This window comes from Bombus vancouverensis, unplaced genomic scaffold, assembly GCF_051014615.1.
Source record: "Bombus vancouverensis nearcticus unplaced genomic scaffold, iyBomVanc1_principal scaffold0024, whole genome shotgun sequence".
In the NCBI taxonomy this organism is placed as follows: domain Eukaryota; kingdom Metazoa; phylum Arthropoda; class Insecta; order Hymenoptera; family Apidae; genus Bombus; species Bombus vancouverensis.
In genome coordinates this window covers 647,643-719,731 of record NW_027468915.1, presented here as the reverse complement: position 1 = coordinate 719,731, position 72,089 = coordinate 647,643, and the positions used below count along the sequence as shown (strand labels likewise).

General features: G+C 36.1%; 2 protein-coding genes and 3 long non-coding RNA genes across 11 annotated transcripts; all 5 read right to left on the bottom strand.

Moving 5' to 3' along the window:
- Window positions 1–49,379: 49,379 nt before the first annotated feature.
- LOC143304158 (uncharacterized) lies at window positions 49,380–50,262 on the bottom strand. The gene is made up of 2 exons (XR_013060864.1): window positions 50,206–50,262; window positions 49,380–50,010 (listed from the first exon to the last, which is right to left on the bottom strand). It is a non-coding gene; the product is annotated as an uncharacterized LOC143304158 (long non-coding RNA).
- Window positions 50,263–50,408: 146 nt separating this feature from the next.
- On the bottom strand, window positions 50,409–52,755 carry LOC143304155 (uncharacterized). Of its 5 annotated transcripts, none has more exons than XR_013060854.1 (7): window positions 52,420–52,616; window positions 52,061–52,156; window positions 51,706–51,984; window positions 51,362–51,630; window positions 51,182–51,278; window positions 50,668–51,019; window positions 50,409–50,482 (listed from the first exon to the last, which is right to left on the bottom strand). It is a non-coding gene; the product is annotated as an uncharacterized LOC143304155 (long non-coding RNA). The 5 variants fall into 5 exon arrangements; XR_013060855.1 differs by having other exon boundaries at window positions 50,915–51,019; XR_013060852.1 differs by lacking the exon at window positions 50,409–50,482 and adding an exon at window positions 52,629–52,755 and having other exon boundaries at window positions 50,543–51,019; window positions 52,420–52,552.
- Window positions 52,756–53,656: 901 nt separating this feature from the next.
- Window positions 53,657–56,286, bottom strand: LOC143304154 (venom serine protease Bi-VSP-like). The gene is made up of 5 exons (XM_076626525.1): window positions 55,696–56,286; window positions 54,613–54,664; window positions 54,344–54,541; window positions 54,060–54,183; window positions 53,657–53,988 (listed from the first exon to the last, which is right to left on the bottom strand). The coding sequence occupies exons 1-4, from the start codon at window positions 55,795–55,797 to the stop codon at window positions 54,095–54,097; spliced, it is 441 nt and encodes a 146-aa protein (XP_076482640.1). The 5' UTR covers window positions 55,798–56,286; the 3' UTR covers window positions 53,657–53,988; window positions 54,060–54,094.
- A 1,695-nt stretch (window positions 56,287–57,981) lies between these two features.
- Window positions 57,982–70,727, bottom strand: LOC143304152 (omega-amidase NIT2-like). 2 transcript variants are annotated; one of them, XM_076626518.1, is made up of 5 exons: window positions 70,617–70,727; window positions 70,383–70,529; window positions 69,637–69,821; window positions 69,074–69,242; window positions 57,982–58,230 (listed from the first exon to the last, which is right to left on the bottom strand). In XM_076626518.1, exons 1-5 carry the CDS (start codon window positions 70,699–70,701, stop codon window positions 58,040–58,042), a joined length of 777 nt encoding a protein of 258 aa, XP_076482633.1. In that variant the 5' UTR covers window positions 70,702–70,727; the 3' UTR covers window positions 57,982–58,039. The 2 variants fall into 2 exon arrangements, with proteins under 2 accessions (XP_076482633.1, XP_076482634.1); XM_076626519.1 differs by lacking the exon at window positions 57,982–58,230 and adding an exon at window positions 68,643–68,878 and having other exon boundaries at window positions 70,617–70,726.
- On the bottom strand, window positions 64,450–67,608 carry LOC143304157 (uncharacterized). 2 transcript variants are annotated; one of them, XR_013060863.1, is made up of 3 exons: window positions 65,315–67,577; window positions 65,032–65,160; window positions 64,450–64,783 (listed from the first exon to the last, which is right to left on the bottom strand). It is a non-coding gene; the product is annotated as an uncharacterized LOC143304157 (long non-coding RNA). The 2 variants fall into 2 exon arrangements; XR_013060862.1 differs by having other exon boundaries at window positions 65,032–67,608.
- Window positions 70,728–72,089: the final 1,362 nt, after the last annotated feature.

The window sequence follows — 72,089 nt, the reverse complement described above, 5'->3', positions numbered from 1 at the left end:
AACATGAATAGCAATCCACACAGTGGAACTGTAAAGTATTTGTACGCCACTCACGAAACCAAACACTGATGCTATCCACCTGTAAACAAACAACGTTTATAACTATGCATATAATTTTCACTTATGTTCACCACTATATATATATACACGCATGTTGTAAAGTAGGCGATATTTATAACATTCACTTCCATTGATAATGCAAGTGACTCATAAAAATAAGCCGTCATATTTACCATTGCACGCACATATATATATATATATATATATATATATATATATATATATATATATATATACTCGAAAACAAGGTACATTTGTGATATTTATTCCTATTGATGATATATACTTATATATTTATAACAATAAAACAAATCTCATTTATACTACTTACCAATACGTACGCATATATGTATATAATTACAATCCAAGTAGTATTCATAATATTTATTTTCACTGATAACAAGTACGTAAAACCTAAAATAAAACAAAGGTTTTAACAATAAAAAAAACAAAAAAAGAAAAAGGGGAAGAAGAAAAAAAGGAAAGAAAAAAAATATAACATTGTTAGGGAAGTGATACATTTACACTGTACATGAGAGTGTGTGTGTAAGGGCCAGAGGGCGTCAAGATCTTAGTGGAGACAAAAGACTGTTGCCAGATGTTAGAAGAATCTAGGATAGTCGGTTGGCGACCAGCGTGCGTGCAAGACGTTCTTCAGAGAGTAATATAGATGTATAACTGTTGTGTGGGAAATGTAGGCAATAATTTGTATTCCCATATCCTCGAATTTCCTTAACAAATATATATAAATATAAAATTTTCTTTTTCTATAAAAGGTTATTCCTATTTCTGATAAACTCGAGAAATGAAAACATTATACCATGATACACTGACACAAAGATACACCACACAGAAGAGACTAATAGAGAACGCTTTAAGCTTGGCAAACTTACCACCCGACGGATTTGCATACACCATAACCAAAACTCAGGACAGATGGCTTTGATCGCAGGAGAAGCGGTCCATATAGTCAAATGCATTCCGGTACAAGTAAAGGTACGACATACAACAAAATGCTACTCGGAACTACCCGTTTGGCAAAGGAATCGCACCACAGGAACTCCGCCCGGACGTGCGCCAAACGTGGCGATATTCAGCACCATCGTCGTTGGCCACGAGCGGAATATATACCCAAAAGACCTCGATGCACTACGGGACCACGTCATGTTCCCGGCAGAAAATCTGCAGTCTTGAACGCATTGGCCAGAGGAGCAACAGGAAAAACAATCGTCCCTGGAACAGTAAACATCCTGGGAATGATGGACAAAACACATTAACGACAATAGCGAAAAATACCGTATCAAGCTTGTTTTATGGAATCTGGAACTGTCAGTGCAGCAATATTTGGAATACTCGCAATATTTAAACTAATCAAGACAATAATATATATAGCCGCACACGGATACCAGTTACGTGAAACTTACGAATGCGGAATCGCCCTATTAGGAGCAATATGCGGCTCAGTCACCCACCCGCTACTATACCTCAAAAGAAGACGAAATATCGATGATCAAACAGCACAACCTCAAGGGATATCGATAACACCGGTAGTCACTCAACTACCAACGACATCTACGTCCGCCTTGAGCGAACTCAGAGATACCATCAGTCAAATTTCCTTTGGAAATTTGAACTCCAAGGGCGGGGATGTCACGTCCCGCGCTCCGCACGCGCCGTAACAAGAACAAGAAAACCATTCTATACAAAACACGCGAATAAGGATTTGAATGCACAAACGAACACACCGCACTCCGAAACGAAAGGAAGGATTAACAAAACGAGGGCGATTAACGGATCCAACCAATAAACAAAATACATATACACACAATTCTAAATAAACCAGGAAATAAGAATAACTACAAAAGGGGAAAATAATTGAAACGCCAGGAATATATATATATATATATATATATATATATATATATATATAAATATATTTCAATCAATCAATTTGGAGAGTTACATATAAGTATATACATATATGCCGAACATGTAATAACCTAGTAAATATTAGAGACAGTGCTTCCAATACTATGCAATAAATACAATATTATCAATTTATGAAATATAAGTATACATGAAGTCAAAAACTAATAGTTTAACGAATACATAAAACATACAATATTGTATTATTAAAGAAATGAAGGTTACATTGTCAGAAATATATATATGTGTGCGAATTCTATCAAACCGATAATCTAAGATACATACTTAAAACTAGCCTACATTCCGGTAAAGGATAAATAAATAATTGACATTTCATTTCGTATGAATACTACACTGCCAGGAGAAATATGCATATGAATACGTATATATATATATATATATATATATATATATATATATATATGTATGTGTGCGCGTATGTTTTATATTATCGAATACTCTATAAAATAAACTACTCAAAACAATAAATAACGCAATCGAAGAATTACAAAACATTAGCCATATTAAAATGACACACAACATAAATATATATATACGTATATTCACACGAACAATACTTTTGTCACTTTAAAACAATATTAATAAATAAATGTTCTAATTGCGGTAGAATAAGGAAAAACGAGCCTCAGACGGAAAATTACTTCGATATCAAGCAAAACTAAAGACCCGTCACTATAACTTTACTGATGACATTTATGAGCAGCCATGTTAGATTTACACGCGTATGGCGACAGGAATATTAGGGATTAATGGAAGTCAGTCGCGAGAAATAAATCATGAAAACACATTGTTAACACTTTTCTTTAATAAAATCTGTGCGCAACTACAAATGTAAAAAATATATATATGTCGGAGATGAAAGAACACCGGAGTCTGTAATTGAACAATTGTAGTTATTCAATCCGATTGTAATTGTTCGAGAGTTGTGATAATGAGCTTGGGCTCGAGGCGACAGTCAGTCGCCGAACGTAGCCGCGGTTACGGGATGAACGCTTTGTTTAACAAAGGTATGGAGTAATTCTATAGCTCTCCTTAAAAGAAATATTCGTGGCGACACGCGACAGTAAACATTCCAACGGTTTCTGTCCCGTGGCTCGCCACACGCACACCCTATTCTTCGAATAAGATGATTCACGCCCCTAACCCTATTTTTAATGTAAACCCGACATATATATATATATATAATTAATTAAAAAGGGGGAAATATAAAATTAAAAATACATATATTTAACAAACATAAAATAGATATCACATTTAAAAAAAAATATATATATATATCATACATAAAAACAAAAGACATTTAAAAGGAAAAAAAAAATAATAATAAGGAACCTCTGATGGAAATGCCTCCGCAAACATTGTTCGAACGTCGATCACCGAAACCTAGGGAAACAACAAGAAAGGGAAAAACATCAAAATCGCAAAAACAATCATAAGCGTACCCCCAGCGGACCACCACCCCGTGGGGGATGGCATAAATAAGCAAAGCAACGTAGAGCAGGGCTCATTATTATTCCGGTGAACATTCTTATTACGTCCATTGCTCATTATTATTCTGGTGAACATTCTTATTACGTTCATTGCTCATTATTATTCCGGTGAACATTCTTATTACGTTCATTATTCTTCGTTCATTATTCTTTGCTCATTATTATTCTGGTGAACATTCTTATTACATTATTCTTCGTTCATTATTCTTTGCTCATTATTATTCTGGTAAACATTCTTATTACGCTCATTATTCTTCGCTCATTATTATAGTGATCATTGTTATTACCGTTCATTATTCTTTGTTCATTATTATTGCGATCTTCGTTATTACGGTTCATAATTATTTTGTTCACTCTTTGTGTTCATTGTTACTACGTTCGTTATTGCGCTCATCTTTGGAAATTTCGTATAGTATTTTGCGCTTCGGTGTCTTTAGTTTTTCGGTCAAGAAAAGAGAGCCGCGACTAAGTAAAAAGAAAATTTTATCTTTGAACGCGCATTGTAATTGCGGTATTAATCCAGTTAGGATTAAACGCAGGTTTAAGAATCGAAGACCACATGATGGCGTGTTTCATCTTAGCCGGCTTCGTGGCGGACCCAAACTACACGACATATCTTAGGACGGTAAGACTCGTTAAGAATCTAACCTCGAGGGTCGTGAAATCCGATCTCCTACTTGAGGAAAGGAGAATGGAAGCGGCCATGGGTCCCTCCGAGAAGAACAGTGCAATGGCGGCTTGCAAACAATCGAAGACCAAGCCCCAACAAAATCAAGATGGCGCTAAGAAAAAGCACAAAAACCCAAAGGATAAAAAATGCTATAAATGTGGAAAACGAGGCCACATATCGTACAACTGCCATGAGGGAAAAGAAGACAAGGAAGAGAAAGACCCAGAAAACAAAGTGGAGAAAGGATCGGAAGATAAACCGAGATCCAAGGGACTTATCTCCACACTGGCTTTATCATCTATCAACCACGTGGAAAGGGACAGGATCAGCTATGTTGACTGGGGAGCCTCAAACCATATGACCCCGGATAGGTATCGGTTCGTGGACTTCGTGCCTGCGACTGGACAGATCCGGATTGGTAAGGGGTACCTGGAAGTCAAGGGAAAAGGCACGATCGTCGTGAAGATGACCAAAGCCTGTGGCGGGTGGAGTCTATCCTTGTCGAACGCCCTGTGGGTGCCTGAATTAGATGTAAATCTAATCTCGATCAGGCAATTGGCAGTGAAAGGCGTCACCACAGTGTGTACGAAGGATGAGGCCGTCGGCACACATGATGATGGGGATGTGGTATTTAACTCAAAGGTAGGAGACAACGTGTACTATCTAGAGACAATACCACCTGAGAGGCATGTAGCAAACGTTTCCATGGAGAACGATCATGAAGAACCTGGAAATGATGACGACCACGCCGAGGTTATTGAAGCTAAGGCGTACAAAGGTATCGTGTCATGGCATGAGAGGTTAGGTCATCTACATGGGGACGCGATGAGAAAGATCCCTGTGAAGAACGTGAAGGAGGGCTCTAGGATACATGAGGAACCATGCGGGGTCTGCGTGAAAGGGAAAATGACAAAAGTACCATTTCCGAAGACAGCCCACCACATGTGTCAACGTCCTTTAGAAATAGTTCACAGCGATATTAGTGGCAGAACGCAATGCAAGTCGCTGGGCGGAGGTAATTATTTCGTAACGTTCATAGATGATTTTTCTCGTTTCATGCACGTCAGAATCATCAGTAGGAAGAATGAAGTACTCAAGTGCTTCAAGGAGTACCGGGCGGAGGTGGAGGCTTTACACCAATCCAAGATAAGTGCCCTTCAAACAGATAACGGGGGTGAGTACACAGGAGAAAACTTCGAGAACTACCTGAAGGAGAAAGGCATCTTACACAGGAAAACTGTTCCTAGAAACCCTGAACAAAATGGGGTCTCCGAACGAGCGAACAGAACCCTGGTCGAGATGTCCAGATGTTTACTCATCCAATCTGGACTCCCTGACTATCTGTGGGGGGAGGCTGTGAACGCGGCATGCCACATAAGAAACCTATGCCCATCCGCTGCCATCGGAGACAAGATCCCACTGGAATTATGGAAGGGTAAGGGATGTGACCTCCAAGGGGAGATAAACAGACTGAGAGTGTTTGGATGCAGAGTCTGGTATCTAAAGAGTCCAAGCGGAGGAAAATTCGAGAGCAGAGCGGATGAGGGGATATTTGTGGGATATGACAGACAGGTCAAAGGTTATAGAATTTACCTACCGAAGATCCAAAAGGTGATAATATCCTGTCATGTCAGGTTCGAGGAGAACACGTTTCCCTACAAGAGCGCTAAGGCGGAAACGAACCATATAAAGGATAAGTCCTCGGAATGGATATGGGATGTAGAAACCTTTGAACATAGGGGAGAAGCCGGTCAAACTGACGTCGAGACACAGAGTGACGGAGAAAACGACGAAGGGGAAACCGACTACTTTATGGACAGTTTAACGTGTGAGGACAATCCAGTGAATACTGTGAGTGTACCGTTTGTGCCGAGGAGGTCGGCAAGACTACACAAACCAAGAATATGTGATTGTTGTGCTCACACTGCGACTGTTTGTAAAGCTCAAAACGTGTGTGTACCTGTGAATATGTATGAAGCCCTGAGGGGGCCAGACGCTCAAAAATGGACTGATGCAATAAGGAAGGAACTAGACAATCTAAAAAGTAAAGATGTGTGGGACATTGTGCAAAGACCCTTAAATAAAAACGTTATAGACTGTAAGTGGGTGCTTGTGATAAAGAGAGACCCTGATAGGTATAAGGCTAGGCTAGTAGCTCGGGGATTCTGGCAGAGGCCTGGAGTAGATTATTCAGAAACCTTTAGTCCAATAGTGAAACGCAGAACTCTAAGAATTCTGCTTACTCTATGTGCGGAAAATGAGTGGGTTTACGAGCACATCGATGTGGAATGTGCGTATCTCAACAGCCCTCTGGATGAGGATATATACATGGAGCAACCAGAACTCTTTAGAGTTCCAGGTAAAGACAGAACTAAATTTGTGTGTAAGCTCAAAAAGAGCCTGTATGGACTGAAGCAAGCTGGAAGAATGTGGTTCAGACACACCAATAGCATTTTAAGAGGTATGAGTCTGAACCCATGCGTGAGTGGTCCATGTGTGTATGTGGATGCGTCTAAAAAATTTATTGTAGCTGTGTATGTGGACGACATCCTTGTGTTTGGGACGAATGAGTGGATTGAGATATTCAAAACTAGGATTAAGGACAAATTAGATGTTAGAATGCTAGGTGTAGACACTCAATTTCTGTCCATCCACCTGAGTAAGCCAAACAGCACCACTGTAGTATTCGATCAATCTGTACAGATAGGTCAAATGCTGGATCTGTTTGACATTACTCGTGAGGTTGGGGTGGTGGGAGTGTCGACACCGCTAGCTAGAGAGTGTGAGGCTGGTTTTGATATTGAACGTGATGAGCCTTTCGACAGTAAATTATATGAACAAGCTGTGGGGCACATAATGTATGTAGCTACTGTAAGTCGTCCTGATGTTGCGTGTGCAATAGGGAAACTAAGCCAAAGATGCGCGAATCCGACTGTATCCGATTGGAAAGCAGTGAAGCGGGTATTCAGATATTTACTAAAGACCAAAGACTTGAAGTTAGTATACCAAAGGACCGGGCAACCTCTCAAGGTGTTTTGCGACTCGGATTTTGCGGATTGTACGGTAGACAGGAAATCCAGGAGCGGGTATGTGTTCATACTCGCTGGTGGTGCGATATCCTGGCTATCCAAAAAACAACCGATTATAGCTCAATCGACGTGCGAAGCGGAATTTGTGGCAATGCAGGAAGCAGCAAGGGAAACAGTGTGGATTTCTTTACTGTTAAAGCACGTCCAAGTGCGTTACTTTTACGTTAAGAACTGCGTACCGAGGGGGATACTAGATTATACTTATGTACCTAGTCCTGAGAATGTGGCTGACATTCTCACCAAAGGCCTAAATAGGATTAAGACTCAGCAATTTACCAAAGCTATGGGGCTTGTAGAAACTAGCGATCAAAGGGGAGTGTTGAGAAATGTTAAGTTGGTATGATCGCTGCTTACTACAAGCTAAGTTGGTACGACTTCTAACGACGCTCTTTTGTCTTAGAAGTCGACCACGTTGTTCTATTGACTTGGAGATTCCTGTGTGGTAAGACGTGTTATAAGACTGAAATATATTGGAGAAAACGAATCTAAGTGAATCGTTATTTTATAAACCCAAAACCTTATTAAATAACAATCAAAGCCATGTGCCCTGGGTTTTGGTTATCGTGTATGCAAATTCGTCGGGCGGTAAGTTTGCCAAGCTTAAAGCGTTCTCTATTAGTTTCTTCTGTGTGGTGTATCTTTGCGTCAGTGTATCATGGTATAATGTTTTCATTTCTCGAGTTTATCAGAAATAGGAATAACCTTTTATAGAAAAAGAAAATTTTATATTTATATATATTATATTTTTTTTCTTTCCTTCTTTTTCTTCTTTTTTTTCTTCTTCCCCTTTTTCTTTTTTTTTTGTTTTTTTTTTATTGTTAAAACCTTTGTTTTATTTTAGGTTTTACGTACTTGTTATCAGTGAAAATAAATATTATGAATACTACTTGGATTGGAATTATATACATATATGCGTACAAAATCCATTTCTACATGTTAGATATAATAATATAACAATACTACGTAGATTAATACATAATAAAATATCCTTTTACTCCGGTTATATTTATTACTAACTCTCAATTAATCTATCTTAATTATTTTCTAACCACTTTCTATATTTATCAGCTATTTTATTTCTTCTTGTTAATCTGCGAAATCCATGCATGTACACTTCCTTGTATGGTGATTGATTGTTCACGAGGTAAGTTGCACTTTCACTGTTTTCGTTATTCGTTGAACTAACACGTTTTACATTCAAACAGTAATTGGAACACTCGTAATAAACTTCTTTTCTTTTTCCAAGTTTCCGCTATCTGTGTCGTTCGACGAACAGTGCCACGCCTCCACAGCACCGTTATAACATTTAGCGATGCTGCTCTTTGCATTAAGGCAATTGAAGTTAATTCGTTCGTTTATTTTCAGCTGGTACATGGTGTTCCGCAAGCAGGGAGCCATAACCTATTTTGCATGTAGACCTTCTTGTATGATGATTACTTGTTTACAAGGTAACTTTCACTTCCCCTCTTTTAATTATTTATTGAATCGACATGTTGTATATTCAAACAATAATTGGAGTACACATAATAATTTTCCCTTTTCCTTTTTAGGTTTTCGCTATCTGTATTATTCGACGAACAGTGTTACACCTCCTTTTGATTTATCCATAATATAGTTATAACATTTAGTAACCTTGTATTTTGCACCGAGACAATTGAAACTAATTTATTCACTTATTTTAGGTAGCTGTCATACATTGTGTTCCACGAACAATGATCCATAACCTATACTTGCACGTACACTTTCTTGTATGTTGATCACTTGTTCACAAGGTAACTTTCACTTTCACTAGTTAATTGTTCATTGAGTTAACACGTTTTATATTTAAGCAATAATTGAAACACGTATAATAATTTTCCTTTTTCCTTTTAGGTGTTCGATATCTGTATTATTCGACGAACAGCACTATAACATATACTACCGCACTACGTTGCCCACTGAAATCGCTTTATTCATTGCTTATTTCGATTATACGCTAGTTTTAACTTGTTTAAATGCACCGTTCGCGGAATCCCTTTTACTTCGATCTTGACGTTTTGGTTCTGCAAGATTTCTAGCACTTTGTATGGTCCAGTATATTGATCGGAGAATTTTCCTTTACTGGGTTCTTTTAGTAAATATATCGAATCTCCTATTTTAAGATCTTGGGGGTTGATTCGTCGGTCGTAATATTCTTTTGATCTTAGTTTGGATTTTATCAAATTTTCTCTTGCCATTCGTTGTACGGTGTTAATTTTATCGAACAGATCTTCGAGATATTCTGCGTAAGTTGGTTCCATGTTCTCTTCGATTATTACTTCACCAGTAGGTTCTCTGGCTAGATGTCCAAAAACTAATTCGTGCGGGGAGAATTTCGTTCCTTCGTGTACAGAGGTATTATAGGAAAACATAGCTAATTCTACCCATTCGTCCCAATTTTTGGAATTTTCAATGTATAATTTGAGATATTCTATCAGCACGTGGTGAGATCTTTCGATTGAACCGTTACTTTGTGGATGATATGCCGTCGTGGTATATTGTTTGATGCGGAATCTCTTTGCTACTTTCTTCATTAGTGAGGATGTAAAGTTCGTTCCTTGATCAGTGAGAATAGCTCTCGGTGACCCGAAACGACAAATAAATCGCTTTACAAAAACGTCCGCTATCTCGGCTGAAGAGATTCCTCCTAGTGGAATCCTAATTGAGTATTTTGTTAATAAGTCTTGGATAGTTAATATATATTCGTTTCCCTTTTGGGTTTTTGGTAATGGACCTATAATATCCATACTAACCTTATCGAACGCTTTACCTGGTGTGTCTGTAAGTACCATTGGTTGCTTTGCTTTTATTCTTGTGAGTTTCTTCAATTGACATTCCTTACATGTTCTTACGTAATTTTGAATTTCCTTTTTCATATTTTCCCAATAGTAATGTTGTCGTATTCTTTGATAAGTTTTTGTTATTCCTTTGTGTCCTGCTACGCTTGATTCATGTTTTTCTCGTATTATGTTGTTCCGCGCTTCCACAGATGGGGTAATTACTTCCCCAGTGCAAATGGTGATGGTTAAGGTTTTTTCCATAAATATTTCCTTTAATTTTCTGATTGTATATCGCCAGGGTATTTCCTCCAAGTTTCCTTTGCTAATGCTGAACGAAGTTAACTGTTTTTCATTTACTGCGTCTAATAGAGATCTTAGCGAGTTTAATAAATTTTCTGGTGTTATTGGAATATTTCTATTTTCCTTTATCGGTAGGAATACAATGTATTTTCCAGAATCGTAATTCAATCTTGCTTTTTCTAACATTAAATCTTCATAACGAGGTAATTTTCCCGTTTCCTTCATTTCTAAGGCTCCTTTATCTATCGGATTGCCATGTATATCTATAAATACTACTTTATGGTCATTTACTCTCGCAATTGAGTCTCGGGTTTCTGAAATTCTTAGTTCCGCAATTATCGTAGGTCTCGTGTCCTTTTCTCGTTGTTGAATTAGTTCTGGAATTACAGTGGAGGTCTCTTTTTCGCTTGTTGTATCCGTGCCTTCTTTTTCTCGATCGGTTATTTCTCTATCTGTACTTACATCGATTTCTGCTAATGCTTGGTCTAAATATTTTATGGGGGTTTCTTCTGTTGTAAAATGTTTTCGGGTAAAACCCTTTCCTTGATTTTTAGAATCACTGGATTGAGGCAAGACGTGTGGTTTAGCTTCGAATATGGGAGAGTCTTCGGTTGACGTATCTATTTCGAATCTTTTTGAGACAGGATAGCGAATCGGTGAGACTTCCTCTCTCTTTCTGATTGGTAAACAAACTTCCGGAGGGTTCCTAGATAATGCGTCTGCGTTTGCGTTCGCCCTGCCTTCTTTGTATACAATATCAAATTCGAAGTCCGATAACTTTAATTTCCATTTCCAAATTCTTGAAGTAGGATCTTTGATAGAATGCATCCACACTAAAGGTTTGTGATCGGTTACGATGGTAAACTTTCTTCCGTAAAGATACGGTCGGAAGTGCATTGCGCTGTAAACAATTGCCAGACACTCCTTTTCTATGGTAGAGTAGTTTTGTTCGGCGGGATTTAATAGCCTTGAGGCATACGCAATCGGCAAATCCTTTCCGATTGGCCCTTGACTCAGTACACCGCTTATTGCATATCCTGATGCGTCTGTAGTAAGGTTAAAGGGTTTAGAAAAGTCTGGATATTGCAGGATGGGTTTCGTCACTGACGCTGTCTTTAAATTATTGAATGCGTTTTCTTGATTTTCTGTCCATTTAAAGGGAGTGTCTTTCTTTAATAGTTGTGTCAATGGTTTCGCGACCTTGGGGAAATCGGGGTATAAATCTTCTGTAATATCCTGCTAGTCCCAGAAATTGTTTGACATTTTTCGCCCTCTTTGGTCGTGGAAATTTTGATACGGCTTCGACTTTCTTTGGGTCGTGTTTCACGCCATCCTCACTAATTATATGTCCTAAATAATTCACCTCGTGTCGTAAAAATTCGCACTTATCAGGTTGTAATCGTAATTTAGCTTTCCTCAGTCTTTCCATTAATTTATTAAATTTAATTTCGTGTTCTTGGAGAGACGTGGAATAAATCACTATGTCATCCAGATAGACGAATAGTTCTATTCCTTGCAGACCAGATAATATTGAATTCATCAAACGTTGAAATGTTGCCGGGGCATCTTTTAATCCAAAGAGCATTCTTTTGAATTGAAAATGCCCGTATGGTGTCGAAAATGCAGTTTTGTGGGCATCTTCCTGTGACATACGGATCTGGTGAAAGCCCGATGCCAAGTCAAACGTGGAAAAATATTTTGCACTTCCTAATTGATCCAATATTTCTGTAATGTTGGGTAGTGGGAAGGCATCGCCAATCGTTTTATCGTTCAATTTTCTATAATCGATGACTAATCTCCAGCGCTTATTTCCTTGCGAATCGGGTTTTTGGGCACAATCCATAACGGGGAGTTATATGGAGATATTGATGGTTCCACTACGTCCGTATCTAGTAGTTCTTGGACCTGTCGATTTATTTCTTCTCGATGTATTGGTGGATATCGATACTGTTTAGTATTGATGGGTATATTATCCGTTGTAATTATCCTATGTTCCAGAACTTCGGTTGCTTCCAATGTATCTCCTGGAATATGAAACCTATCTTGATTATTACGAATCAATTTTTTAGCATTTTCCTTTTCTTCTTCGTTCAAATGTTCGAGTCGTAGTAACTCATTTATTTTATCGTACCTACTTTCCTCCGATCTTAGAACTGTATTGCACGCTGTCCTAGGAAGCGGGGGGCGGGGGGGGGGGATTTTCAAATTCTTTAATTACCATCGTTGGTGTTGTAAATACGTAATCTCTCGAAGTAGTATTTATTACTCTTATGTAACCTTTTCCTTTATGATTCCTCACAACTGCATTACCAAAATAGATTCCCTTGTTCGGCTCGATTCTTGGAATAAATCCCTCTTTTATCACTGGATTAGCGATATTAATCGAACACGTTATTGAACTTCGCTTCGGTATAATTATTTTTTCTTTAGTATCGAAGGGAATATAAATATTTCCCCATCTGATATGTCTTCCCTCATAATCTAAACGAGCCTTACAACCTGCAAAAAATTCGGATCCTAGGATTCCGTCTTGATCGATTAGCAATGAATCATCGACTACATGAAAAACAACCGGATGGCCCGCAACCTGTATTACCGTCTGCCCTAAGGAGACCAGGCTCGTTGCCGTAATTCCTCGCACTTCGATTGATTCCTTTTCGTCGATGATGGCTGAATCGAGTATAGCAGGTTTCTTGATAATGTTGATTTCCGATCCAGAGTCTAATAATAAACTCGTCTTAGTCTTTAGATCTGGGGAAACTATTCGTGCAGTTGGGGTCGTTGGGGAATCGTTAAATTTTATTGAAATAATTCGGAGAGGTCGCCTTCCGAATCTGAATTCAACTCCTGATGATTTTCCTTCGCCGGTTGCTTGTGCTTCACTCTTTTCCTTTTGCCTTGAGATTCTGGATTCTCTGTCTGTGACCTCGTTTGGTTGTGGGATGACTCCCCCACAATATTTAGTGGTTGTTCGTTCGATCTTATGGTCGGCATTGCGTTCGCTCTGTCTCTCGTTCTGGGTGGTGGAGGCGATCTCGCGGGGGTGGCTGTCCTTGTTGTGTTTGTTGCCGGTCGCCTGGTTCGATGGTCTCGAAGCATAGGGTACGATTAATCCGGCATCTACTCGGGCTTTAAATTTGTAACAGTCTTTCACTAGATGCCCGGGTTTTTTGCAATAGTTACACGTGATATTTTGTCTTGTAGAATTCAAAAAATTCTGCGATGGAGGTAGCGATCTTCGATCTTGGCGGTTGTTCCTGATATTGTTGTTAGTGTTCGAAGGATGTGCGTTGCCGCGTCTGTAATAGTTCGAGGGTGTCGGTCGTTGGGGTCGCGTTCTATCGGTTATTTGTTTCAATTCGTGTGTTGCTTTGACGGCTTGACGATACGCATCTTCTAAAGTATGGTACCCTGCTATTTTTACTCGCACATATACCTCGTTCGGAAGTCCTTTAACGAAAGCTTCTTTCGTTTCCCAATCTATAGTATCTTGGATATCGGGGGATATGATGCCGTAGTCGCCTCTTTCTCCGTCCATTATTGCCAATCTAAGATTTCTAACGCGATCCATATAATGTAATATGTCTTCCTCGGGTCGTTGAAATATCGTTCCTAATTCCCCTTTATATTCGTTAAGAGATTTCTTTGGGCCGAATAGATCCTTTAATTTGTTTCCGAAATCGTTTAGACTCATTAATTCTGTGTCTTCGATGGCGAGGAGCGCGTGTCCACGGAGCTTAATTACTAACAATTTTACCAATTGAGGTTCTTGATATCTGGGAATCATATTTCGCGCGCGCTCACAAGCTCTTAAAAAGTGGAATACCGATGGTCGATATCCGTCAAACACTGGCACCGATTCGATCGCATCTTTTAGCTTAATTGGCTGGGTATGTCCACTCGGCTGGACCGTCTCTTGTTGCGTTGTCGGCGGCGATACGGGTGTTTTAGGTTCTTGTTTTGTTTTAAGTTCGAATAAGCCGCTTTGTAATTCGGCGAGTTTTGCACTCATATCGCGAAAGTTCGCATCCCATGCTTTAAGCTTTTCCGACAATGTCAAAACCATTTCTTCGTCCAACGATTCCACTACACTCGCCATTGTTTCTTAAATATTTGTTAAATATATATATTAATCAAGATAGACTAACTAAATATTGACGACAAGACATGACTAAACTCGGTGCGAAGGAATAAAGTTATGCTACACGAAATAACTGGTAACACAATACACAAAACATTAACTAAATTAAACGAGACATACATAAATGCAAGTCACGTATAATCGAAACAATTACTATTGAAATTCGGTAACAATACAATCCATGCTATCGCATTAAAGTAGCACACGGTATTGACACACACAATATCATGAAACACAAAACAATATTACAAAACACTACTAAATAAAATTATAGTGATTAACAATTAATTAGTTATTTCAACAACACGTTACTGTTGACATTAAACCAACGCCATACCAAAGAGACACGCGAGCGACCATGTTGAAAAGTTCGTCGCGCGCACATACAAATAACAGCCAATGCAATACAATACGGCATCATAATAGCAATGTTAGGTACTAATAAAAAAAAAAAAAAAAAAAAACAAGAAAAAGGGGGAGAGAGTTAAGGAAAATATATATAATAAATAACAACTAACATAATTATAACATATTATATATATTATATTATATACAGGGATACAGTATTCGTACAAAGGAACAGATCCAAACGAAAATTATATATATAAAAAAAAAATAAATAATATATATATGTAATATCGTGATATAATATATTTACAAGGAATGGATGATACAGATGTTAATCGGACAGAAAAAGACGATTGTTGTTCAACCTGAACTATTCACACCAAACGTACAGAAAACAGCACAACTAAATAATAAGATAACGACTCGACTTTCACAAAATGCAATCAACACTCTCTCGGCAACGCCACTCGCAAACTCTGTTTGTTGATTCCTTTTCTCCCGTCCCTTGGCAACCGCTCGTGGCCAAGATCACGTAGGTCTCCTCTTTCCAAAACTACGCGATCAAAAACAAACGCCTCGGCTCTCGCGACATTCCACGCGGTTCACCCGCCAACTCCCAGGCCTCTCACTCACGATACTACACTCGGCCATCCTGCAATAACATCTGCCCTCAGATGTTGCCTTCTATCTCGCTGTCATCAGATGCGTCACTTTCGGCGTTTATGACCCAAGGTTTCATAAAATCAGCAGTAGTTGATGACCGTTTTGGCCCCTCATGCTCTCCTACCTTCTCCACAATGTAGCGATCATTCCGCATTGCTCGCACTATCCGGTACGGACCCAAAAATCTTCCTCCCAGTTTTAATCCTGGGCCAAACTGCGTTCTCTTTATGGCCACCAACTCTCCACTTAGGTACTGTTTCGCACCTTTTCTTCTTTTGTTGTAGTGCCTCCGATTTTCCTCTTGAGTAGCAGCAATTTTCTTTTTCGCGTCCTCACGCAGTTCACGACGTTGCTCTTCGAATTCCACCACCCATTCTTCTTCAACCAATTTTCGGATCTGTGGGTCTTCTTTAGTTTGCATCTCGACCCCGACAAGTAGCTGGAAAGGAGTTTTTCCCGTGCTCCTGTTTAATGTAAAATTCAGGTATTTCTGTACTTGGTCGACATGTTTATACCAATCATCGGGTTTAGGGGCAGTCAGTTTAGTTAGTAAAGGTATGAGTGTCCTGTTTACCCTCTCTACCTGCCCGTTCCCCCTCGGCGCCCCCGTCGTGACTAATAAATGCTTTATATTTTCTTCTTCGCAATACTCTTGGAACGCGTTGGATGTGAACGCTGTTCCCCGATCAGAGATAATTCGTCGTGGGTTCCCAAAAACAGCCGCTTGCTTCTTCAGTCGATCGATAACATCCGCGGTATCAGTAGATCTAGTAGGATAAAGCCACGTAAACTTCGCGAACGCATCCACTACTACAAAGATGTGTGCGTATCTTTTCTTTGTAGCTGTCATAGGGCCCACATGGTCAATATGGTAAGTGTCTAACGGTGTGTCACCTTTGTCTAACGGATTTAGATATCCCTCTTGCTTGCCCAATTTTCGTTCGGCTAGGATACAATCGAGACAGTTAGATACCACATGCTCGACCTTTTCACGTAGCCCCTTAAACCAAAAGTCCTTCTTGACTATAGCTTCTGTTTTGGTGACCCCAAAATGCCCACGCTCGTGCGCCTGCCTGACTACCTGAACCTGCATAGCCTTCGGTACTACTATTAACACATCATCCTTACACTCTTTATACAAAATATTGTTCCTTATTACATACCCATCGACCTGATTGCACGTTGCGGCGTCTAAAATCCTACGGACTTCAACGTCCTTGTTCTGTGCACTTCTCAACCGTGCAATCAGCCCGTCTTCACTTTCCGTTACATACATAGTGCTCGGCAGGGGGTTTCTACTCAGAGCATCCACATGCTGCATGCTTTTACCTGGCCTATGACACACCTGATACTTAAACTCGTCTAGTAACAAGGCCCATCTGGCTACACGCACACACAAATCTTTCTTTTTCATTGTCATAGCAAACGCTTGGCAATCCGTGACGATAGTAAACGGCATACCTAACAGATATATTCTAAACTTGTTCAACGCTTTTACAATTGCTAGTACTTCCAGTTCGTAACTGGTGTACTTTGCCTCGGCGGGAGTTGTTTTTCCGCTGGCAAAGTAGACCGGATGGAATTTTCCATCGTCCAGATCTAGTTGCATTAAAATTGCTCCGTAACCCTCTGCGGACGCGTCTGTATGCAACTCAGTCTCCGCGCACATTCTATACAACTTTAACACTGGTTCGTTGACAAGCGCTGTTTTCAAGATTTCAAAGGCCTCTACTTCTCGATCGCCGAACTGAAATTTTACCTCCTTTTTCAACAAATCCGTCAAAGGCTTAGCAATCTTCGCGTATCCCCTAATAAATTTTCGAAAGTACCCCGTAAGTCCCAAAAAACTCTGAACCTTTTTAACAGATGTTGGCTTGGGAAAGTTTGCTACTGCCCTAGTTTTATGTGTAGACGGCCTTATGGTATTTTTTGAGACTATATACCCCAAATATTCAATTTCCTGCTGCAGAAAACGACATTTTCTCCAGTTTATAATCAGCCCATACTGCTCAGCTAACTCTATGACCATTTGCAAACGTTCCCACGCCTCCTCTAAATTCTTTGCAAGAATAATAATGTCATCCATATACACGATAACAATACCTTTACCTACTAGTTCCTTAAAGATCATCGAAATATACTTCTGAAACACAATGGGTGAAATCTTTAAACCAAACGGCAACTTCAAAAATTCATATTGCCCCGATGGCGTAACGAAAGATGTATATTTTCGGCTGTCTTTGTCTAAACACACGTGAAAAAAACCATTCTTTAAATCCAACGTTGTGAAAAACTGAGTACCTTGCAATGCATCTAAAATATCATCAATTAAAGGCAATGGAAAATGTGGACACTCAATAAATTCATTAAGCTCGCGAAAATCAACACAGACTCTGATAGAACCATCTTTCTTTCTAACTACAACTATGGGACTTGCATATTCTGAGTTTGACGGTTTTATTGTGCCTTCATTTGTCCATAATTCCATCAACTCGTCCACCTCTTTTTTCTCCGAAGGCGCCAATCTTCGCGGCCTTCGAACCACAGGTTTGTCACTCTTTAAAACGATTTTTGCCGTTATCCCAACGTCCCGCTTTTTCTCCGGCCTATACCCCCTAACGATATCGCGAATCGCTTCACGATAATGCGGTTCCCGTACGTGTGTTAGGTCTGTTTCGTCGGTCTGTTCTACCACGTTAACTCTAAACACATCCGGCACGTCTTTGTTATTCTGTTCGTCAAGCCGCAAGAAAGTCACTTCGCCTCGTTTAACCCGTAACTCTACCTGATCCAGAAAATCAGTGCCTAACAACAGGCCGTGCTTCGTCAATATTTTGTTTGAAACAACGTGCAAAGTGATTGGCAGTTTACACCCATCAACCGTCATTACCTTGGTGAATTCACCCCAGGTCTCATTGCCAGCGGAACCAACACCGTCGAACTTAAGCGTGCATTTACCTAGCGGTGGTGACCCTAACCTCGCATACTCGTCTGATCGAATGAACGTGAGATCACTACCCGTATCCACTAGTGCCACAAACCTACAATCATCTATCGCCACTTACTTCACATACTTCCCCTTTTCGGATCTTGACACTACGCAAGTCTCTTTCGGTCGTGCCGTACACCTCGCTGCAATATGTCCAAATCCGCTGCACTCGGAACACCTAACACCTTCTCCCCTCTCCGGACACTTAACACTTAGATGATCCTCACTACCGCAAATGAAGCATCTTCTTTTCTTCATTGCATCTACAGATTGACTGGGCTTCCCGTTCTTCTGGGTTTTAGCCGGCTTCACAATCGACTTTATTCTGCGACTCTTCTGCTCTTCGTACATCACTAACCTCTTCCTCAACTCTTTGATTGACGTAGCGCCGTACAATATAGCCTTATTGTTCTCGTCGTCTATTATTCCATCCACGATGTATTCCACCTTTGCTTCCTCCTCTATGTCCACATGGTTGGCTATTTCGAGCATGCGGTACATGTAAGCCAAACATGCTTCATCACTCTCCTTTTTTGTTTCTTCAAGTTTCTGATGTACTTGCCTACTGTTGACTTTCCTCGAAAATTCTTTCACTAGCCCCCTCTTCAATTCATGCCAAGTCCTGGCATGACACTCGAAGCTCGCAAATATTTTCGCTGATCCCTTCAGCAGCTTCCTCGCGTAGACTGCCTTCTGCCCATCCGACCACATGCACGTATCAGCGACTTCCTCGAACGACTCGAACCATCGTTCGACATTTTCACCTTTGTTGCCACTAAACGACTCTAATGCATCTTCGACGTCTCTAAAACTCAGTGTCGAACCAACACATGCCCTTCGACAATATTCATCACGGTCCTGATACACCCTTCGCGTACCTCTCTTGTATCCTCTTGCGTTTTTTTTTTTTTTTGTCATTTTCATACTCACTTTCGTCGTCGCTTTCTTCTTCCGACGATATGTCATTACCATCCATGGCCGCTTGTAGCCGTGCGCGTAATTCTACTTTTCTTCCCGTCGTTTTTAAACCCAAACTAGCGAGGCGCTCCTTCAACTCCTTCGTATTCATTTTCTCAAAACTTTCATCTTCGTTACAATCACGCTCAGCTCTCTGTACATTTCCTAAATCTCGTTGACCGGTTGGCTCTTCACCGCACGTCGATCCCTTAGGATACGATTGTCCAGCCCTACACGCCCGATTCAGCCTTGCAATCAGCACTGACCTCGCACCAGATATAGGGAGGTTCATTCGCGCGAGCTTACTCCTCAGCTCCTCCAGCGTCGAACCCTCTTCATCCGACAATCGTTCGTCCCCAACGTTTGCCATTTTTCACACTACACAAACTTAAACAGTCAACGATATCGTCTTTTATCGCACCGCGTACCGGTAAATTCACAACTAGCTCGAATAGCTCTGTTAAACCGTTTCGTTTTCTGTCTTGTCCAATCCCGGACGAGCCCCCAAAAATGTAATATCGTGATATAATATATTTACAAGGAATGGATGATACAGATGTTAATCGGACAGAAAAAGACGATTGTTGTTCAACCTGAACTATTCACACCAAACGTACAGAAAACAGCACAACTAAATAATTAGATAACGACTCGACTTTCACAAAATGCAATCAACACTCTCTCGGCAACGACACTCGCAAACTCTGTTTGTTGATTCCTTTTTTCCCGTCCCTTGGCAACCGCTCATGGCCAAGATCACGTAGGTCTCCTCTTTCCAAAACTACGCGATCAAAAACAAACGCCTCGGCTCTCGCGACATTCCACGCGGTTCACCCGCCAACTCCCAGGCCTCTCACTCACGATACTACATATATACATTAACTATTTTTATATGTGTGTACAGAACTGATGGCGAACTCATCAACCATTTTCTGAACGACGGATGGAAGAACATGAATAGCAATCCACACAGTGGAACTGTAAAGTATTTGTACGCCACTCACGAAACCAAACACTGATGCTATCCACCTGTAAACAAACAACGTTTATAACTATGCATATAATTTTCACTTATGTTCACCACTATATATATATACACGCATGTTGTAAAGTAGGCGATATTTATAACATTCACTTCCATTGATAATGCAAGTGACTCATAAAAATAAGCCGTCATATTTACCATTGCACGCACATATATATATATATATATATATATATATATATATATATATATATATATATATATATACTCGAAAACAAGGTACATTTGTGATATTTATTCCTATTGATGATATATACTTATATATTTATAACAATAAAACAAATCTCATTTATACTACTTACCAATACGTACGCATATATGTATATAATTACAATCCAAGTAGTATTCATAATATTTATTTTCACTGATAACAAGTACGTAAAACCTAAAATAAAACAAAGGTTTTAACAATAAAAAAAAAACAAAAAAAGAAAAAGGGGAAGAAGAAAAAAAGGAAAGAAAAAAAATATAACATTGTTAGGGAAGTGATACATTTACACTGTACATGAGAGTGTGTGTGTAAGGGCCAGAGGGCGTCAAGATCTTAGTGGAGACAAAAGACTGTTGCCAGATGTTAGAAGAATCTAGGATAGTCGGTTGGCGACCAGCGTGCGTGCAAGACGTTCTTCAGAGAGTAATATAGATGTATAACTGTTGTGTGGGAAATGTAGGCAATAATTTGTATTCCCATATCCTCGAATTTCCTTAACAAATATATATAAATATAAAATTTTCTTTTTCTATAAAAGGTTATTCCTATTTCTGATAAACTCGAGAAATGAAAACATTATACCATGATACACTGACACAAAGATACACCACACAGAAGAGACTAATAGAGAACGCTTTAAGCTTGGCAAACTTACCACCCGACGGATTTGCATACACCATAACCAAAACTCAGGACAGATGGCTTTGATCGCAGGAGAAGCGGTCCATATAGTCAAATGCATTCCGGTACAAGTAAAGGTACGACATACAACAAAATGCTACTCGGAACTACCCGTTTGGCAAAGGAATCGCACCACAGGAACTCCGCCCGGACGTGCGCCAAACGTGGCGATATTCAGCACCATCGTCGTTGGCCACGAGCGGAATATATACCCAAAAGACCTCGATGCACTACGGGACCACGTCATGTTCCCGGCAGAAAATCTGCAGTCTTGAACGCATTGGCCAGAGGAGCAACAGGAAAAACAATCGTCCCTGGAACAGTAAACATCCTGGGAATGATGGACAAAACACATTAACGACAATAGCGAAAAATACCGTATCAAGCTTGTTTTATGGAATCTGGAACTGTCAGTGCAGCAATATTTGGAATACTCGCAATATTTAAACTAATCAAGACAATAATATATATAGCCGCACACGGATACCAGTTACGTGAAACTTACGAATGCGGAATCGCCCTATTAGGAGCAATATGCGGCTCAGTCACCCACCCGCTACTATACCTCAAAAGAAGACGAAATATCGATGATCAAACAGCACAACCTCAAGGGATATCGATAACACCGGTAGTCACTCAACTACCAACGACATCTACGTCCGCCTTGAGCGAACTCAGAGATACCATCAGTCAAATTTCCTTTGGAAATTTGAACTCCAAGGGCGGGGATGTCACGTCCCGCGCTCCGCACGCGCCGTAACAAGAACAAGAAAACCATTCTATACAAAACACGCGAATAAGGATTTGAATGCACAAACGAACACACGGCACTACGAAACGAAAGGAAGGATTAACAAAACGAGGGCGATTAACGGATCCAACCAATAAACAAAATACATATACACACAATTCTAAATAAACCAGGAAATAAGAATAACTACAAAAGGGGAAAATAATTGAAACGCCAGGAATATATACATATATATATATATATAAATATATTTCAATCAATCAATTTGGAGAGTTACATATAAGTATAAACATATATGCCGAACATGTAATAACCTAGTAAATATTAGAGACAGTGCTTCCAATACTATGCAATAAATACAATATTATCAATTTATGAAATATAAGTATACATGAAGTCAAAAACTAATAGTTTAACGAATACATAAAACATACAATATTGTATTATTAAAGAAATGAAGGTTACATTGTCAGAAATATATATATGTGTGCGAATTCTATCAAACCGATAATCTAAGATACATACTTAAAACTAGCCTACATTCCGGTAAAGGATAAATAAATAATTGACATTTCATTTCGTATGAATACTACACTGCCAGGAGAAATATGCATATGAATACGTATATATATATATATATATATATATATATATATATATATATGTATGTGTGCGCGTATGTTTTATATTATCGAATACTCTATAAAATAAACTACTCAAAACAATAAATAACGCAATCGAAGAATTACAAAACATTAGCCATATTAAAATGACACACAACATAAATATATATATACGTATATTCACACGAACAATACTTTTGTCACTTTAAAACAATATTAATAAATAAATGTTCTAATTGCGGTAGAATAAGGAAAAACGAGCCTCAGACGGAAAATTACTTCGATATCAAGCAAAACTAAAGACCCGTCACTATAACTTTACTGATGACATTTATGAGCAGCCATGTTAGATTTACACGCGTATGGCGACAGGAATATTAGGGATTAATGGAAGTCAGTCGCGAGAAATAAATCATGAAAACACATTGTTAACACTTTTCTTTAATAAAATCTGTGCGCAACTACAAATGTAAAAAATATATATATGTCGGAGATGAAAGAACACCGGAGTCTGTAATTGAACAATTGTAGTTATTCAATCCGATTGTAATTGTTCGAGAGTTGTGATAATGAGCTTGGGCTCGAGGCGACAGTCAGTCGCCGAACGTAGCCGCGGTTACGGGATGAACGCTTTGTTTAACAAAGGTATGGAGTAATTCTATAGCTCTCCTTAAAAGAAATATTCGTGGCGACACGCGACAGTAAACATTCCAACGGTTTCTGTCCCGTGGCTCGCCACACGCACACCCTATTCTTCGAATAAGATGATTCACGCCCCTAACCCTATTTTTAATGTAAACCCGACATATATATATATATATAATTAATTAAAAAGGGGGAAATATAAAATTAAAAATACATATATTTAACAAACATAAAATAGATATCACATTTAAAAAAAAATATATATATATATCATACATAAAAACAAAAGACATTTAAAAGGAAAAAAAAAATAATAATAAGGAACCTCTGATGGAAATGCCTCCGCAAACATTGTTCGAACGTCGATCACCGAAACCTAGGGAAACAACAAGAAAGGGAAAAACATCAAAATCGCAAAAACAATCATAAGCGTACCCCCAGCGGACCACCACCCCGTGGGGGATGGCATAAATAAGCAAAGCAACGTAGAGCAGGGCTCATTATTATTCCGGTGAACATTCTTATTACGTCCATTGCTCATTATTATTCTGGTGAACATTCTTATTACGTTCATTGCTCATTATTATTCCGGTGAACATTCTTATTACGTTCATTATTCTTCGTTCATTATTCTTTGCTCATTATTATTCTGGTGAACATTCTTATTACATTATTCTTCGTTCATTATTCTTTGCTCATTATTATTCTGGTAAACATTCTTATTACGCTCATTATTCTTCGCTCATTATTATAGTGATCATTGTTATTACCGTTCATTATTCTTTGTTCATTATTATTGCGATCTTCGTTATTACGGTTCATAATTATTTTGTTCACTCTTTGTGTTCATTGTTACTACGTTCGTTATTGCGCTCATCTTTGGAAATTTCGTATAGTATTTTGCGCTTCGGTGTCTTTAGTTTTTCGGTCAAGAAAAGAGAGCCGCGACTAAGTAAAAAGAAAATTTTATCTTTGAACGCGCATTGTAATTGCGGTATTAATCCAGTTAGGATTAAACGCAGGTTTAAGAATCGAAGACCACATGATGGCGTGTTTCATCTTAGCCGGCTTCGTGGCGGACCCAAACTACACGACATATCTTAGGACGGTAAGACTCGTTAAGAATCTAACCTCGAGGGTCGTGAAATCCGATCTCCTACTTGAGGAAAGGAGAATGGAAGCGGCCATGGGTCCCTCCGAGAAGAACAGTGCAATGGCGGCTTGCAAACAATCGAAGACCAAGCCCCAACAAAATCAAGATGGCGCTAAGAAAAAGCACAAAAACCCAAAGGATAAAAAATGCTATAAATGTGGAAAACGAGGCCACATATCGTACAACTGCCATGAGGGAAAAGAAGACAAGGAAGAGAAAGACCCAGAAAACAAAGTGGAGAAAGGATCGGAAGATAAACCGAGATCCAAGGGACTTATCTCCACACTGGCTTTATCATCTATCAACCACGTGGAAAGGGACAGGATCAGCTATGTTGACTGGGGAGCCTCAAACCATATGACCCCGGATAGGTATCGGTTCGTGGACTTCGTGCCTGCGACTGGACAGATCCGGATTGGTAAGGGGTACCTGGAAGTCAAGGGAAAAGGCACGATCGTCGTGAAGATGACCAAAGCCTGTGGCGGGTGGAGTCTATCCTTGTCGAACGCCCTGTGGGTGCCTGAATTAGATGTAAATCTAATCTCGATCAGGCAATTGGCAGTGAAAGGCGTCACCACAGTGTGTACGAAGGATGAGGCCGTCGGCACACATGATGATGGGGATGTGGTATTTAACTCAAAGGTAGGAGACAACGTGTACTATCTAGAGACAATACCACCTGAGAGGCATGTAGCAAACGTTTCCATGGAGAACGATCATGAAGAACCTGGAAATGATGACGACCACGCCGAGGTTATTGAAGCTAAGGCGTACAAAGGTATCGTGTCATGGCATGAGAGGTTAGGTCATCTACATGGGGACGCGATGAGAAAGATCCCTGTGAAGAACGTGAAGGAGGGCTCTAGGATACATGAGGAACCATGCGGGGTCTGCGTGAAAGGGAAAATGACAAAAGTACCATTTCCGAAGACAGCCCACCACATGTGTCAACGTCCTTTAGAAATAGTTCACAGCGATATTAGTGGCAGAACGCAATGCAAGTCGCTGGGCGGAGGTAATTATTTCGTAACGTTCATAGATGATTTTTCTCGTTTCATGCACGTCAGAATCATCAGTAGGAAGAATGAAGTACTCAAGTGCTTCAAGGAGTACCGGGCGGAGGTGGAGGCTTTACACCAATCCAAGATAAGTGCCCTTCAAACAGATAACGGGGGTGAGTACACAGGAGAAAACTTCGAGAACTACCTGAAGGAGAAAGGCATCTTACACAGGAAAACTGTTCCTAGAAACCCTGAACAAAATGGGGTCTCCGAACGAGCGAACAGAACCCTGGTCGAGATGTCCAGATGTTTACTCATCCAATCTGGACTCCCTGACTATCTGTGGGGGGAGGCTGTGAACGCGGCATGCCACATAAGAAACCTATGCCCATCCGCTGCCATCGGAGACAAGATCCCACTGGAATTATGGAAGGGTAAGGGATGTGACCTCCAAGGGGAGATAAACAGACTGAGAGTGTTTGGATGCAGAGTCTGGTATCTAAAGAGTCCAAGCGGAGGAAAATTCGAGAGCAGAGCGGATGAGGGGATATTTGTGGGATATGACAGACAGGTCAAAGGTTATAGAATTTACCTACCGAAGATCCAAAAGGTGATAATATCCTGTCATGTCAGGTTCGAGGAGAACACGTTTCCCTACAAGAGCGCTAAGGCGGAAACGAACCATATAAAGGATAAGTCCTCGGAATGGATATGGGATGTAGAAACCTTTGAACATAGGGGAGAAGCCGGTCAAACTGACGTCGAGACACAGAGTGACGGAGAAAACGACGAAGGGGAAACCGACTACTTTATGGACAGTTTAACGTGTGAGGACAATCCAGTGAATACTGTGAGTGTACCGTTTGTGCCGAGGAGGTCGGCAAGACTACACAAACCAAGAATATGTGATTGTTGTGCTCACACTGCGACTGTTTGTAAAGCTCAAAACGTGTGTGTACCTGTGAATATGTATGAAGCCCTGAGGGGGCCAGACGCTCAAAAATGGACTGATGCAATAAGGAAGGAACTAGACAATCTAAAAAGTAAAGATGTGTGGGACATTGTGCAAAGACCCTTAAATAAAAACGTTATAGACTGTAAGTGGGTGCTTGTGATAAAGAGAGACCCTGATAGGTATAAGGCTAGGCTAGTAGCTCGGGGATTCTGGCAGAGGCCTGGAGTAGATTATTCAGAAACCTTTAGTCCAATAGTGAAACGCAGAACTCTAAGAATTCTGCTTACTCTATGTGCGGAAAATGAGTGGGTTTACGAGCACATCGATGTGGAATGTGCGTATCTCAACAGCCCTCTGGATGAGGATATATACATGGAGCAACCAGAACTCTTTAGAGTTCCAGGTAAAGACAGAACTAAATTTGTGTGTAAGCTCAAAAAGAGCCTGTATGGACTGAAGCAAGCTGGAAGAATGTGGTTCAGACACACCAATAGCATTTTAAGAGGTATGAGTCTGAACCCATGCGTGAGTGGTCCATGTGTGTATGTGGATGCGTCTAAAAAATTTATTGTAGCTGTGTATGTGGACGACATCCTTGTGTTTGGGACGAATGAGTGGATTGAGATATTCAAAACTAGGATTAAGGACAAATTAGATGTTAGAATGCTAGGTGTAGACACTCAATTTCTGTCCATCCACCTGAGTAAGCCAAACAGCACCACTGTAGTATTCGATCAATCTGTACAGATAGGTCAAATGCTGGATCTGTTTGACATTACTCGTGAGGTTGGGGTGGTGGGAGTGTCGACACCGCTAGCTAGAGAGTGTGAGGCTGGTTTTGATATTGAACGTGATGAGCCTTTCGACAGTAAATTATATGAACAAGCTGTGGGGCACATAATGTATGTAGCTACTGTAAGTCGTCCTGATGTTGCGTGTGCAATAGGGAAACTAAGCCAAAGATGCGCGAATCCGACTGTATCCGATTGGAAAGCAGTGAAGCGGGTATTCAGATATTTACTAAAGACCAAAGACTTGAAGTTAGTATACCAAAGGACCGGGCAACCTCTCAAGGTGTTTTGCGACTCGGATTTTGCGGATTGTACGGTAGACAGGAAATCCAGGAGCGGGTATGTGTTCATACTCGCTGGTGGTGCGATATCCTGGCTATCCAAAAAACAACCGATTATAGCTCAATCGACGTGCGAAGCGGAATTTGTGGCAATGCAGGAAGCAGCAAGGGAAACAGTGTGGATTTCTTTACTGTTAAAGCACGTCCAAGTGCGTTACTTTTACGTTAAGAACTGCGTACCGAGGGGGATACTAGATTATACTTATGTACCTAGTCCTGAGAATGTGGCTGACATTCTCACCAAAGGCCTAAATAGGATTAAGACTCAGCAATTTACCAAAGCTATGGGGCTTGTAGAAACTAGCGATCAAAGGGGAGTGTTGAGAAATGTTAAGTTGGTATGATCGCTGCTTACTACAAGCTAAGTTGGTACGACTTCTAACGACGCTCTTTTGTCTTAGAAGTCGACCACGTTGTTCTATTGACTTGGAGATTCCTGTGTGGTAAGACGTGTTATAAGACTGAAATATATTGGAGAAAACGAATCTAAGTGAATCGTTATTTTATAAACCCAAAACCTTATTAAATAACAATCAAAGCCATGTGCCCTGGGTTTTGGTTATCGTGTATGCAAATTCGTCGGGCGGTAAGTTTGCCAAGCTTAAAGCGTTCTCTATTAGTTTCTTCTGTGTGGTGTATCTTTGCGTCAGTGTATCATGGTATAATGTTTTCATTTCTCGAGTTTATCAGAAATAGGAATAACCTTTTATAGAAAAAGAAAATTTTATATTTATATATATTATATTTTTTTTCTTTCCTTCTTTTTCTTCTTTTTTTTCTTCTTCCCCTTTTTCTTTTTTTTTTGTTTTTTTTTTATTGTTAAAACCTTTGTTTTATTTTAGGTTTTACGTACTTGTTATCAGTGAAAATAAATATTATGAATACTACTTGGATTGGAATTATATACATATATGCGTACAAAATCCATTTCTACATGTTAGATATAATAATATAACAATACTACGTAGATTAATACATAATAAAATATCCTTTTACTCCGGTTATATTTATTACTAACTCTCAATTAATCTATCTTAATTATTTTCTAACCACTTTCTATATTTATCAGCTATTTACAAGCTATTTCAATTAGCCTTGTAGTGAATATACTGTACAATATTTGTAATTTTAGCGAATGTCGTGATATTGTTCTGTAGGAGTACCAAAACATAGTTATCTTCTATTAGCAAATAAAATTCTATTTTTGATGAAATTTAGTAAAAAATATTAAAGTATCCGAGGAACAATTTCTTTTGCCTGCAAAAGTCACTTTGAGCAGGTGAAATCGAATCCTCAAGATTTTGATTAACTTGTGATGATCCGAGATACAGTAAAACTTTGCATCGCTCTATTGAAAAATATTCGTGCGCTAGGAATAAATCTCGAGTAAATAATGAGTTTGCTATTTTAAAGATAAAACGTGTAACAGGCATTACATGTAAGAAATACAATGCGGGCAAAATAACAGCTCACTTAACATTTCTGTTAATTTCTAAATACATAGGATTTTTCACCAGATATTAGCGCTTTTATTGGAACAAACAAATGAAAATGAACAATTCCGTGTAACATATTTCGGAGCCATATTGATCTGATATGTCAAACATATACATTGATATTTCGAAAATTAAAAATTATTCTATATTATTATATTTTATATATTATTATATATTATTCTATTATTCTAGAGTTGACATGTTGTTTTTCAGGTAAGTAAAATTTTTTTTAATGTATACTATATCTAATTTATTAAGTGTAATTACCAGTTATTTGCCCCACTTTTATAATTTCCTTTGTATATTATATACATTATAATCTAAAACGTATTTGTTCAACGTATTTGTCGTCCAATACCGATGATTTAGTCATAGACCGAATTTCTTTCACCTGTAAGTTCAATATTTTGGCAACTGAGACTAAATTAGAAGGTGTCCGTTTAATTTTTCTTCTACCTTTTCCATAGAAAAATGTCTGAAAGTCCAAAACAGAAAAGAGAGAAATGGTCAGAGGAGAACATGAATGGGGCTTCGAAGCTACTCTTCAAAAATAAAATGGCCCAAAGACAGGTCACTGAAGCTTTCAATGTTTCAAAAACGACGAATGTGAAGTCTGGGCACACGTCGAATGCGCAGATCAAGAAAATATTAAGTATTTTCCATACGATATACATAAAAATCAAATTTGAATAAGAATATGTATACTGACATCTAGAGGACTTTTTAAAACATTATTAACCATTTAGAGCAAAAGATCAAATAATTAAATAATTGATCGGTACTGGACGACAATTTTTCGTTTCCTACAAATTCCAACATTACTATTCTTGCACATTGTTAATTCGTCAATTCGTATTATTGAATTTCATAAAATTAATTTTCCTACTTTTATCAAGTTCCATTTGTGCTATAAAGTCACTTTGTAAATTTTCATTTTTATCAACTCTAGCACAAGGTACCGTGTGACTCTCCCCTGCATTTTAATTTGTATGTGATTCGAAATCCAAATTATTCGATATTTTTCATACCAAACTACGATAAAGATTCTTAACAACTTCTGCAAGATTACCTATACTAGCATTTATGACGTTCCTGTCTCACAAGATCAATAACCAAGTCTTTTCCTCGATTCTTTTTCTCTGATGAAACGTTAAATAGTTTTCTTCCTTCTTTCTGTCCGGATGAATTTTATCTTTTTCGTAGGTCATTGATATCTGGTCGCTTTTTTAAATTACTTTTTCCGTAGTTTTCATGTCACAATAAAGAGATTAAAAAATGCTGGATCAAAATTCTTAATGCTTTTCTCACCCACTCCGTACTGTTATCTTTCTGTTCATGTTCAAAATAGCGAATAGAGGTACATATAGAGGCGAATACTTCTGTGTTTAGTCTATTGACACCCCCTCCCTCTCGCCCCTTGATGAGGTTGACTCGTGTTAGATTACAATATCAGTTTGCCTAACAATCGGAACTACATGGAATTTTGGGGATATACAGGCTGAGTCTTCAACAGCAAACCACCTGAATAATTCTTTCAATTTTTTGAGACGCAGGGAAATGTTTGAAACAAAAGTTGTTTGGTTTCGAGGAGGCTATTACGCGATGGAAAAAGTTTTTCTCAGATGGACGCGTTTACGAGTTTCAAAAAACACTTTAATAGGCTTCGTTTTTTTTTAAGTGTAGCCGTGTAGTTTTGAATACCTATTTGTCCCATTGTTGCTCTTTTGAAGACGGATTTAAATATCGCGGTCATTTAAGGTCACTCAAGGTCATAAAACGTAGTAAAATAGTCCAATCGAACGTAATGTTTCAATATTCCGAAACAAAGGAAAATGGATTTACCATTTTCAAGATAAGCGGCCCGTTTATAAAACACCATTAAACTAGGAGACGCAATCAATTGGAGAAAAGATAAATTTTCTGTGACTACTTATCGTACTCGAATTCGACTCTACATCTTCGTTACTTTGTCGAAATTGCTATGTATAATAATTATTAATTATGAATAACGAAAGAAATCCTTAACCGAAAAATACTTCGTTATTCAGTATTCGTTGTTTAATATAATTATAAAACACCAATCAATAATAACACAGGTACTTCACAGTGAGATATTTGAATTATTCATCTAATATAAAGAATAAGAATTTTGGAACAAAAAATTAAACGGTTAGTACAAACATTCGATAATTGCACGAAAAAGTCCTCTACGTAGTTACACAGCCGTCGTGTCCACTTTGAGAAGGACAGATTTCCCTGAGGTATCGCGGAAATTTGGCGGTCCATTGCGATCGAGCAGTGTAACATGATCCAATATTATCAGTTATCGTTGAGACAATGTATCCGAGTAATCATTCAAAACTGAAAATTGCCTTATTTTAGGCATTTTAAAATTAAATTTTCACTAACGCATTTGTAGGATTTCCCCGACTAAAATAAGATCAAACATGATATGATATGAATAATATTTAATTATCAATTATTAAGTAAGCAAATATGTTCCAAATTTTATCGTGTTTGGTGTCATTTTAACCAGTAAAACGCGAGAAACATATTAGCAAAAATTTCATTGATCAAAAATCGCAAATAAGAATCTTTCAACTTATCGCCAGTCTTTAACGAGGCTCTCTTTCTCTTTCATTCGCGTTGTCAATTTTGAGGAATAGAGTCGTTCCTACGTCTCCATAATTGTAGCGTTTCAGTCCCGATTTTTGTGCAATTATCGAATGTAATTATTAAAATTGTATACACGACATATTACAAACATTGAATCGAATCTTCTTCTGCAAAACGTTATCGAACACGAAAAAACGAACACGAATAATCGAATCGAAAATTACTAAACGATCGGCTGTTGGATAAGTGTTTACTAAGAATCTGACTAAGTACACTCTCTTAAATGCAAATGACTCATTGAACTTTTTTGATATTAACTTTTTAATGAACGGCAATCCTCGAATAAAATCTTACTCAAACTGATAACATTAACAAAATATTTAAAAAATGTCAAAATCGGCGGTATCTCCTTTTTTTGTAAATATTTACCGGCTATTGAATCCATTGATTCTCGATTGCCTTATCTGTTTGCTTGTGTATATCTTTTATATATACATAGATGGATACACAAATAAGTTTCGTCTATGGCGAGATCAATTTAGCCACCTGAGTAACCAGCTATCTTTCGAATCAACAGATACAATACCGATACAATGATACGACATGCGATGTACATACTCGAAACGTTACAGATTGAATCAATGAATTAATGAATTAATGAATTAATGAAGAGTAGCTGCTAATCATTGGTAGGATACATGCTTGTTAAAGATCGAAGATGCCCCTGAATTAATTAGCTTTAAAATTAAAAGGTTAGGTATGTGGGAGATTTTGCGTTTGAGGAAAATTATTCGAAGATAGCAATATGGTTGATGATACGGAAGTGTAGGGGTAATAGGGTGAATGCAACGAGCAATGTATAATAAACAATTGATAATTGGTAATAATGTATAAATAATTCGTAACGATTAAGAATAGAAGCAGATAGTAATATTTAATTAGAACCCATGTTTTTTGTTTCAACTTCCAATTTATGTTCCTTTGATAGCAAAAACTAAAATAGAATTGATTATAATAAATTTTGAATATAGAGATTGAAAATTGAAATGGTTTATCAATTGGGCTGATTTCAAACTAATCTCGTAAAAAAGTTGTAAAGAGGGGAAATATAGCTTTAAGAAATACGCAATTAGTCGAGTGTTTACGGTACGTGCCAATAACAAGACAAGCTTTTGACTTTTGGAGAAGTCGACTGTAACAAAAATATATTATATTATATTATATTATATATTATATTATATATTATAGCTATAATTTTAGCAGATACTGTTTATCTATTTCGTTTTGCGTGTATTAACGTCCTCATGGTGTATCGTATAGTAATTAATGCATCAGATTATATACATATCGGTATTTGTAGGTAACACGTTATACAGAGTGGAGAAGCAGCATCAAATTGTCACGATTGCAAAATAAAATGAGTGAACGGCTGGTGAACGAGCAAAATACTCCTACAATAACAAGTGAATGTAAAGGGAGCTCTAAATTCCAAGAAATTCCATTTTATCAGCCGAACAAAATGTATAATCTGATAACGTTTTGAGGATAGTAATTTAGGCAGGCGAAAAAAATAGGTGTTAACGATCAAGTATAACAGATACAGTAGTAAATATTCAACAATTTTTCAACCGTAATGTATTTATACACAAATCTGCGTACTTTGTATCAAAGTTTCTGTTGAAAATGACAACGTGAGTTCGTGCTCGCCATCCATATGCAGATGCGTTAGTGATAAGAAATAGTAACTAGAGGATGATGCTAGTTACAATCGATAGATTTAATCGATAGGCTTAAGATGCTTTTTTGTTTTTATCCCTAGTTTTTGTAAGCGTGTGCAATAAAGGCTTTTTTGGTTCAGAACGGTGTAATAGATTTATCCATTCAATAAAATAATAACTACTCTGATCTTACCTCTGAGTATAGAAATAACAGCAGTTTCGATACATATATTTTTATGTACAGCATGTATAAAAAGTGTCAGGGCGTATAAGTGTCCACTAGCGTGATTTCGGAGGATCGGAGCCTCTGGATCGATTGATTCATGCAAAATTTTGTAAAAATTGACGTTTGCTGGCACCGTATGCTACTTAGCACGAGGATCAAATGGAACTTTACTGGGAAAGTATATTTGGATACCATGATGTGCAAGATATTATTCTTGTATATGTAGGATTTGTATACATTTTAATCAATTTACTTTTTTTAATCAATTTAATCCTCATTTTATCAATAAATCCAATTATTTTGCCATCTATCTCTATTACCGACTATCGAATTGTTCGTTGTTCCAAAAATGTGTTGCGCGCAATACTGGGCACTATTAAATAAATTTTTATTTAAATAATTGTTTAAATGTTAAAAGACAGAAATAAATTATTTGCAATTTCAACAAGTTTAAATATATTATTTAAAATAATGAGATTAATTGTTATTTACAAATTTTATTTTCTATTTATTCTAAAAGAAAGCTAATAAAATCAGAATCTTTGTTTGAAAGTCTTTTTTCACACAGTAGATAATTCTGTAATAATGTGAAATCACGCTGATTGCTCCATTCTGTTTATCACGGGCTATCCCACCTGCTAACGAAAACTTGTTGTTTTCTCGTTAATGTCACATTGCTTACTTTCTACCTGACTGCGAAATATAAACTTGTTGCGAATAATCTCGATGTAAGACCCAATGGAATTTCAACGTCATTTCTCCAGAAAACGGTTCAATTGCGACTCATAGCTTATTTTGAAAAGTTGGCAAGTTGGTCCTCGCGATGAGTAGACGTTTGTAAAACTGTATGATCCAGAGTTGTAGAATTAGGGTGGTCCGGTCAAATAAGTGTATTTTTTATATACTCTGTACATATACAGGCTTTTCCAGAATAATTCCATACCGCCAGACAGGATAAGACGTCAAACAAGAAAAAAAACATTTTTCTTTTCTTCAGCTTATTTTTGCGCGTAAACTTTTTGTATTTAAAGCTAAAGTTTGAAATAGTTGTCGATACTCTGTCACACTGAACGTATTTCATTGTAAGCTAGCTCAAGCAGAAACAAAGCCTTATACAAGAAAACTTCATCCTCTTCCTTTGACTTACTTTTGCATACAGAAAAATCTGCAGTCTAAGTGTGCTATCCTGAGATTCCTTGATTATACATATCTTTTCTAAATTTTTCGTTTCTGTTAACAAAACTTCCATAAATGATAAAGTGCAGGTATTCCTAAAGGAAAAAAATGTAAAGAAACTAAAATTAACGCCCAAACACCCAAAATTTCAACATTAACCCGCCATATATATATTGTTAAATATGTAAATTCGCACGTTCATGGGGAGACGCGATCTCGAGGAAGTGCGCCAACGGGAGTCGCAAATTCCCGTTACGATTGACTAATCGACGCCACGAATCGTTCAATCCCTTATTTCTTTTGGGATAATAAGGGTAGTTAACTTGAAGAGAACGCTGCTATTAACAGGTTATTATATATGTCGGAGATGAAAGGAAAACCGGAGCCTTCCCTTTGCAATTTTGAGGAAGCCTTCTAATGCTTTAGCCTAGATTTTATCATAACTGTAATTAAGCAATTGTCATTTGTAATTGTTTGACATTTGTGAAAGCGAAAGTGGGTTCGAGGTGACAACTGGTCGCCGAACGTAGCCACGGTCACGAGATAAACGTTTTGCCTCACGAAGTTGTGGATCGGTTGTATTGTTCTCCCTAGAAATCACATAGAATTGTACTTTAGAGATGCTGATATAATGGGACACACGTTGTATTAGGAATCAATCTCCAGACAGAAACAGGTCGTCCCATATAACGTAATACGTTATAACGTCATCCCATATAACGTAATAAGTTATAACGTCATACCATATAACATAATACGTTATACCGTCATACCATATAACGTATTACGTTATAACGTTATAACGTTATAACATATAACGTAATACGTTATAAAGTTATATCATGTAAAGTAATACGTTATAACGTTATACCATATATCGTTACATATGTCACGACCGGCATACTTCAAATCCGACGGACTGACGATAGAGATAAAGCACTCGGCGACAATGTATATCGCTGAAGTGCCTAATGAACCATCAACATCCCAACGGTCCTTCCACCGAAGGTTCTAGAAGAAAGAGCACGTGGCAACGATCGCGGACGCCTAGCAAATGCATGGACGGTGGGGATGTTGAGGGATGACAAAAGAAAGTAATCGGATCCGATCGAAAGTAAAATCATAAGAGTCAGTCTTAGAAAGTCACGCCTAGAGTTCGGAAGTAGATTGTAAAGTGTATTGATGTTAGAAAAAAAATAAAGTTTTCTTTTTTTATTTTTTACCTCAAATTCCTTTTTTATTTTGTTATTTTACGTGACACATACATCGACACTCTGTGTTACCACAGATTTTATACGAAATAGTGAAATTGGAAATTGAATACTGTATTCAGAGTTAAAATATAATGCTATATGGAAATGAAATAGCACTTCAAAGACTTGATAGATTTCGTTAATAAAATAAAGCAAAATAAATCTTTAATTCACTCACCACGAATTTATGGTATTGATTAAAATCAATGAATGTAGAGTTACTTCCGATTAAGGGTACAACTGTTATAAATTAAGAGCATAATTACATTGAATTAATGGGAAAATGTTGTTATAAATTATTGGTATAACTGTTAAGAATTAATGATGTAATTGTTTTAGATTAATGGCTTAAATGTTATAAATTAATGGCTTAGAAGGTATAAATGAATAGCTTAAATGTTATAAATTAATAGTTTAAATGTATAAAATAACAGTTTAAATGTTGTACATTATTGGCTTAGATGTTGAAAATTAATAGCTTAAATGTTATAAATTAATGGCTTAAATGTTATAAATTAATAGTTTAAATGTTATAAATTAATGGCTTAAATGTATAAAATAATAGTTCAAATATTGTAAATTAATGGCTAAGATGTTGTAAATTAATAGCCTAAATGTTATAAATTAATAACTTAAATGTATAAAATAACAGTTCAAATGTTGTAAATTAATGGCTTAGATGTTGTAAATTAATAACTTAAATGTTATAAATTAATAGCACAAATGTTGTTGAGAATTGTGGATCTTTGAAGTCGAAATAATGTTATAAGAACACTAAATTTATACTGAGGATTAATTTTAAAATAGTAATATATTTATTTCATGGACGATTTCTTATATATTCATCGATACACACTTGCACGCGTCTCAGCACTTTCTTCTATACCCGACTGTTAACCGACTGAACAGTTTACATTCATCTGTTTTCAAGACGCCGCGCACACACATACATCCACACGCTGATATTCACATACAAGTATCTCTACTACACATTTAACCCAGTCCAACACAGAAAATTATACATATCTCAACAAATGTTATAAATTAATAGTTTAGACGTTATAAATTAATTGCTTATATGTTATATATTAATGGCTTAAATGTTATAAATTAATAGCTTAAATATTATAAATTAATTTCTCAAGTATTGTAAATTAATGGCTTAGACGTTATAAATTACTAGTTACAATGTTGTTATTTGATATTTTTTTTTATTTACCTTATATTTAAATTCTTCTTGGATGTTCACTGTCCGGAATTTCAGGCACGAAAGAGCTCGCGCGCGACTTCCGCGTTCCTTATATATCTTGACAAGGTGTCGAGATGTCAATCAAACGTTAACGATCTCTTGACATAGCAAAGGACGGGTTTTCCATTATAACAAAATCAAATTGAACAATTTCTTAATTTTTATCGTAAATTGGCGCCTTCGACGATTTAATACGGTATCCATTTTTATCATTTTAATAGTTTCTACAAACTAAGACTAAATTCACACCTCCTTGATACTAGTTTTCGACTATCAATAAGTTTGAACAAAAAGAGCCTAACGGCAGTCGATGACGTTACTGTGAAATATGTTATGGTATTTAAATAATCAGCCAGATAAAATTCATATTAATCATTATATTATATTATCGATATTCGTTCATTTACTCGTGCTAATTACAAAATAAAATGTTCTCTTTTCTTGAATAACACCTACATCACCGTCTGCGATATTTAAATTTCTTATTTAATGCTTATTTAAAAGTCAGGTACCTTTTTAATTCCTCTCAAGTTAAACGAGTAAATTTACTCGTTATAGTTGTAACATAAAATGGCTATTTTCTTCAATACCACTTGCATCGCTGTACGTGATACAAATATTAATTATGTATCGAATAATATGTACCAATTGGCTGTAATCACGGTTAGGTATTTCTTCGTTTAATCTATCAAGAGATCTATTAGGCTATTAGCGAAAGACTTATTGATTCCTCAAAGATGTATCTTAACTTAAATCTTAAAGATTAACTAAATGATTATATTTGATTAGTATTCGACAGTGTCGATCATATTCAGCCATCTTCTTTTATAATTGATACTGCTCGGATCAATTATTTTATAATAAATTGCAGATTATGCTACGGTATATTATAAGATATTTGTCTATAGCTCTTTTTTTCTAATTCATTGATTTTATTATTAGTCTCGTTGGTTTTTCCTGTGAGTATCTGCTGTACGTACATTGGAAATACATAATGGATACGTACATTATATATATATTTTAAAATATAAAAATAAAAAATTAACAATACTATTATAAATATTGCTATTATAATTAATTAATAATAATTTAATTAGATAATTAAATTAAAATAATTTATAAATATTTAACGTAATAAAATAAAATTTTTTAATAAAAAATTGAAATTTTTTAATAAAATTGATAAAAATTGAATTATCTTGTATATAAGTATATATTAATATATAATTATTAATTTTAAATATATTAATTTTAAAATCTTTATACATATATTTAATTTTATAAAAAAATTAAAATATAAATATAAATATTTTAACTTTAAATTGAAAAAAATGCATTATATATAATTAAATATTTATATATAAAAATTAATATAAATTATAAATATTTTATTATCTTGAGATATATAATTAAATTATTATTAATAATAGGTAATATTAATTTATAATTATTTATTTATTTATATATATATATACGTCGGGTTTACATTAGAATTAGGGTTAGGGGCGTGAAACGAATCTTCGTTTGGGTTACACGTTGTCGTTATGCAATAGAGAAGACATTGACTAGTGCAAATACGATTACCATAGAACCGGACAAGTAACCGTGGTTATTAGATATTCGAGAGACTAATGACAATGATCCTAGGTTCAATAACGAATCCGCGGACAACGGGACGGTAGTCGTACGCACTCTTAAAAAATCTAAGTCGGATTCTGTGTTAATATTCGCTGACCGTAAGGAGTTAATCCTTTTTTGTCGATGAGACCGCAAGAGAGAGAGACTTTCCGACCCGGTGATACCCCAGAGGAAAAATATGACGGGGTGTGTCTAAGGACACGAGATCATCGGATTCGTCGGGGACATCCTACGTTCGGAAAGTAAGGGAAATTGACGTTGCTGCTAATTGGCCAATCTCCATATCGGTAGTTAGAAAAGGATGCTAGCCGCCCTTGAGGGAGGGTTGCTAGTGGGAGACGTCGTTCGTGGAAAAATAGGTCTCTCCTGTCTTCCCGTAACTGGGACAAAGACTGTGTATCTGTTGAAGGATTTTAGGTAACTAGATATTAGTGTTTATGACGGTCCTCGGGCTAGCCGATCACGTACTGTGGAGACGCGTCGACATCTGGTAAACATCCTGCCCGGAGAATAGGATCTGCGTGTGGCGAGCTACGGGACAGAAACCGTTGGAATGTTTACTGCCATGTGCCGCTACAAATCTTTCTTTTAAGGAGAGCTATAGGATTACTTAATGCCTTTGTTAGATGGAGAGTTCGTCCCGTTGACCGTGTGACACCAATTACCTCTTAGAGAAAAGACATCGACTCCCGACTGTCGGACGCCAACGCCGCGACGCATCTTAGTCCCCATCAGAGATAAGGCCCCAACCCCGACTTTCGGACTCCTTGGAATCCACACCAAACCCCCCAACATCCCCAAGCCAGGGTGTATATAAGCCGAGACTTCATCCAGCCCGGGGAGTTCTCGTTCTAGTTGCTGTTCTTGTACAACACCCCTTTCTCTGTTCAACGTTATTCTACTGTAAGTGCCAAAGTCATAATAAAGTTCGATAAAAGAGAATTAATAGTTGGGCTACGACACAGCTTTCTTTTCTCTCGCAACCCAAGTATCCATTTTACGTGATATTTTGGCGATCCGTGCCAGGATCCATCAACTTCAAGAAAACGAAATTACGCATTTCGGATGCGATCCACTGCAGATCAGCTCACTTTGCGTGAAAACGACTTCTACGGAAAGCGGACTACGGTCATCACCAAAACTGAAACTGGTCACGAAAAGAAGAATATTCAGGTAAAGAACTGGATTCTTTTAAATATTATCGTACTCGTCACAATAGCTTCGCTAGTACAGACTCCAACAACAGTACAATAACCACTATGAGCAAAAAATCAGAAGACACATCTTCTGTTAGCCCTATGGCTACTGGTGTGGATCCAAGTATTCGGGCCATACTAGACGCTATGCAGAAGCAGAACGAAATCAAGTTAAGAAAACTGTTAAAGGAGACTATTAAAGCAGCGACTAGTCGGAGTTATCAGGGTAGTTTAGTTTCTAATAATTTGAACAAAAGCTTGGAGAAAACAGACGTTACTGTAGGAAATGAAGAAATGGTTTTGAAAGAATTTTCAAAAGAATTGCAGTCTAATATAGAAAATTCTTATGAAAAGAAAGTATCAATTGACACCGCTTCACAGGATTATATTTTCATTAAAACAGACTTAATGTTTGATGTCAATAGCTCGACAGAATACCAGAAAGAGTCTGTGAAACGAAGGAAAGAAGATATTGCAGTATTGTATAATGATTTGTCACCATCTTCGTCACAAGATACTCAAAATTTACAAGAATGGTTTGACAAAAATAGTAAAAGTTTAGGAGAAGCAGAAAAAGATCGTAACAAGAAGGATAATATTTCAATGAGAAATATTTTGGACGGCGATACAAATAAAGAAAACCAAATTGAAACGAAGGAATTAGAAGCAGTTAGTAAATCAACTGCTGAAAATGATACAAAATCAATAGACAACGTTGAACAAAATATATCATTAGAATCCATACAAAAAGCAAGAGATAATGCTTACAATAATGAACATTTGCTTATAGAAGAAGACCAAATGATGACAGCGAAAAATGCGAGTGACACTACAGAATCAAAAACTTCAGCAGATCTTATGTCGAGAAATTTAGATGCTAATACACAAGAGAAGTCTTTAGAGAATAAAGATGACAAGAATCCATCTCCATCTATGTTAGATAGTAGTAAACGGAGCAGTCGTTATAATGTTGCTGCAAAGCCTGCTACTTCGCCAAAATTTGAAGAAATTGTTTATAATCAAACCAGACAATCAAACACAAATAAAATTTTGCGAAGCGCTTTAAAGACGAAATTAATCGAAGACAAGTCTGTAATAATTAATAAACAAAAGGCATCGGAAAATGTAGAAAATAAATTTGCCAAAGAAGAAAAAAGAGGTGTTAAACAAAAATCAATTTCAGATAGTGAAAACGAAACAACTGATACTCGTCAACGAAGGGAAGTTCTTTTAACGAACACAGCTAGTGATAGCGATAGGTATAAATCTGTAGAAAATGATAATGCAGTAACGGGTGTAATAGCAACTGATGAAGCGAAACATAGAGGCAGACCTAGGAGATCGGATAAAGTCGAAGTTAAAAAAGATGAAGATACAAGGAAGATCCTACAAAATGAGAAGGGTGGATTAGAAGAACAAAGAAAACTCGAAGAAGATACAAAAGAAGAAACTGCAGAGACAGAAGTCAATTCAAAAGGTATATTAAATAATAAGTGCGATTTACTTGATACCGAAAGAGCTATTGAAATTAATGATACGGTTCAAGATATTAAATTTACTGAAGGTAGAAGCCGCATTCAAAATGATATGGAAGATGTAGTAGAAGATTCACAAGAATTATCTAATAAAAGTAAGTTATCAGAAATAAGGATTGCACTTAACAAAATTGAATATACAAAAACTATTTTACGGAATAAAAAGAATTCATTAGAAAGAGAAAGAGGAGTAAGAGAAAAGAAGAAAATGTACAGACAGAAATTATTTCAAAAAATATATCAGATGATAAATGTGATTTGCTTTAGAAAAAAAAAAAATATTATCCACGAACTACATTAGGAATTTATCTATTTTAGTGAGGAGAAAGAGAAAGGATAGAGGAGTTGATCAATAGACTGTGGATTTTGAAGCGTTTATGAAAAACTTACAATTTTAATAAAATATTCAATGTAAAGTCTTTGTTATAATATTCAAATAAATAGATGAAAAAAAACTGAATTTGCATAATTACTCATGGCTTATTGATCAATCATGCGACTCGTTCAGAGGTAACTCGAGTTGTAAAGGCGACAATTTATTAAAAATGGTATATCTGACGTACGATGCATTTGCTCATGTTAAACTATTTAAATAAGTATAAAAATCACGCGAAAAAAAATCTACTGAGAATAATGTTGAACTAGTTAATAATAATAAATCATATAGTGAAACACAAACCTTACATCAAGATTTTAAGTTCAAAAAAAAAAAAGAAAAAAAAGAAGAAAGAAGTTGATAAAATGACAGCAACATGTAGCAGCAGGCGAGAGAAAATAAGCCAAATTTCTAAAAGAAGAAACGATGCTCAAGAACTCGAAATTTCTCGAGTGGATATGCTAAACAACGAATTTAATGAACAGTTGAAAGAACGTGAAACAGCAGTAGAAGACTTACATCAAATGTTAAAGCATCAATCGGAAATTCATAAAGTTACCTTAAATGAAGCAAGTTTGAAAATAGAAGAACTCTCTGATAAAATAAAATGTTTTAAAGGAAAAGATAGCCAGATACCGAAACGTAATGAATTACTCGAAGAAGAACAGAATAAATGGAGAAGTTTAGAAAAAATGATTACAGAAAAACTTGAAGAAGAAAAATCCCGTTAGGAAACAGCTGAAGACGAAGTGAGAAAGCTTTCCAAATATAACGAGCAACTTCTAAAAGATTATCAAGAAATCCATTAAAAAAAAAAAGGTAAAGAATTAAACATGTACCTCAACTGAAAGATAAAATCAATCGACAGGATTTATATGCGAGGAACATAAGAACACAATATATAGAACAGCACAAGATGATCGAAAAATTGAGAGCAAAAGGAAAACGTGTGCATAATAAAGGTAAAGAGAACACATAATGTATCTCCACCAGGAGCGCATGATCCAAAATTAAATAATAAAATAAAAGGTTTTGTTACTGAAAAGTTAGAGAGATTTCATGACAACAAAAGCATTGCCTGTGCAGAGTGCAGTGTATCAATGTGCACTAAAAATGCAAGCAACGTGACGATTACTTTTAGAACACCACAAGCACACCGAAAACACAATCAAGACCAAACAAGATCAAGTTCAAAAGAGAAGTTACGTGAGCTTATTACTGCTAACGACCAAAAATTGAATTACGATCCCGAGCATCAACTCGCTGATCTTCAAGTAGAATGTTCCGACAAAGACAGGACGACACAAGAGCTCGAGAAGCACATAGAGGACATGAAGGAGGAAGTGCAAAAATTATAATTGCAACTCGACGAGTTACAAAAAAAAAAAAACACACACACGCACGTAAAAAGAGTTCAATCTTTTGGAATACAAATTGAAGAACTAACAATAAAATTAGAAGAAATAACATAAGTCACAAATATGAAGTTGACTTGCTGGAACAAAAAAAAAAGGCCAAACTTAATTCATGTGTTAGTAATTCAATGGAGGAACGTGAAGCTGGAGCTAAAGATGCAAAAGAGATAAAATGTAGTTCGTGAACCACAAGGACAAATAATCTGCCCTTCAATGTGAACTAGACGAACTAAAGGGTGAATATGAAAAAGTGGGTGATTTTGGATATAAATATGAAGAAGAAACTAATAAATTGAAACTGGATTTTAGTAAAGTAAAAGATATGAACGAACAAAATAATTTTCTTAGAAAAGAACTGGGAAACGTCCAAAAACTTTCCAAAGATGTTAATAATCGCTTACTCGAGGCGAACCAAGAATTAAAAGATTCACATAGAAAACACACTCTTATTTGAAAATTGAAAAAAAAGAAAAAAAAACATCCGGAAGAATTAGGTGATATAATAAAACTTCATGATGAAGAAAAATATAAACTGATACAGCATTGGTGTTCTGTAGAATGTCAAACTGCCATAAAGGGTTACATTGATGGAAAAGTGCAGTAAATATTTAAATAACAATCCATGACTTCTTAAGTAATTGTAACAATCTTGATGTTTTACTATGGAACAACTAGATGAAGTGCACAGTGACATTAATAAAGTAGAATCATCGATAAAAGTAGATGTATCTTCTTCATCAATATCAGAATCAACGACTGATATTATAAAGAATGTGCATGATATTCCAGAAAATCAAAAAAAAAAAAAATAAGTCACAGGAATGTACAGATAATACAATTCAAGATGGTTTAGTAGTAAATAAATGTGATGTAACAGATTTAAATAAAAACAAAAAAAAATTTTTAAAGTAAGGAAAGTAGTGAGACAGAGAGCATAAAGAACGCTGCGATTAATGAAGTAGAAAAAGAAATAATAAATAAGGACCCACAAATTGATGATCAATATAAAAAAAAAAAAAGATGAGAAATTTCAAGAAGAGCAAGCAGAGAATACAACTGAGATTGGAGATCATTCAAGATATGCAGGTGACACATCTTTAGATAAAGAAAGTACGAACGATGTTGAAATATTTAATACAAATGAGGGTGAACAAAACATTGAGAAACACAACGTTTGTACAGTGTTAAATATAGATACAGTTAGTGTTACTAATGCTCAGTGTCAAGCATTAATTAAAACACTTGGTGAAACTTTTGATGATAAAGCCCAAACATTGCATCTCACGGATACAGACACAGATTTGTCTAAACTAGTTGATAGTAGCTCAGAAGTAATGGTACTGACTGTAGAAACTACTATATATTAATGATATGAATGAAAGTACAGAAGAAAATATTGTTTTAACTGTACATGAAAAGGATGCTGTTGTAAATTCCAATGAAGAAAAAAAAATGTTTCTGCAGAACAAAAACGAATGAAGAACGCTGAAATTGTAAATGAAGAATTTAATTCGATAGGTTAAGCACGAGAAAGTGATGGAACAATTATAGAAGTAATTTCAACAGAAATTGTGGCCCAAGAAGTTTCTGAAAATTGTAGCCAGAAATACAATTATGACATATTAAATCGTACAAAGACAAGAAACGATTCTATAACTCCTATTACCTCAGGAGTAATTAGTGATCTAGAAACTGCAGATGACATTGATATTAAAGAAAAGAATAACAAGAAACAACAAATGGAAATGGCAAGATTGATCTTTTGATAGTTCACATAAAATTAATGTAGAAAAGAAAATTATTCATAATAAAATTGTCGTACTTATACATGTTGCTAATACAGAAGGAAGGAATAAATCTATAAGTGAAGCAGATAAAGTGCGCATAACTAACAAAAGAAGTGTCATTCAGGATATCTTTGATGATTGGGGCATTGAAAATGCAGATGACAGTCAGTCGGTATCTAAAGCTCCAGATACTGTGGAAATTGAATTGAAAAGTTTACTAAATGACACAAAAACACGAACTATAGAGGAAAGCACAGTTGTACTGGTTGAAGAAGAAATTACATGCATGGAAAAAGAACCAGTTGTAGATGCTGAAAAGGCTTTAGAAGTTGCTAAACAAAACAAAGTATGTATACTAAGTAAGTAATGTATACAAAGTAAGTATACGAAATGCAAGTATCAAAGGAACAACTGGATAACAATCAAACTATAAAGAAACAACAAGATAGTATAAAACCATTACTCAAAGACCACTAACTCATTCTATATCACAGGCTGTTAGAAAGTCTACAAAAGTTTCAACACGTGATACTGCGGCATTTCGTCAAACTTAGCAAATTATTCCTATTAATCGTAGTCGAAATTTAACCAGCCAACAACCTTCACAGGTTGAAATAGCAAAAGCATATACCACGACGAAGAAGAACAAGTACAAGTCGAGCCAGTCAGAGTCCAATTCCATCGCTCCATACTGAGGAAACATTAAGATTTTGGAGGACCAAAATCAATCTAAAGAGGGGGGTATGTGACATCAATCACATCTCAACCTACATCAGTGATAATACATCGACGGTCGACTTTCGAACACTTTTGGACACATCACCACCTTATCATCATAGCATACACCAAGACTGTGACGCACCTTAGTCCACATCAGAGATAGGATACGGACCCCCGACCTTTGGACACTTTTGGATACATCACCACCTTATCATCATAGCATACACCAAGGCTGTGAAGCACCAAAGTCCACATCAGAGATAGGATATGGACCCCTGACCTTCGGACACTTTTCTACATCATAACCTACACCTATCCCCTCAACATCCTAAAACCAAAACGTATATAAACCGAGACTTCACCCAGCTCGGGCAGTTCTTGTTCCTCTTCTAGTTGCTGTACTCATACAACCCCTATTCTCCGGTTCGGTGTTATTTTGTAAGTGTTTATAATAAAGTTTTATAAAGGAAAATAAGTAGTTGGGTTACGACTCAGCCTTCTTACTACCACCCAAGTACCAACTTCACGTGACAGGAGCCGCCTCGGACCTAAGACTGATAATATAGGACTTGGGTTAAGTAGTAGAAAGGTAGTCGCGATACACTGTGTGGTTTTTAATAGTTCTTACACACGGTGTGTACGCGAACCTTTCCCACCAAACTAGATTAAGAGTGGGGCCGCTCCACTGGGATACGTCGCAAGAGAGGGTAGGAGATCCGACCGGCCTTGGGTACAGTGTCCGGCCGTGGGAGGGAGGAATCCGTCTTCCATGTTTCCTTTAATATTTGCCTTTAGAAAGTCCAATTCGTTTCACGATTATACAAATTACTAAAAAAATGTCTATATTAGTAATTTATTTATTTTGCATTAATCGTGACATGTTAGTTGCATTATGTTATATGTAAACTACCACAGAGGAAAAATGATAATCTTTCAGTTATCAGTTTTCTGATTTTAATGTCATTTTATGAGTACTTTAACACGAGGTACTTGTAAATGAAAACAACCAATTAGCCTAAAAACATAAGCCTGTTACCAAAACTCTTATTAAATTGAACAAGCTTTTCAAAAATCGAACGTGTATATTAACGCGAACTTATTATTTGACTGATTTGACTGACATCCGAAATTGGTGAGATCATATGAAATTTTGCTTTTCGCGGTTCGGTGTATAAGAACGCGTCACCGATTGCTCAACTTTCGATATAAAAAGCGGATCAAGTCTACCGGATTATCCTACAGAAACGCATTAATTCGTAAGAGTTAGTCATCATCTGGATAATAATTATCTGAAGAAACTTTCAATGTGAAAATATAAAATTTTCATTGATTACATATTGCGTTCGCCATAATTGAAAAAATGGTAAACCTTCGATCTCATCTTTCTAATACACATTTTCTTTACCTCGTGATAAATAAATTCTTGGAAATTTAGGAAAATTTTCAGTGATCATTTTAAGGAATTTGACAAATTTCCAACGAGACTATGTGACACCGTTAGGTAAAAGTGACTCAAATGTAGTAGCGATATTAAACGAGAAATCTATAAAGGTGTCATTAGAAATTCTAAGAATGTCTCTGCATCTTTATCTTAGGTATTACGCCAATAGTTTTCATTACCGTGAAGTAATATTTATCATGCATATTTTGTACGTAAAACGAATCGTTGGAATATTCCCGAAGCTAACGAAGCATTTCCCAAAAGTTAAACCGAAGAAATTAACGCGAATAGTTAAGTGAAATTTTTCCATTAACTTGCTGACCAACCGGCAAATAAAAAATCATAAAAATTGTTTCAATGTGTTGAGGTCACGCATAACTTATTTTTTCATTGACGATTACCAAACAGGTAAAATTTCGAAATTGTACGAAGGCCACGTGACCAGATCGTATTGGAATTTGAAGTGCATGGAAAAAGACAACTCGAAGTACAAACCTTGAGCTGTACTACTCGAAGTACAAACGTGAACTAATGGATGCAGAAAAGCAATTAACGCCAAACATCCGAACAGCATCTTGGAGCCCGTCATTGTTCTGAAATAAAAGAAGTGACGAATTAAAAAGACGCAGGACTAATAATAATAAAGGAAACTTAGTTCGTATTATAAATTGAATTTACATCAGAAAAGAAGCACGATCAAGCGAAACAGATCGTAGAAATGACAAATATCATCGATATACGTTTCAGTGTAATTTCACTTTTGAAAATTATTTAGTTTAATACGATCGTATTCATCGCTCTGAAACTTTCATTGTGCAGCAATTTGTGCTGCGTCTTTTTAATTTCTCTATCTTTCTGTGTTTTCGGAAAAATTACTTGAAAGATTAAGAATTGCTTGCCTTATTTTATTTTCGATTAGTTAGGATTTTATTATTCCAGGTAAGGTTTATTATTTATAACAGGTTTTATCACTTGTTTATTATTTAGGAGTTTGTTATTTTAGGATTAGTACCTTTTAGGATTTCTTATCCTTCGAGTTTCTGTTTCAGATATCTAGGTCTATTTCAAGATGTTTTATTACATTAGGATTATTTATTCGATTAAGATAATTTAAGAGTTTCACAATGTACAAAGAAATAATCGCGTGAAATTTAGATTTATGCTTTAAACGTATTAAACACGCGGTAATTTCAATGTCTATAGCCTCGAACGTGTTCTGATTAGTTGTGTCATTGTCTGTGACATTGAAATCACAAAAATCCATTGCAAGTGTGCTGTCATGCAATGTGGATGTAATTGGGTTTTTTGGGTATTTCCTGTATCATCTGATTTGTACAGTACTATTTTAACGCAAGGACAGGAAAATTATTATATATTTCCCGTCCATTATTTGAATCGTTGTGAAGTGTAACGAATTATATTCGATTCGAGGAGATGTTAATGAATTACCCATTTCATATGTAATTACATGGAAATAAAAATCATTGCAAAAATAATTGATCTAATGACAACGGAATTTCCAATATTTTTTTGTTTCGTCACGTCTTTTTCATAATATATCTTTTATAGGTACGTGATTTATTAATCGTTCGAATGGAAATAATTATTCGTATAATATTCAAATGATTCTAGCCATAAAATAAATTAAAACGATACCTGTAATGCAATCTGCGTATGACGTCAACCTCGATCTATGCTTATACAAGAAATTTTATCAATCAATGACTAGATATACAATAATCAAATATTATAAAATTTCCTGAAAACCTTTAGGTGTTAATATTAAGGTGTTAATATCTTTAATATTTGCAAGTTATTGTTTAGCGCTAATTAGTTAGAATGTAACAAGTGGTGTACCAGAATTGAGATAATTAAGCCACACGAACAATCTTATTTAGATCTTTTTAATTTTTTAATTCTCTTTTGCTCCAATACTTCGTAAAATTAATCTTCGTTAGCTACTACACTTCATAGAATGACAAGAGATAATTTTTCTTATATAACGTTTCATTCATAAAATCTATCATTAAAGTATATCTTCATAAAAATATCATTCCATACTAACGGTATATTTGGTGTCATACGAGATAACAGTTACCAGTGATGACATATGTAACTTTATAAAGATATCTCGTTTTATTATATATTAAAAGAATGTACTCATTGCTGCTATATTTCAGATGAAAAAAAGGAGGCAATGATTTTACAGTAAAATCGTTCGTTTACAACTGATTCATTTACATTTCATGATAATACTGTGCATTCTGAATATGCTATGATTTGGTTTAAAATAATAAATAGTCCATTCTTGCATACTATTGCTCCAGCTTTACTTGTATTTTCGATATTGGTATAAATAGAAAGACAATTAATGTCGTTCGAGTCTATTTTCGGATCATTTATATTACGTTTAATCCATATAGTTATTATATGAGACATAGTATCGTAAAATTTGGAAGAATAAAACGTTCGTACAGGAAGTACATTTTATAAGAACTCCAACAAATCTGCGTGTGCACCTAAAATACAAACTGATAGTGATTGTTCATAAGTTTATGTACATTATCTAATGTCAATCGAAGGTATCAATTCTTTTTCTCCATAAGAGTACTTTTTCATTTATATGTGTTCAAAAATACATGTGTTCAACCGTGAAGCATATGTCACCTACAACGAAAAAGAGTTTTCCTATACTTAATATTTCCTTTATATACCTATGAAAGTCTATTCTTCGCGTAGTATGAAATTATGAATAAATCTGGAATATTGTTCAATCTGAAAGGAAAAATAACTTATTGACATCATTCATTGATACGAGATTCAGAATGTTTGTTTTGTCTTGCAGAGAAAGAAGGCAGCCCTTTCTTTTAATGTGAAATAGAAAGCGAAAATTTGAAAACAGATTTTTTGGAAATTTATTTGCAAATATCGTTTTCAATATCGTGATTTTCTTCCCAATGGTACTGTACTTTCAAATTTTCCAGTATCCCTCTAAAAACAAAAAGTCGAACCTCGTTATTATTAACATAGGCATTACAAGGAAGAGAAGTATTAGAAAGCAGCTCCTTTTTATTATGGATTTCTTTATAATCATGTAAATAAGAAATTCCGGAAATTTTTTCCTCAAAAATTTAATTCTTGTGTTTTGATTGATAATTATTACACTGCATACTAACTTTTCGCATACTGTTCGCGTCTAACAATTTCCTAATAATAACTACTTCAAAATTACATATGTCCTTGCATGAATTCAAAAGTACGTATGATACAATTACAATTGATTCTAAAATAATAATTATTTAAAGATATTAAGATACTAATTAAACGTTTCACTATATTTCAAAATCTGGAACAACAAATTTTTATTTATAAAAAATGAAACTATGGTTATATATTCTTTGTCATGATGCTATTTCTTATTACCATGTCGACATTTTTTAAAATTCATTTTGTTATCTCTACGCAATATGAAAATTCATATACTGCTTAATATTTTTTACATATTATCCATCCACCGCATGATATCTCCTGAAAAATCAAAATATTAATGTTATATTATTACAATGCTTCTTAAATTTCAATTTTTGACAAATTTGAAATCCAATATATTTTGCACAATTATTATTTATCAAAAAATTCTAAGTTAGTAACTTTCTTTTCAAATGGCAAATAACATATACTTTGACTTACTTGTAACTTTTTGCTCCTAATCATCATTTCCTCTTATAGAACATCATTATTGTTCTTATAATTACTACCAGTGTCATAGATATTGTAGTGGCTACAACTGAATTAATAGAAAATGATAAATAACTGTGTATAACACTAACACATAACTGTGTATAACAATGACACATAACTTTTACTTACATATCAGTCGATAAGGGATTACTGTGATATCCTGTTGATGTTTCTTAAGGCACTTGATTAGGTGCGATACGGTATCATTCCTTATGGTATACTGTAGATAAGTATTTTAGAAAATGACAAGAATAAATCTAAATTATTCAGAGGTTCCAGTTTCGGCTTAGACATAAATACAGGACCATTTGCAAAGAAGAAAGGGTGCGTTTCTACAGCCTCGTTATAGTAACCATGAATACCAATCTCTGAATTACTGGTTACTAAACATAAATATCCTATAAAATTTAATATATTTCTTTAATTTTTAATACATACATGAGTTAGTAGTTCTAAATTATGAATCATCCTACCTGTGATATTACACTTTTCCTTATAATATCATCACTCAAATGAACAACATTAAGATCATGTAAACCATGTCATCCTGTCTTACTGTGAAGGTACTTAGTTATGTTATCTAACATTATAAAAATATCATCAAATTCAAGTCCTTTTATTCACATCACATGGCCACGACGATCTGGTTCTTCGTTACATAATGTTCTAAAATTTGTCGTACATATAGGATGTACAAACCGTGGTATCAAGGTATCAGTTCTTCCTTCCCAAGGGACAGTTTCATTAAAATTCTGATAGAATTAAAGATTAATTATTAATATTCTAACAATCATATATGTTAAATACATTATAGTCAACGATATATACCTGAGCGAATGTAGGGGTGATTCCTTGATAATTATAAATGTCATCAGCCCACATCATCGTGCCACTTCTTTGTCCTCCAGCCTCTAGATTAACAGCCTAAACAAACATACAAAATTTTATAGAAGCTGTACAAAATATAGTATATATGCGCAATATTGAAGCGTTCAAGGGGATATAAAGGTAATGTACATCACATACACGTGTACTCTCAGGCAACAAAATACAATTAGATTCAATAGTATAAGCTCTTTTATTCATCATAATAGATTGGAAATTTAAGTGTCTTACGAGGGTGAGTAAAAAGTTACCCGCTCTGTCGGTGTAGAATTTATTTTAAGCAATTATCAAAAAAGACATACATCATTTTTTGACATAATCACTCAATTTCTGTATACACTTTGTCCATTTGCTGAAGGACCTTCGTATTTTCTCATTAAAAAATGTTTTGCCTCCGACCACAAGAAACGAATCACAGCATTCTGCACTGTTTTCCTGCAAATCACCATTGCAAAGCGCCATTACTCGCGCAACGGTCGCAAACGAATTGACGTAACACAATGAAACCTACGCAGCAGCACTGAACAGATATTGACGTCATACGAAGAGTGCAGATGGATCAATACGGTCGACAGAAGTTTTAACTATCTGGAGTGCGGATAAATTTTTACCGAGAGTCGTATAGGAATCTATAATCTGTAAGTACACCTTTGGCTGAATGGAAATTTCTCTTACATATAGTCAAAAATGCAGAAACAGTGTATTGAATTGGAAAGTGATAAAAAATAAGTGAAGTTTCGAGGTTGCATGTGATTGCATGAGTACACAGGACATTTTTAGCGAATAAAAAATAATTTTGAAAGACACGAGACTTATCTTGTATTTTATGCACTCTCTGTGTCCGAATTTCCAGAAACTCTCTATCTTATGACGTGTTTTAGATTAGCCGGAAAATTTTGTATGTACATACAAGAAGTATACGATCTAAGTGGAATATTCCATTATTCTCTTGATACAACAGAAACGAAATTTACAGAACTTCTCAGAAAGTTGGTTTATTATTACCAAATTAATAGAATTAATATACGTTTATCATCTTTACATACCTAAGTCGTGGAGGTTTATCGTGCGTAAAAAATTAGTGTCGTTTCAAAGTTACATTTCGTACATTTTAAGCCTATAATTTGTAACGTACAAAACAATGTAAATTTGAGCTGTTTCTTATCTCCACAATAAGAAAATCCAACTTCACGTTTTTTGCACAATGATATTTATGGAACAGTAATATCATATTATTGCATCGCTTGGAGAATGAAGTCAAGGTACGATGTGACCCTAGTGTAAACGCTGGGATACCCAGCTGCGCCGCACTTATAAGCATAAGACACAATACCTATTTAATACGAGGTTAATTCATGTTGTATCAGCAGTGGTCCGCCGCGGTCAGCCTGAACGGATCGTTAAATTTTTAATCAAAGATACTGAAATATATCAATCGAATTGTATTGAAATTATACTTATATACAGTAATAATCTTCTATTGATTTGTGTATTGGAATACTCCAATTTATAATGTACATGTTGTATGTATTTTGAGCAAAACTAAGATTAGAAGGAAATTAGATTAAATACCATAATGAGGTGTGAGAAGTGGGCAAAACTATTGAATTGTGTTTATCTATTATTTCTAATGTTTAAGACGTCGATTTGATGTTAATTCGAATTGACGTGCCTTCAGATACCGTATAGTTTGTAGTAACTCTGTAACTTAATTACCGTACAAGAATCCTCTCCACCTTGAGCATGTTCGGCGCATATTATACCATCAGTGATATCAGGTGCATTAGGAAATTTGGAATAAGCTATTTTGCATTGGGCGTTCTTAATCACTGGCATTTGTACTTCCATTAATGCATTACGTCGTGGTCGTCCTACGAAGAAAATAAGAAAGATATTTAAGACTGGAACTGTTTAATTTTATTATAAAATTGATATCACTTACTATATCTTAACGCTCCCCATCCAGCAACAAGGGGGTTATAGCCGACGAAGTTGCTCTTTCGTAGGGGCTCTTTCGTAGGGGCTCTTTCGTAGGGGCTCTTTCGTACAAATGGGATATACGTACCCTGAAAAATAAAAAAATAAATGAAAATGCAGGAAACGAATGACCAAAAGTATGAGAAAGAATTGTACACGCTTTATGACACAATATATGTGTACAATAAGAAATATCAGGATATGATACTTCAGTAATACTCAATAGCATATATATATTTGAGGACTTACTCGAAAATGGCACCTCCTCCACCAATCTAAGAATGGCAATATTATGATTGTGTATGTTTTCTATTCCATTCACATGTGCACAATGTGCTGCGGTCAAAACATGCCTAGCCGTTATCAGGGAACCTCCGTACTTCCATAGTGGTTTGTCTGGGTTTCGGGGATTACGAAAACTTAATGCAGCGATCCATGGCCAAGCGCCTAAAATGCAATAGTCATAGTTGTGAATATACATAATTTTTTCTCACATAATGAGTAACAACGATTATTACCTATTCGATATTCGATCATACAGCAGACGATAAGTACATACGTACAAATACTCTGAAATAGAGATTTGATAAAGACAGAAATTAAATTTTTATTCCAGTGGAATATAAATTATTAAATAATTCTATATAATTTCTATTTGAACTATACTGAACTATAAAGTTCAAACGTGTAATTTCTGCCCTAACAGTTTTTGATCTCTATCCATATTATTACTCCTATATCAATTTTTTATTTCAAGCAAAAAGATACTCTTCCTAACATGAAGTAAAAGAAAGAAATAATTCAAGTCAATAAGTAAAGTTACTACCGATAAAATCATAGCATTATTATTTAGTCTAATTGAAATGTACATTGATGTGCTGTTTAATGCCTTTAAAGTTCATTCTTTGCAGTAAATGGCTTATTATTAATCGGAAAGAAAGACATAAAACGTGCCTTCTTGATTGTCCGGTGTGGTACGTACATTCTGGATCAAACAATTTTAAAACATTTATACAGTTCAAAGATGCGTAAGAAAGCGACACCGATTACTCAACTTTCGAAGTAAAAAGCCGATCAAGTCCACCGGATTGCCCTACAGACACGTATTAATCCGTAAGAGTTAGTCATCATGTTGATAATAATTATCTAAAGAAACTCGCGTGAAAATATAAAATTTTAATTGATTAGATATTGTGTTAGCCATACTTAAGAAAGAAAATGAAAATGAATGAATTGAAAGAAAAGGACTACCTTCAACCTCATTTTTTAAATAAACACTTTGTCAGTTTTGCGGTAAATAAATTGTTAGGAATTCAGGACAGTTTTTAGTGAATCATTTTGTTTCGACCGTTCGCGGAGAGACGCGATCGCGAGATAGCACGTCAACGAGAGTTGTAAGTTTCCGTTACGATTAAATAATCGACGCCACGAACTGATCGATCCCCTTATTTCGATTATGATAATAAGGGTAGTTCAATGAAATTCCACAGAATTAACACAAATAAATTAATGTTTATTTCAACAACTTATTAACTAGAAAGATATAAATGGAACAAAAAAAATGTAACTGCGTTTTGGTTGATAAGTAATGCGCGACATACCACATGTGTTGACGGTTCGACTTCTCGAAAAGTTCTGAACGCCTTTCGATTTTTTCGTTTTTTCTGGAAGGCGACCCCCACTACGTTCGGATCACGCCACATTCTTTTACGCGAGGTAAAATACGGGCCACGAGTCGACGTTTCTGGAAGTCGCCCTGCTTAATGAACCATGCGCTTGCCACTACAATGTTTGTTTGCCGGGCAGACACGACGATCCGTCTGCGACATTATAGTGCCGCGATCGATAGTTAAGAATATGACCTATGGTAAGCCGCATGGCGTAACATTCTCCCCCCGTTGAGAGGGTACCGATCAAATTAGCGAGGTGTGGTTGAAGTTCCCATCTTATTTCGTCTCGGTGGCTAGTTGTTCGGGTTTCTCGAGATCGGGTTGAATTGGCAGTGGGACAAGCCTTTTGACGCCCCGATCCAAAATGCTCTTTGCCGTCTGAACTGTAGCTGTCCGGATGACACCATCGGCGCCTGGATGAACCTTGATAACTCGGCCCAGAGGCCAATGCATGGAGGGAACGTTGTCCTCTCTGAGGATGAAGATTGTGCCCTTTTGGATGCTGTGTCCACCCTTGCTCCATTTATTGCGGTTGGTTAGCTCGTTCAAATACTCCTTATGCCAGCGGTTCCAAAAATGTTGTTTAAGCTGTTGGATATGCTGCCATTTGGAGAGTCGGTTCGATGGAATGTCTCTGAAATCTCGATCACGTAAGCACATTAATGAATCGCCAATGAGGAAATGTCCGGGAGTGAGGGCTAGGAGATCATTTGGATCGGTGGAGATAGGAGTTAGCGGGCGGGAATTGAGGACTGCTTCTATTTCTATGATAAGAGTATTACGGTGTTAAGCTCATATGTTTCTGTTTCTCCACTCGCGCTGCGCCATAATATCCTTTGATATTTCCGATCCTCTGGTCGTACGAGGAATTGCCGATACATTTTCTCGATGTCGCCAGTGAGTACGTACTGATGAGCGCGGAATCTAATTAATATACAAAATAAATCTTCCTGTAACTTGGGTCCTGTGTAAAGTGTATCGTTTAGGGAGGTTCCGGCAGTGCTTGGTGCCGATCCGTCGAAAACTACACGGAGTTTGGTGGTTTGACTCGATGCTTTGGTCACGCCATGATGGGGTAAATAGTATCCGTTGTCGTCGGAGTGGTTGACATTGACCTTCGTCATGTGTCCCAATGCCAGGTATTCCTGTATTATTCTGATTCGAAGCGTTTGTCGTGCTGGAATCGGCGATTGAGTGAGGCGAGTCGTTTAATTGCCAGCGTTTTAGAGGATCCGAGTGACTGAAGCTGATCATTGAAATGTAGAGCGACGATGTATCGTCCTTCGCTGGTGCGTCGGGTGTGGGCTTGGAAGTGTTCTTCGCATCGTCGATCTGCCCTCTGAGATATGTTTAATTGATGGTCCTTCATCGATTTCCCAAAACCGCGAGGGGTCTGCTTGTAAAGTCGTCGTGGATGTGTGAAATATGTTTGTCGCGGTTTGGGAAGTTGGACTCCCCAACTATAATTATTTTACTACAGAATCCTCAAAAACATGATGTATGTATATATATCCTGAAATATTATCAGTCTGTTGTCAAGTTATAGAACATTATGGAAATTGCCAGTTAAAGTCATAAAAAACAAAAAATAGGGAAGTTCGTTAAAATATGTGATTTTCCAATCAAGATATAGAATTTATTCGAGTAATATAGATTACGGTAGAGATGGTGACGGTAACAATGAGTGGACTGATTCTTCGTGCGAAAACAAATTGGAAGCGCAGAGCGATGTATTGTTTCAGCGAATATCGATTTTAAAGCACGGTTTTAAAGTACGTGTGCGTTTGACTAGGTGTGTTAATTAATATTGCTGTCTGATTTTCGATATGTAAATACAATATCTACATATCTTTAAACTTATGATAATTGAACTAACAATTTTTTTAAATTTAAATTAAACTTATGATAATTGAACAAACAATTTTTTTAAATTTATATTAATATTTATCCTTTTAAACGCAACAATTTTTTTTAATAATAACTTCACTCGTAAGTCAGCTGCGCACATATTTGATCGTTCTTTAAAGCTTGAATCTCTGCGAAGAGAAAAAATCTTTCAACCAACAAGAATTGGTTCTACGTTTTCTATCCATTTCCTTCCAGATAAATCTCTCTATCTAAAATCCTTATTTCCGTATTTCCTTGAAAAGGTTAAAGTCGTTTTGTATAAAATCCAATGTAGAGAAGAAGGAAGATCCGCAAAAGATTCTTTCAGCTTTGCCTATGTTTGAGCTCGAATCAAAGCAATCCTATTCCCAATAGGGTGACTATGCGTTTAACTTCTCATAGAATCTCTCTGATTCCGTGTGATACCTTCGGTGTTTTTGAAGTATGTAATTGATGTCGTAACGTCAACGCTTTGCAGTGCGAATTCAATTTTGAGTTGCAATTTCCCTGTTTGCGTGGCAAAAGCATAAAATCGATAGCGCACGTTTCGATAAACACGTTTTCTTTGCTGATGGCGCACTGTAAATATAAATATTTGAATAAATATCGCGAATTTCATGTTGCTAAAAGATTTATACTATTTATTCGTAAATAACTGTTGGATATGTTTAAGTTGAAACCACTGCATTAGGTTTTTTTTCTTGTTTAAAATTATTTGTATTGGTAAATTGAATGAAAGTTCTAACATGTAATTTGTTCTTCTTTTATAAATAGTTTACAGAGAATAAAGCGTGGGTAACTCAAGACTGTCGCGATCATGACACTATACATACCTATGTATAGCACGTATACTAAGCTAACTGAAATAGCAAGTCAGAGAAATGGAAACTTAGGAAAATCTAAAGGAAGATAAAACGTTCGAGCCTTGACAGGAATATGAGATGCTAAGTAATCTTCCTAAGTAATCTCCTCCAGCTTTTTCTATTTTGATCAATAATTATTAGTACATGTTAGGAAAACAAATAGAATTTTTGTTCTCAAGCGAGGTATAATTTAAATTTTGTATGTACACAAAAATGTTAAATATCTGTAATAAACATGGTACAATCAATTTTTTTACATAAAATTATATTGTATAGGCTATTGTTATTTAAACATTTTAAATTGGATGAAGGAAAAAAATGACGCAAATAAAACGTAGAACATTTTAATTAAAGAGACTAATATAGAGATTTATCTACTTAACTGTGATTAAATCATCTCCACTTAACGCTCTACCTCTTCTATTAATTATGCTTCGTTAAACTATGATTACAGAGGATGGGTTTTTTGATAAAATGACATTTTGACAAATATATATAGATCGATATATATAGATATAGATAGACAAATATATAGATTCTTACAACAGTAGTTATGAATGAACAGTAGTTATTGTATCAATTCCGTTCTTCAGAAGCTTCATTTGTGAAAAGACAATTCGCCAGAATATGGATTCACTGTAGTTATAGCTATAGGATTTCAATCTAGTTGACAGACTTGCTTTACGTAGAGAATATCTGTCTCTTGTTCTACCTTATCGCGATTCTCTCCTCATCTTATACGCTTTGTCGAGCAAAGTAATATTGGCATATATCTCGGCTCTGGTTACAATCATTAGTTTCCGCCTAAACGGTTAGAATCACATAGCTCGCGCTCTACTCTCGTTTATTCAACATTCAGGCCATATGGTCGCATGCGACGAGTTTTATGTTAATTACGACCGATTACAATACCTTTCTTTCGTTTACAAGGAACGACGAGACTGGCAGTTGCGTGATTTGCAATGCAAAAGCCGCGATATCTGCACGATAACCTAACCTCAACCGATTTTGTTGTACTATTCTTATGTGGACTTCGTTTGTACCACTTTCGTAACAAAAATAGAATACGTAGAACACAGCATTCCGTTATGCGATATTGTCGATTCCTAACATCCGAAAAATCAGAGATAATTTTTTCTCTACAGTTGTACATTTGTGTGAAAAATTACGAACGTAAAGTTGTTTGGTGCATGCACAGTCCTCCCCTCCCCTGCATTTGTGTGGACATGCTAGAAAGATTCACTTTTCCACGGTGAAACTGTATGTATTATAATTTCATTTTTACAAAGGTCGAACATCCTACTATGCATAAATTTAATATTAATATAAGCAGGTTTCGTGTTAAGTATTACATCTGACGTATAAGCACACGTGTGTACGAGCCTTGGTTTTAAATGTCTTATAGTAGACACCGAAAAGATTATTCAGTTGGATATCTGACTCAACATCAATATTTTACTAAGAGATAACATGTTAAGAACACGTTGGTGGATGGCATGGGAGATGATGAATGAAGACATACTTCTGTGAGATACGTAAAATAGTAGTCAGAACGTATTTTGGCGCTTGGGGACAGCAACAGCTTTTTTTTTTGTTTTTATTTATTTGTTGAAATTACAATCAATTCTCGCGTTCAGAATTTTCAGTAATTTTTCTGGCGTGGCGCAGTGACATGGCTGTTTATTTACAATAAGTTAATACTTATTATAGATAGGTATAATTTATAAGTATTATAAGTAAGTGCATATGCTTAATTTGGATAATTAAATGAATCTAACGTTTAGGTCTAGCGGGTAGTGCCTCTTCAGCCTGCGAATCTGGTCCGTCGTATCGAGTAGTCCAGTGATTAGGGGGTTTCGGTGTTTCTTGACTCTTTTGCTATATCTGTCGCTATATTTTGCTATTTCCTCTTTGACTGTAGGTATCTTGAGGTCGCGATGGATGGTTTCGTTGGTAACATACCAAGGTGCGTCTATTAAGGCTCTTAGCGCTTTCGATTGGAATCGTTGTAGTATTTCGATGTTGGAGTTACTTGGACAGCAACAGCTGGTGATACTGTCATACACCTCCATTTATAAACTTTCGAAAATCGATGTGACCTTCAAACTTTAGTGTATTCTGTTTCACTGCACAAAATGTTTCCGAAACGTAAGTTTATTGTTACAATAAACTTGACTAGTGGCTCTGAAATACTATCCTTGAAAAAACAATGGGGAAATTGGAGCAAAAAAAAGAAGGAAATAAACAAAGACCTTGTTGGTTCGTAAAAATAAAATATGCTACAGGAAAAACTTTTTCCAACGGATTGAGATGCGACTAGCTTTAAAAGCTGTGACGCGAATCGAGCGTTTGTCTACAAGAGCGCATTTTCGGTGGATATATATGTCGGAATGACATTGGGGATAGGGTTGTCGGTGTTTGAGGAGTCTTCATTGAAGGTAGCCATCGTTGCGGTGTAACGAAGATACGATTTATTGACACAGGTATGAATAACACAGGTTTGACAATCTACCACGGCGGTGAGACGTCCGCGACACTAGTGACAGTGGTCTCCGGTTCAATAACGAATCCGCGGCCAACGGGATGACAGATGGGCGTTCTCGCTGAATCTAAGTCTGACTCGTAAAAATAATTGCTGAGCGTAAAGACGTTATTCTTTGGTCGACGGGAGCGCGTAAAAGAATGCCCGTCCCGTCCCGATGATGCCACAGAGGAAAACTATAATGGGGTGTGTCTAAGGACACGAGATCATCGGATTCGTCGAGGAAAGCCTTCGTTTAGGAAGTAAGGGAAATTGACGTTGCTGCTAATTGGTCAATCTCCATATCGGTGGTTAGAAAAAGATGCTAGCCGCCCTCGAGGGAAAGTTGCTAGTGGGAGACGCCGCTCGTTGAAAAATATGTCTCCCCTATCTTCCCGTAGTTGGGACAAAGACTGTTTGTCTGTTTGAAGGACTTTAGTTAACTAAACCTTAAGATTTATAACGGGCCCTCGGGCTAGCCGAACATGTACTGCGGAGACGCATCGACATCTGGCAATCATTTTATTCGAAGAATAGGCTCTGCGTGTGGCGAGCCACGGGACAGAAACCGTTGGAATGTTTACTGTCGCGTGTCACCACGAATATTTCTTTTATGGAGATCTATAGAATTACTCCATACCTTTGTTAGACAAAGCGTTCATCCCGTGACCGCGGCTACGTTCGGCGACTGACTGTCGCCTCGAGCCAAAGCTCACCGTCACTAATCTCGAAAAATTACAATCGGATTGAATAGCTACAATAGTTTAGTTACAGTTATAGTGGACTTTAGATTGCAATGTTGCGGGGCTATCCCAAGGTTCCGGTGTCCTTTCATCTCCGACATATATTTAACTATATATATTAACTATATATTTTCCCTAGGAACAGTAAGATTTTAACGATACAACTTTATCAAGAGATCTTAATGTCATAAACGGTATCGAAACTTCGTAATTAATATTGTTAAGGAAGAAAATATTGGTAATCTCCTCGAACGACGAGCGCCTGATATTCACAATTAGAACTCGATATCTTAGCTTCTTATAATATCCTAATAAAATGTTATTTATCGATTACAATTGTCCTGTCGTATTTTATTGTGTTTGCTTTATAAATGTGAACTTTATTCAAAAAGAGTTCATCGATATAACGGTATTGAAGAGAACTACTCGAGAAACTATATCTAGCCCTTGGATGGAGGGATTGCTTGCTTCTTACAATCGAATAATTGGAGTGTAACTAGAAACACGAACGGTAGTTTAGCAATGGAGAAGAACTTTAGAACGACAGCAATTTTCTTCTTGTTTCTTTGAGAAAGGCACCGTTCATTTTATGTTTGACGAGAATGGGGTTGTTGGACGAATTTGATTAAAAAGGAAAGATCTTTAACAAATATTCTTCCCATTGATACATTCCTATATTTTTGATTTAATTATTTGAAAATGCAATTTTGCATATACCTATGTGCAATTATATACTATAATCGCAGGCGTTTCTTTAAAATGATGTACTATTGAAACAAGGCAAAGTATCGTCGAATTCTTCTAGATTCAGTTTCTCAAAAGAATGGCTCTATTGATTAACCAAACATAGTTCCCATAAGCATATACGTACTTCTCAGAAAAGATAGTTATATCTAGATCAATATTACTCCCCACAGTGACCTATATGTCAAAGAAAAAAAAGACACATCAAGTATTAAATCATACTACTATTACGTCCACTATCTCTACAAATCTTCCACTCTTGGAAAAGTCTATCTTATTCAAACGTAACGTAACTCAAATTAAATCTTTTCCATCATCATAAATACGAAACATTTATAAAATTATCATCTTCGATTATTTACTCAACATCTAGCTAACAAAATCTTCTCCATCGCCGTACCCCTTAATCCTGACTGCGTACAATTAACGTATGAATAGTTAATTTATTGAAATTTAAACGACCATTTTACGCTACTTGTACTCGAATGATTTTAGGATCTTGCTGTATCTCTTGCACAGTGTTATACTGACAGGCGAGAAACATAGAAACGTAACTTCCGATCCACTGATTTACCCTAAACAGACGATGATAGGTTATATGGTGGACGCAATACAGAAGCGTTTCCGATGCAATTCGAAGGTGAGTTGTTACAATGGAGTTCATCGATCCATAATGACTATTTCCCCGCCAACTACAGCCTGTAATAACGGAATAGCCAATAAAGTATATCCTGTCGATTTAATCGTTACCCCCACGGTGCACCGCGCGCACGGAGATCGGATCGGTGATTTTCACGTGATGTTTCGCAAATCGTGAGGCGCTCGCGTGATTCGCGCGTTTTAAGCGTTCCCGCTCTTCCCGTCCGATAGAAAGAGAAAGGGAACAGGGGTGGAAGGAAGAGGGAAGATACGTGATGCGGGTTCAACCTGCCGCGGGAACCTTTAAAGAAAGTCGGTGCAACGGGAGAGATGTAATTTTAATAAGTTGGAGAACAAGTCATTGTAAAAGATGGATATTCAGATGTTGGAGATGCAGCAGATTTACGACTCGCTGGAATTAAGTTAGTTAAGGTGTTGAAAACCTAACGTCTTTTCAAAGGCGTTTGCCGCGTTTCTTTTCAAATCAAAATACATACATACGATACGTACAATGTATGCGCCTAAAGTTTTAAAGTTAATTTCTATTCAAGGAATGGACTGTTTTATTATAGGTTTAGGAAATTGAAAAGAAGCAATTGCTTGTTTCTAAGAAAGAATCGCGAGAAGTACAGTTAGAAACTGTATTGTGAGTCACTTTTCCTGGTTTCCGTAACGAGGAAGTGAAAAAGAAAAAAAAACGCAGACAAGTCAGCGTTTACCGTAGCTAAATGGAAGATACGCAGGTACGAGTCGTTACAGTTTTGTCGTTGCAACGATTCCCGCTGCGTAATTTGATAATGAGCAGTTGAAAAATAGCAGCGTTGTGTCCGTACTCTTTAATATCCCATTATATGGAAGTTAACGACCGGAAAATACACTGCTCGACTACTTGAAGGAAGTAGCTCATGAGCAAGTCTTTTGTATCCTCGCAATGGTATAATTCCTGTAACGTCTCGTTCTCGGAGGATTTATTTCGTTGATTTGTACTTGTTTATTGCTTTTGTGTTTTCATGAATGGAGCATGTCGCATGCGAATCGTAATATGGTTTTAATGGCGTTTCGACTTCAATGATATCAGCGGCTGATTGCGCTTCCCGTAAGAAGCTTCCAATCATTATGTATTTTAGGAACTACAAATAAGGATATTTAGAGAACGAATTAATTATTCAATTGTTCGCGCAAGAAATACCTGTCTCTTTTTCGAAAGTTATAAATGCTGTTTTCAAGGAGTTCCTTAGCTCACCATAAAACAGATAAGAATCTTTGGTTCCGTCTAGAAAAAGAAACCTTCAGATCAAACCGAAAGGGGTTCGGATTATATTTTCTAATCGTATTTGTATATTTCTTTTTACGGTCAGCTTGTCATCCACGTACAATCGAACAGAGAGTCCATTAATTATTTCCCTTCGACTTGTTTCAGGGGGAGCATCTCGGAAGTCATGCCGGCTGACGAGTTCGCTGGAAATCGAAACAGAAGCAAACCAAGACTGCAACCACCTTAACGAACCGCTATTATCACTGGCAAGGTCATCGGGCAGACCGGATCTAATCATGCTCACGCCGACCATGCTTCCTGTGCACTCGTTCCTCTTTCTTAACGACGTCAACCAGAAGATCGGGTGCTAAGAAATTCGAAATCGAGTTGATTGAAAATCTCAAGGAATATTAAAAAAAAATACGAATAAACAATTTGATATAGAAATCATCCATTTTGGGCAAAGAAAAGAAACAATCAGAAAAAGGAATAACCACAGAAGCTCTGAATTTCATTGCTTCCTAATGGTACTTCCTTGGATATTTTTACATTCTGGAGGCGTGAACGAACTCTGAAAAACAGAAACGACTTCTATCGGATGATCGAAAGAACTACCTGGACACTGAGTATAATTATTCACACGTGCGGATGCCATTTCCGGCATGTTTCTCCATGAAGAAGGTCAGCTTCAGTTTTTGCCACTTGTAGATAGAAGTTGAAGTGGCGGACGTCTTAACGAGGTTGCTAGAATGTCAAAGAAATAGATGAGGGAAATATTATGAAGATATATTTATGAATATCTAATTGAGCATTTAATTAAGAACTTAATCGAAAGACCAAAATAAGTTGGTTCTTGAGACCAAGTACCTATCTAAGTATAATAGTCTTTTGTACTTACGGTTTAGTAAGAGGACTCGAGTAAAACGATTACTCGTTAAAAGGAACAATATAATAATCATGCCTCCGCAGACGGTGGTCTCTGCTTTCATGCCTCATCGCGGAGAATCTCAGCGAAAAAAGTGTCCCGAAGCGTGAGCTGAAAGGTGGCTATCTAGGCTGCCTAGTGAATGCCGTCGCCATGGTGGAGCTGGCGTGTAGCAACTCCCTAAGTCCAGGAACCTAATCCTGCGTCAGAAAGACAAAATTCGCTACGGAGAAAAGTAAACAAAAATATATATATAGGGAAGAAGCGACAAAGATTAAAGATCGCTAAGAATTACAGGTAATTTAATGATAAAAGGGAGAAAGAATTGTCTAAAAATTCTACTGGGAAAGAAAAGAAAGATTAAGCCTCCAACGAGAAAGACGTGCTCAAAAGCGAGTCCTGCGTAGCGCCATGTAGAGGAGCAGGAAGAAAATATTGGTAATCTCCTCGAACGACGAGCGCTTGATATTCACAATTAGAACTCGATATCTTAGCTTCTTATAATATCCTAATAAAATGTCATTTATCGATTACAATTGTCCTGTCGTATTTTATTGTGTTTGCTTTATAAATGTGAACTTTATTCAAAAAGAGTTCATCGATATAACGGTATTGAAGAGAACTACTCGAGAAACTATATAGAGGATTTAATTAATGTGTGGATCAACGTATGTATCACTATATGTAACAATAATATTGACTGTATATGTACGTGTGTAATAAAAGATTTCCGGTTTACAATGTTTACGATACTGATATAAAAATACCATATAGAGGATTTAATTAACGTGTATATCTACGTATATATCATTATATGTAACAGTAACATTATGTGCATATGCGTATAATATTGGTTAAATGTTAAATGTTAATATTGGTTAAATGCGTTAAAGTGAAATGTTATTTACCTATTCAAGATAGCAAAGTAAACATACCATATAGAGGATTTACTACTGTTAACATTCGGTATTCTCGTATTCAAAATATTTAACCAAATAATTTGGGAATCCAGCGGACGAGCTTGTATTTAATATGATTATATTTAATATAACAACTTTACTCAATATACGCGTAGGATTTTAAATGTCATGAGGGTTGCAGCGGACTCAATTTTAATGTACCTCGATATCTTAGCTTCTTATAATATCCTAATAAAATGTTATTTATCGATTACAATTGTCCTGTCGTATTTTATAGTGTTTGCTTTATAAATGTGAACTTTATTCGAAAAGAGTTCATCGATGATTATCCATTACAGGTTGTTAATAAACCTGAATTATGCACAAAGGAATTGCTGTTAATAACTTAAGATTCTCTGCCCGTCGTACAGGGTACATATAGTAATTATTCTCGACGATCGTAACGTTTAAGTCCAATTCGAGCTTATAGTCCCATGCGAGTTAAACAACGACAATAGTTTGAATTTCTATTTGTTCGTTTGTCGTCTGTTTATACCCGGAGCACCTGCTGTAAACCAATACAAAATTTATTAGATCTATAAATAACACATATAAAACTTATTAATTTATAATTAATATAAAATAGGAGAGCACGAAACTTCCTATTTTATGGATATGTTAAATCTTTGTAAAAAATACCATATCATTAGTATCATTTTAATCGTTCTAAAGGATTTAGCCGCATAAAACTGTGACCCTTGGAAGAATCGATGTTCACGCGTGACAAATTGAAATTGTGCGAAGGTTCCGGTACGAACATCACAAGCCGAACATCGATACCAGGGGCACAGGCACATGTTCTGGGTTCATTATATATTTATAAACGGCTGACGATTCAGTGGATGGTCCGGGTAAATTTAAATTGTAAATGAACGCATTGCTGGTTTCAAGTAAAAGCCTGGATAAGAGCGGATATGGTATGAGAGTCTGTCGTGGAAAGGGGAACAGGCCGCTTTTATTTGTAAAGTTTGAATCTCCTCGATATTGAAGATGTTGAAGCTGCAAGTATGTATTTCATTTTAATCCATTCGAGACCGAGATTTAATTGTAACACGATACCTAGGTGTCGGTACGATCTGAATGTTTAGTTGGAATGATTCTGTGTTTTACTCTCTCCAGGGTATCCTTTTCATACTTTGATTTTAAATCGATGACAATCTTAAATAGTATGCCTCATATTTTTAAAATATAAAATTATATACTATGTTATTCTATAATGTATTATGTACAGTTATATATATATAATAATTCTATATTGAAAAAAATATGAAATTAACATGATATATACATTACTACATAAGTTATATATAAAATATCTATATTATACCCTTGCCTACTGACTGTTATGAATTTCTTTCGGTCTCGAATGCGTTAAAAGAGAGCGCAAAGAAGTCGAAATTACTTATTGTAATTAGTAAAACGACCTGAGAGGCAGACAGATACAAGAAAGAAGGAATATTATATTAGCGGCATTATCATGTTTTTGCTCTCTTTAAGTCTTTCAACGAGACAGACAATCTACAGGTATTAATCGACCAATTTCTCCAAGCTGATAACTTCGAATTGATGTTTATATATAAGAAGTGTTATGTGTTAATCTGTCTAAATGTTTAAAAGGTGTTATAAATTAAATGTTGTTAAACGATACGTAATTGCCTTTTGATCGTAAATTTTACTATCAAGGGGTCTTTTATGTATGCGTAATCATTGTGAATTATAACAATTTATGTGATCGATATTAAAGGTGTTTAAAAGCATGTATTTTTTTCTATATTATTATTCTCCTATATTATTATGCTATATTATTATAGCATTCCTATATTATTATAATATCCAATTACATGTTGATACACAAGATATACAGATTATTATTTATAACGTTTTGGTTTTCTTAATTGAGTCATTCATTTAGTACAAATGATAAGAAATTAGTAATAATTCACAAAAAAGGGATATTGTAGTAGGAATATTATAAAAAAACATTTTCTGTTTTAGTGTAGAGTTACTCCTTACAGACAGTGTCGTACAAATCTGTACGTCTCTGAGAAAATGTAGGTATCTGAGCCCTTACTTCCTCAACAACTTTTAGATCTGATAGAAAAAAGAAACATACGAAGTAATAAGTAATGCTTACTAATAAATTCAACAAATACAGAGGAAGATGGCTAAATCGATAAATTAACGAGACTAAAAATTAATTACATCATGGATCTCTCGCTTTTAATTTTAAGCTGTAAATTACCGATATCGGTGACTTTTTTTTTTTATTTATTTGTTGAAATTTTTTTTTTTTGATATCGGTGACTGCCATATTCTCTTGAGTTTCCAAATCGTAAAGAATCTTTCCCCAGGGATTGGTCAACTGTGTATGTCCCCATGCGACGTAACTTGCTTAAGGAACACGAGCCGGTGATATGCAGGCAACGTATAATTGATTATCATTCGCTCTGAAACGCTGAAGTAATGACCAATGCAGTGGTCCAGTGGTCATATTGAAGCAGGTCATATAGAAGCAGGAAATATGAAGCCACCGAATACCAATTAACTTCGTAGTTGCACGGTTCACATTCCATCATTTCTGAATATGCGAGGACAGTCCTCTTATTGTGCTTTTAATTCTTTTATTTGTTTCATTTTCAGCAAATATACTGGTTTTTTAAGTTAAGCTTCTTTTTATACAGAGTTACAGATTATATTAATTTTATATAGAATATATTTAAGAAAGATATTTAATTTTTTGCTAGTTAAGTATTGATCGATTAAGTTACTGTACCTTTGTTCCGATAAATGCGTGCCATTTCCTCGAATCTAATATCATAGCAAATGCCAATACCTATTTTGCAGCCCTTCACATCGAACGTCGTTAGGGAGTTACCAGGACTGAGTGAATCACTCTCTCGAAAAGTAATCTTATTAGGAATGTCGATGTCGAATAGATGTACCTAATAACATAAAAATGTAGTCGCTAATTCTATTGCTGCAACTTTTGTAATTTAATATCAAAGTTACCAACTCCTAAACTTTAATTATTTTTTATTTAATAACTGACAGCGTTTTTATCACTTTCTTTTATTAAAAAATCTTATCATTTAATAATGTTTAAAAAGGAGAAAAAATAAATATAATAATATTTTAAGTATGTGAAAAATTTATATTACACGTTACAACAAAAATGGGCGTTTCCCGTATCATAACGTATTTTATAAACCGTAAATTATAGAATTGGTTATAGTATACGTATGTACATATGTATATTCCTAAATTATTCCTAGATAGAGTCACTTTCTTCACCCCAATATTTTCAAATTCAAAGCCATAAAGGAATATATTACTTACCTTTCGGTGTTTTGCTATCAAAGTTCCATCGGGACCCCAAATAGTACAGGTATTGTACAATTTATCGCCCTCTATTTCAGGCATCGTACCACCAACTACATAGATGTTGTTTTCTTTAGCTGCGTTCGATGAAGCAACGCTCGTTTCACCATCAGGAATACTCTCGGCGTATTTTGGAAAGTACTCTGCATTGCAATATTTCAATTAATGAAAAATAACTGTCTTTTGTTTCAACCATAAATTAAATTGAAATTTTTGTCAGTTTTTTATTTTTTAAATTATGAAAATAACTAAGTTTTATATTTCGACTTAATTAAATATGCAATTACTTAGCTAATAGTATATATAATAAATTGTTTCTACAGGTTCAAAATGAAAAATGAATATTTAGAAATATTTAATTACGACAATGCTATTTGTGTTAGCATCAGTGGCTTGTTACTCAACGACTTTGCTAGTACTTTTTGAAACATAAAGTTAGTTTTCAATTAACACTTATACTAGAGGCGGAATTATAAATGCAAAATAATTGATAATACTAATTTATAAGTACCTAATTATTAGTATCTTAAAAAATATATTTATACAAAAATCACGATAATCATGAAAATGGGGAAATCCTATATTCTCGACTCAATTCACAATCTTTATGGAAGTATAAACGGTAAGGTAATTTGTCTACTCTTACTTTTTCTATATAGTTGTTACACACATAGTAAATTATTGAAAAAAAAACAAATTATTACGTATTCCATATGGTGAATTAAAGCATTCAGGAAGAGCTATAATATCAGCATTGTGCTCTTTTGCGCTAGAAATGTAGGAATCTGCCCGCTCTACATTTTTGCGTTTTACTTCATTTACTTCAAGTTGTACCAACGCCAAGCGAAATGCTAAAATGTTGGAAAAGTTAAATACATTCGGTTATATATTTCCCATACTTTTTATCTATAAATACTTTTTACATAGTGAATACTTACTCGACATCGTTCGCACTACTTGTTTAGCGATGTTTGTAAGTATCATAATGTTGAGGTTATGTATGGTACTACTCAATATCAACATTACGTAAGCAATACGCAGGGATTTTTAATAATTCTTGGTAAAGTTTAGGACATTAATTTTGATGTAATTGTAAACAGTATTTGTTCACAATTTGTCCATTTACTTTGCAACAAAAAGAACGCATCTGCAAGCGTGTTAATCGGATAACGACGAACTTCATTTCGCAAACACCGACACGTGAAATATTTTGAAGTTACGTCGACGCGAGAGTAATTGGTTCCCTTAAATTACTCAATTTCCATTTTTTTCGCCATGTATATTCGAGTATTGCATTTGAATTGCAGAGCAGTCGAAAGTAGAGGAGCACCTCGCCGATATATCGACAGGAACATGAATTTTTTTTCATAGGGCGAATATTTTTTCCATTGAATTATTAAACCGAGTCAAATTTTCAAACTCAACCACTTAATTTAATCGTTTTACATAAAACATTTCAATCTTTTTTCTTCTAAATACTTTACCTATATTTCATCTGGCTGAATATTCCATATTTTTAAAGCTTGTTGATAATTACAAATACGTAATTATCATTCTGAAGCTAGAAATTTGAAGTAAAATTGCTCTGCGCGAAAGGAAATAACTCAACGTTTTATATATAGCTGTTAAAATGATATAATAAGTTTCAGTAAAATAGCTTCACTAAAATTTGTGGTTTTTTTCCTTTTCTATTTTTTTTTTTTTTTTGTTTTATGTGTTCAAGGGCGAACGTTCTCTCTCATTTCTTGTATTTTTATGAGTGTTACGACTGTTCGCGGAGAGACGCGGTCGCGAGGAAGACGCGTCAGCGAGAGGCGTAAATTCTCGCTACGATTCGGTGAATCGACGCCGCGAAGTAGTCGTTCCTCTGTTTCGATTAAGATAACAGAGGTGGTTGAATGAATATGACACAGTAGTAAGTTATATTTCACCGTTTATTCCACAACTTATAACGAGGATAGTTACACTGGTGCGTATGTACGAGATGAGTGAGTGACTGATCTGCGGGGTGTATACCCGCTCGAAGGATGTTGACCGTTCGAAGGATGTGAAATCAGTACCGTCTTGGGAGACGATGATGTGTCGGAGGAAAGCTAAGGATGGGTGTGTCTAGCGCACGGGACTATCGGATTTGTTGGTGCCGATGTTATTTAGGAGAGTGAGGGAATAGGCTTCGGTTCTAATTGGTTAAACGAAGGGTCTCAACCGCCCTCGAGAGAAAGTGGTTAGTGGGAGGACAGTTGCAGCGTACGTGCGAAAAACCAACTTTCCTTAGTTAAGCCGTGGTAGACAATAGTCTCGAGAAATTCCTCGGAAACAGATGTTTGTTTGAAGGACCTTAGCAGGCAAGTGACTCGGGTTTATGACGGATGCTTAAGGCTATTGAGGGTACGCCGTACGGAAGAGCGGAC

Bases quoted from the DNA above. Each gene is read 5' to 3' on its own strand.
- LOC143304152 (XM_076626518.1), bottom strand. From the start codon at position 70,701: ATGTTGATATTGAGTAGTACCATACATAACCTCAACATTATGATACTT. The intron at 69,822-70,382 runs GTAATAATTTGT...ATTGCAATGCAG, and splicing joins TAATTCACCATATGGAATAC to AGTACTTTCCAAAATACGCC. The intron at 69,243-69,636 runs GTAAGTAATATA...TTATGTTATTAG, and splicing joins TGATAGCAAAACACCGAAAG to GTACATCTATTCGACATCGA.
- LOC143304154 (XM_076626525.1), bottom strand. From the start codon at position 55,797: ATGTGGCGTGATCCGAACGTAGTGGGGGTCGCCTTCCAGAAAAAACGA. The intron at 54,665-55,695 runs GTATGTCGCGCA...TCTCTATTTCAG, and splicing joins TCGAACCGTCAACACATGTG to AGTATTTGTACGTATGTACT. The intron at 54,542-54,612 runs GTAATAATCGTT...ATTGCATTTTAG, and splicing joins TATGATCGAATATCGAATAG to GCGCTTGGCCATGGATCGCT.